This window comes from Peromyscus maniculatus, chromosome 1 (genome assembly GCF_049852395.1).
Source record: "Peromyscus maniculatus bairdii isolate BWxNUB_F1_BW_parent chromosome 1, HU_Pman_BW_mat_3.1, whole genome shotgun sequence".
Lineage (NCBI taxonomy): Eukaryota > Metazoa > Chordata > Mammalia > Rodentia > Cricetidae > Peromyscus > Peromyscus maniculatus.
In genome coordinates, this window is record NC_134852.1 from 30395084 (window position 1) to 30451044 (window position 55961).

A 55961-nucleotide genomic window follows, 5' to 3' on the forward strand; every position below is an offset into this window, starting at 1 on the left:
AAAAAAAAAAAAGAAAATGGGTACAGATATAGTCATAAAAATAGTTTAAAAACAACAAGTAAAGCGTTTAAAGAGAGAATAAAGTAATGTAAAAGGAAAAAGCCATGTAAGGATGGGAAAGGCACAAGGCCTCTGCAACCTCTATGTATCACCACTGTTTTGTTGACTTTGAATTTTTTGAATGTTGGTGAGTGAATGGCAGCTGCTGAGAGACATTGGATTATGAAAGGGACAGCTGAAATAAACCAGTCTACATACTTTAGAGATGTCTTGGCTTCAGAATGGAAATCAGGAAATGTGTTGCATTGGGGGAAAGGTTAAGAATTTGCTTCCACTGGAAACAAAAAGCTATGGATTCCTTCAAAGTTAGTGGAGGTCAGATTTGATCTGAGGATCTTGGCTGCAGACATGGGGAGAAAGACAGAAAAGACTACAAGACAGGTGATGTGTATGCTGATCCTTCTACATGAGAACATCTCTGAGACTGGATGAGACATGATAAATCTTGTCGGCTACAGAGTCCTCTTACAGACTTATTGTTACATGCCATCCTTTCATATGGCATGGGTAGATGGTTGGTTATGTAGTCCAAATGGACTTATAAAGTTGACCGACACCTACCTGTTCAATAATAAAAAAAATATCTTTAGTTGGCTTGTGCACACTGCACATTCCATACTTGTGTTAGTGCAATATATATTACACTTTAAAGTCTTTTTTTTAAAAGGACCAAACACCACTGAAAACAGGTAGCCCAGGTGATTCAGCTTCTCAGAATGCCTCTAGTGCCGTTTCCTCAAAGTTTTACATCCAGAGCTGGGCAGTGGTGGCACACGCCTTTAATCCCAGCTCTCTGGAGGCAAAGGTAGGAAGATCTCTGTGAGTTTGAGGCTAGACTGGTCTATAGAGGGAGTTCCAGGACAGCCAAGGCTATAATAAAGAGAAACCCTGTCTCGAAAAATAAAAAACAGTTAAAAAATATTTTTACATCCAGAGCAACTTGAAAGCTGCTAGCTGAGATGGTCTAGCCTCACTCACTACTCCAGCCAGGACTTCAAACAAGCCCTGCACTTTCCCATTTCACAGAGACTGAACAAGAAATGATGCAGTTAGGTCTCCTAGTATTTGACCCTTATCTCATTTTCTCAGAGTCCCCTAAAGATGCTGTCACCCACTGAGAACAGGAAGCAGTCTAGAGAACAGGATGCTCACATTCCCAAGTGATAGGGTGGGTGGTGTTTGGTCATTCAATGGATTATGGATGTTTATCATCATTTAAGGGCATTGATTGCAAGTTGTTGTTGGTCATCAGGGAGAAAGCTAAGCAAAGGAAGTTAGATTCAGGATTCTTCTTCTGAAAAGAAAAAGGGATATAGAAATGATAGGATAAAAGGGTAGATTACTGAATGGAATCTACTTTGAAACTAAAAAGGTGACTGCTTGTCTCAGATATTTTACATTGGTATGGGTTTTTATATATTGATACAAATTTAAGGTTATTTTTGTTTTAGCATAATGTCTATCTATCTATCTATCTATCTATCTATCTATCTATCTATCTAATGTTTCTACTCTTGTTTAAGGTATTATACCTATGTAGCCCATTTTAAAATGTAAAGTCCTAGTCCTTAAAGGCTATTAGTGCAAACTGTTTAAGATAATTAAGAAATGTAGGATAGTAGTCATCTATAACAATCAAACTTGCAGTTGTATTAGGTATGTTTCCAAGGTCAAACAGAGATGTATTTTAGATAGACAGATGGTCTTCAAACACTTCAGAGACTTATAGAATATGACCTTTAAGATGTTTTAATAACAAGGCTTTTCATGACAATGAGACATGTCTGCTCCTGGCAGTACCAATTTACTACAAAAGAGGATGCAAGGCATTGAATAACCTCCATATGGAGTTTGCTTTCATTGTGGCAAAGTTAGTCACTGAGCAAAGAAACTGCCTTTGCCTTCACTGCTGACAGTATGCTGTCCAAACTGGATGAGCAGGGCACAAAAGGAGGTGACTGCTGAACTTTGCCAAGACAAAGTAGGACAGTCCTTCAAAATTCTTGCTTCACAGAAAAGCCTTTCAGGTATTCTGTAGGCAGAACAAGGATGCCCCAATATTGCAGAGGAACCTTGGGTGACTGTCCAGGCAGCCAGCTGTTTCTGTCATTTCTATAGTTTTGGAAGTTGTTTGCTCTGCACTTCTGTTTACTTGGGTAATATTATATCCATCTTGGGTTTTTGATGAGGTTGAAGACTAAATAGTTACAGTTTTCCTTGTTACCAAATTCAGAAAAAAAACTTATGTAAGAGATATAAAGTTTATAAGGTTGAGAACCATAAAAGCTTAAGCTGTTTATCTAAGATGTTTTTAGGTCTAAAAAGATATTTTTAGGATGGTAATCCAAGTTATGATAGAAAATGACTTAGGTGTAAAACTTTGGACTCACTAATATAGGATAGATTATGCAGTACTTTCTCTGAATTCACCAAATACATACGGACTAAACGTTGTGAATGTAATTCTAACCTGATAATTGTTCTTATTGTATATAGTTCTACTATGTTAGAGTTAAAAACCATTCCTTTTTATTTAGACAAACAGGGGGAAATGTTGTGGGATATTTGTACACAGTATGAAGGTGTATTGTTGTGTGATTGGTGTAATTAAAAGCTGAACTGTCAATAGTTAGGCAGGAAGTATAGGTGGAATTTCCAGGGAGAGAAAGGAAGAGGAGGAGACACAGAGAGGAAATAGAAGGTGCAAGATGGAAGAGAGGTAACACCATGTGATAGAATATAGGTTAATATAAATGGGTTAATTTAAGTTATAAGAGCTAGGTAGGAAAAAGCCTAAGCTGTAGACCGAGCTTTCATAATTAATAGAAGTCTTCATGTCATTATTTGGAAGCTGGCTGGTGGGACAAAAAAAGACTTACTACATATTATATACATTATATTATAATATATTACATTTGAAATATATTATAATATGTACATATGCATTACATTACACACAATATCTTGTATTATTATATAATGTATATAATATAAATGTACATAAGATATAATTATATATTATTTACATTCATTATATACACATATATTTATATACATCTATGTTTCTTTAAAGCCCAAACACCACAGTCAGCTGAGGTTCCCACAGTGACCCACAAATTGCTAAGTTCCTCAGAAACACCCCCAGCATCCCCAGGGAAGATGTCACAATGTTCTAGTAACTCATTTTAGCACCGAAGCCATCACCAGCCCCAGCCCTCTCCCTCAACGGCACTGGGACACGAGGTCACTCAGTGCACAGGTGAGCACTCACAGGCACACTTCTGCCACACCTGGTTAGGACAGATCCAAAGCAAGGGATATGGTACAAAAATAGTTTATTACAAAAGAAATCTGACCCAAACCTAATAATTTACATTGCGATCAGTGCTGCCCCAGACCCTGTGCTCCTCCTGGTTCCTCAGGGTGGAGGAGGTCAGGGGAGGGGCTGTCCTCTGGTTCCCCCACTCCTGGGACAGAACCAAGAATCAATCATCTAGTAGATTCCAGACAGGGTACCTGGTGCCTGAGAAGAATGGGACCGAGCGTCCTGGGCGAGGGGTGAGATCGGGGCTATCTGTGCTCAGTAGTAGGTGCTCGTGCAAAACCTGGTCCTGGAGATTGGGGGGAAGCAGAACAAGGTCCTCACAGGTTCCAGAAGAGTGGTCCCCACAGGGCAGGGAGGCCCCTCCTCATGAGTCCGGGTCTGCCCCCCCATCCGTCTCAGCTGCTTCCTGGAGCTGGGGACGGGGCCACGGGCGGGCTTCGGAGGACCCCTGGGAAGGGCAGGAAGGCAGGTGGAGATGTAGTCGGGAGGAAGAAGTTTTGGGGGGTCACTGGGAAGCCAGGAGGGTCCTTCGGGGGAGACAGTGAGGGTGAGGAGCTTGGCGAGGAGTGGAGACCTGCGGAGGAAGAGAGCGGGGTTAGGGCGGGGAGAAGGCGGCTGAGCTGGCTCCAGGGTCCTGAGTGCCCCAGTGCAGACTCTCACCGTTGGAGCTGAGACGACTGCCGCTCTCAGGGGAAGTGGTGGCACTTTGGTCTGGGGATGGGTCGGGCTGTGACCCTGAGGCAGCCCGGGAGGCCTTCCCCCTTAGGATATCAATGACCTGTGGGAAAATGAGGGTCACCCGAGGCTATTCCAACCTTTATTCATTCTCTCTTTCCCTCTCTCCGAACACCCCTTACCCCTCCCTACCCCCTGCAAGGTGTCCCGGTGAGGGCGTGCAGGCATCTCCTTTGCTTCGTGACTCGGTTTCCCCCCACCGCCTCCTTTTGTTACCTCGCCTGCCTACGCTCACACCCCTCCCAGGCCGACGCACTCACCCTGCGGCTGCGCGCCACCATGAGGGGGGTGTCATTGTGGCAGTTCTTGAGGCCGCTGTCAGCCCCGCTGCGCACCAGCGTGCGCACCAGAGGCAGGAGCCCGCGGCCGGACGCGGAATGCAGAGCCGAGCTGCCCGAGTACATCTGAGCGTTCACGTTGGCGCCGTGCTGTGGGATGGGACATTCCGGTCAGGAGCCACGCGGGCTAGTGGCCTCACCTGGCCCCGGTCAGCTGGGGGAAGGGGACAGGTGATCACAACTGGGGCTCACACGGGTGACCAGAACCTGGAGGAGTCTTGACAGGGCACTGGGGGGCGGGGCGGCGGGGAGTGTCAAAGATGACATAGGCCTGTAATCCTAGCACTTGGAGAGTGGATGCAGGAGGATCAAGAGTTCAAGGTTAACCTGAGCTACAAAGTGAGTTCAAGTCCAGCCCCGGCTACACGAAACTCTAAGGAGGGAGGCTAGGAGAGCTGGACACTGTGGTCCAGTCATTCAAGAGGAGATAAGGAGGGGAAGCTTCTGGATAGTAGATGAAATGAGTGCAGAGGACAGAAGGACAAGGGGAAAGCCAGAAGCAGGGTTAACAAGGTCATCTCAGGCTAAAGCCTAGGCTGGCAGGGCGACATTGGCTGTCCTCTGACCTCCGCAATATGGCCGACCAAATCTAATTTTAAAAAGGGGCCAACACGATGGCACACACACCTTTAATCCTAGCCCTCAAGAGGTAGAGGCAAGAAGATTTCTCTGAGTTCAAGGCCAGCCTGGTCTACAGAGTTAGTTCCAGGACAGTCAGGACTATGTAGTGAGACCCTATCTCAAAAACCAAACCAAACCAAACAAAACAAAAAATTAAAAAATAAACTTGAGGGCTAGAGAGATGGATCAGCGGTTAAGAACACTGGCTGCTCTTCCGGAGGTCCTGAGTTCAATTCCCAGCAACCACGTGGTGACTCACAACCATCTATAATGAGATCTGTGCCTCTTCTGGCCTGCAAGCATGCATGCTGGCAGAACACTGTATACATAATAAATAAATTTTTTTAAAAAGGAAAATAACTTTGCCCTGGAGGAGGTGGGAATGGAGGGTGGGCTGGGGGGAAGGGGAAGGGGTGGGAGGGGGGAGAACAGGGGAACCCATGGCTGATATGTAGAACTGAATGGTATTGTAAAATAAAATTAAAAAAAAAATAAACTTGAGGGATGAAGAAATGGCTCACTGGTTAAGAGCACTATCTGCTCTTCCAGAGGGCAGGGCTTGATTCCCAGCACTCACACGGCACCTCACAACCATCTGTAACTACAGTTCTAGGGGATCTGACGCCCTCTTCTGGCCTCAGAAGACACTGCACACACCTGGTGCACAGACCTGTTTACAGGCAAACCACCCAGGTACAACCAAAAAAGAAAACAGGCTTGGGAATTCAGCTCAGTGGAAGAGCGCTTGCCTAGCAAGTGCGAGGCCCTGGGTTCGATCCTCAGCTCCAAAAAACAAAAACAAACAAACAAAAAAATGAAACAAAAACAAAAACCTTAGTAGCTCTGTGCCTTTCATCCCAGCACTCTGGAGGCAGAAGCAGGCAGGTCTCTGACTTTGAGGCCAGCCTGGTCTACAGAGGGAGTTGTAGGCTAGCCAACTCTACATAGTGAGACCCTTTCTCAAAAAGGAAAGGGAAGGGAAGGGAAGGAAGGAAAGAAAGAAAGGAAGAAAGAGAAAGAAAGGAAGAAAGAAAAAGAGAAAGAAAGAAAGAAAGAAAGAAACTTGAATTTGCAAATGAGATGTTGAAGGGAAGAGTCACCAGAGGCGGAGCAGTAACCAGAGTCTGAACTGGAAAATGGGGTCCTCGCCAGGGGCGGAGGTGACAGCTGAGCTGACGACAGAGGCCGCGGGGGTGGGGCCGGGGGAGGAGAAGCCAAAGATGGGTACGAACCAGCAGCAACAGCTGCACCATGCTCAGGCTGTTGTTCTCCACGGCGTGGATGAGTGGGGAGCGGCCGCTCTTGATGTCCTGCGGGAGGGCAGGTCTCTCAGTCACCCCTTCTCTGCAGGCTCTGAGCATCCCTCCCTTTGGTCCAGCCTCCGGCGCTTTAGACACTTGAACCCACCCTGGCTCCCTTTGCCAGCTCCGCCTCCTAGGCCACACCCCCGCGCCAGGCCACGCCCCTCACCGCCCGCCTCCCTGGCTCACCACTGCGTCGATGTCAGCACCGCGCTCCAAGAGCAACAGAACAGCCTCCTGGCACCCGGTGTTCACGGCCACGTGCAGAGCGGTGAGCCCTGAGGGAGGGGAAACCGCAGTCAGTCCCCGGCCTGTGTTTGGACGGTGTCAATCTCACCCCGTCCCCTCTGGAGACTCACCTTCGTAATTGCGAGCCTCCAGGTCCACCGACCCCGGGGCTGCGTTGTCCAGCAGGGCCTGCAGGCAGCTGGGGCTGCGGTGCTCGCACGCCAGGTGGGCTGCGGTCTGGCCGTGGCGGTCCAGGGCCATGGGGCTGGCACCAGCTGTCACCAGGAGCCGGACCATCTCTGGTAATGTGGTGATTACAGCCAAGTGGAGCGGGGTCTGGGGAACAGAGACGGCGAGGGGTCAGAGTATTCCTGTGCGTGCACCTCGTGTTTTCTGAGTCTATTAATGGAAGCCTTTGACGTCTCTCCCAATTCAAGAGGCTGAGACCCCCGCGTCTACCTCAGAACCCAGAAAGTCTGCCTATATAGAGATGCTGTGACATGGATAAGGTGTCAAGGAGCCCATGTGGACCCACCCCAGACTTGCGCTACAGATGAGGATGACCTCAATTCCTGATGTTCCTGCCTCCACCTCCCACGTGCTGAGACCAATGGAGTGAGCGGCCATGCTGGCTTTTGTTTGGTTGGTTTGGTTTTAAACGTTTTATATGTTTACTTTGTCTGCATGTGTGAGTACGTGTGCGCCACGGTTCTCTGGTGGAGGTCAGTGGACAACTTGAGGTAGTGAGTTTCGAACTCAGGTTGTCAGGCTTGGCTTCAACCTCTTTTTTTTTTTTTTTTTTTTTTTTTAAAGAGAGTGTCTTGCTGGATAGCCCAGGCTGGGCTCCAGCACTCTATTGTTTATGCTCAGTTCACGTTCAGTCTCCCAAACGCTGGATGACAGATTTACGCTACCACGCCCAGATTTGGTAGCCTGTCTTCCCAGGACCTGGATGCTGGCTCCCTGCTGCATGTCTCCTCTGGGACTTCTCCTTCCCGGGAACAAGACCCCCGAAGCCCCAGGGAAGCTGGGGTGTGGAGTACCTTTTGTTCAGCCCCAATTCCGGGTCCCCAGCCCACCTCACCTGCTGCAGGTTGTTGTGGACATCCAGTTCCCGGCCTCCCTGCTGGAAAAGGAGGACTAACCGGAGGGCAACTGCCATGTTATCCTGGACCACAGCGATGTGAAGAGGCCTGAGGGGACACAGGAGCAATCCTGGGATTAGGGGCTGCCCACTGGACTGCTGAAAGTGCTGTGTGGGGTGCTTTGGAAGGACCTTCAGAGTACAGTCTTTTTGTTTGTTTGGTTTTAGCTGTTCGAGACAGGGTTTCTCTGTGTAGCCGTGGCTGTCCTGGAACTCACTCTGTAGACAAGGCTGACCTCCAATTCAAAAGAGATCTGGCTGCCTTTGCCTCCTGAGTGCTGGGATTAAAGGTGTGTGCCACCACTGCCCAGCTGAGTACAGTCATTTACAACCATCCTGGGACAGCTCAAACTGGCTTCCTCTGGCATCATTATAGCTCCCACCCCAGCACTCTGGCTTCCACCTGCCCAGTCAGTCCCTCACATCAGAGGAACATTTTCAGATACGCCTTCCCTTCCAAAATCCTCACTTGATCACAGGCCCCATGTAAGTTATTAAAAACTGGATAGTTTTTGGTTTTAGTGTGCTAGGAACAAAACAAAATGCGTCTACTGGCTAAGCAGGGACTCTACCACTGAGCCACACCCCAGCCCCTCACTGGGGGATTCTAGGCAGGGGCTCTACCACTGAGCCACACCCCCAGCCCCTCACTGGGGGATTCTAGGCAAGCATACTGCTGCTGAGCCACACCCCCAGCCTTCACATGACTTTTTTTCTGGCAGGGTGTTACTGTATAACTCAAGTTGTCTCTTATCTTATTAAATGGCCCAAGATGCCCTCAACTTCATGGTAATTCTCTTATCTCCTGAATGCTAGGGTTACAGGCTTGGAAACATCACAAATAGATAAGCCCAATGTGAGTGGTTGTCAGTCTACCTATGTAGCTCAGAGTGGTCTCAAATGGGCAGTCCTCCTGCCTCAGCCTCCCTAAGTCATCTACCATCTCCTTGCTCTCTCTTTCCTCCGCTCTGGACACATTGGCCTTGGTGCAGACTCGCATGCCCTCACCCCTGCCCTGCCACATTGGCCTCCATGAGCTCTGTGGCTCATTGTGCAGTTTGCAATCATGTCCTGTCTGATTCTCTCCATCAGAATGTCTGCTCCACAGCAGGACGACATTCCCTGCCCAGAGCCTAGGGCGTACCTGACAGAGAGCAGGCACGTGGTGACTAAGCACATCCCAAATGGTCACCCTGGATGCTGCGTGACCACTTCCCCAACTTCCCCAAGCCGTGGCTTTCTCATCTGGGAAGTGGGGCATGTGAACTCATTGTAAGGTCTCTGCCATATATCAGGTTCAGCCTCCAGCTGAAGACATTCCAGGGCTTTCTGTGGAGCACAGACTTTGACTAAAAGGAGAAAAGCCCAGGTGTGGTTGCGCACGCCTTTAATCCCAGCACTCGGGAGGCAGAGGCAGGTGGATCTCTGCGAGTTTGAGGCCAGCATGGTCTAGAGAAGGAGTTCCAGGACAGACAGGGCTATACAGAGAAACCCTGCCTCAAAAAACAAAACAAACAAAAAACCCACCAAACAAAAAAGAATAAAATAAGGAGGAAGGAACCACATGGGATATGGGTCCTGGCTCTGGAGCTGGGTTCAGCAGTAGAGAATGTCCTTATAAGTGAAGGACCCATTCTCCAGCTCATGAAGCCTTCCATTTCTGACAACCTGACAATTATCTCTGCTGGGAAGAGCTAGCTGCTCACTCAAGGTCATGCCCTGTGGGATGGGAGCAGCTGCCATGCAAACAGTTCCTAGAGACGGTCATTGCTCCAGTTACCCACTCTCCCGTCTAGGAAGGCCACATCAGCTTCACCATTTCCTGTGGGATCCCCAAAGCCCTCTTCAGACTCCTCAGTGTGCTCCCAACTGAGGCACTCTACCCAGGAATCCCAGCCTGCCATTCGGAGCTGAGGGCAAACAGGAGCATTGTATGTGTTGGTGCATGGGTTCAGAGGGAGAGCACTGGGCAGACTGCATGCCTGCATGCATTGTGGTGTATGTGTGTGTGTGTTGCTGTGTGTGCATTGTGGTGTATGTGTGTGTGTGTGTTGCTGTGTGTGCATTGTGGTGTATGCGGGTGTGTGTGTGATGCTGTGTGTGTATTGTGGCATTGTGGTGTATGTGGGTGTGTGTGTTCCTGTGTGTGCATCAAGTGTCTCCCTCTGTGCTCTCCACCTTACTTTCAAGTTTTTAATTAATTTATTATTAAATTAATAGTGTGGGGCTGGAGAGATGGCTCAGAGGTTAAGAGCACTGGCTGCTCTTCCAGAGGTCCTGAGTTCAATTCCCAGCAACCACATGATGGCTCACAACCATCTACAATGAGATCTGCAGGCCAAACACTCACTGTATACATAATAAATAAATAAATAAATAAATAAATAAATAAATAAATAAATGTATGTTTAAAAAAATAAATTAATAGTGTGGCACACTATCTCAGTCCCTGACTGACATGGAACTCACTCTGTAGACCAGGCTGGCCCCAAACTCAGAGATCCGCCTGCCTCTACCTCCCCAGTGCTGGCATTAAAGGTGTGCGCCACTGTACCTGGCTTTTATTTGTCTCTTTATTGTTCATGTATGCACGAGTGTGTGCTTCTGTGCCCAGCACCTGCTGGAGGTCAGAGGCCCGCGGAGGTCATTTCTCTTCCCCCACCGTGTGGGTTTTGGGGATCAATCTCAGGTTGTTAGGCTTGCTTACAGCTGCTCTGCTCCCTGAGCCACCCCCCCAACCCCTCTACTGTATTTATTATATTGTTTTCTTTTTTCTGCTTTTCCTGTGAGCGTGGTGTGCATGCACGGTTTTGTCCTTGTGTGAGTACACGTTTGTGCACATGCATGTGTGTTGGTGTCAGAACTATGCCCCATCACTCTTCCACCTTCCTTTTTGAGACTAGCTTTCTCCTTGGGAGGCGGAGGCAGGCAGATCTCTGAGTTTGAGATCAGCCTGGTCTACAGAGCAAGTTCCAGGACAGCCAGGGCTACACAGAGAAACCCTGTCTCAAAAACAAAACAAAGTAAAACAAAAAACAGGGTGGTGGTGGCTCACCCCTTTAATTCCAGCACTTGGGAGGCAGAGGCAGGTGAATCTCTGTGAATTCAAGGATAGCCTGGTCTACAAAGCAAGTTCCAGAACAGCTACTACTGTTACACAGAGAAACCCTGTCTCAAAAATAAATAAATAAATAAATAAATAAATAAATAAATAAATAATGCTTTTTTGATGCAGCACAACAGAGCCCCTGCCTAGAACCCCCCAGTGAGGGGCTGGGGGTGTGGCTCAGTGGTAGAGCCCCTGCCTAGAATCCCCCAGTGAGGGGCTGGGGGTGTGGCTCAGTGGTAGAGCCCCTGCTTAGAATCTAGGCTAGGACCTGCAAGGCTCTGGGTTCCATTCTTACCACTACAAAAAAAAAAAGTCCATTAATGAAGCATCTACTTTCTCACGTGCCAACGGCTTCTAGTTAACCAATCCTTACCAAAGCAGAAAGGTACAGTGAGCACCAAGAACCTACAATTCAAATCACCTCCCCATATTATTCTGAGGGAGCGCTGAAATCTCAGGGTCCAAGGGGCTTTGGTGAGGTGGGGAATGTACACTGGACAGCAGCGCTCCCTAGCGAAGGCCTGGGCAAAGTACCTCCTGCGTAGCCTGGCTTTCCTTCCCACAAGAGCGCCACAGGAAGAACAGATGACAGTGGGCGAATCCCTGAATCTGGACCCAGATGTTGTTAATCAGATTGAAATCGAAAATGCTGGGGGAGGGGCGAGCCCCGAGCCCCCTCCCAGTTTGGATTCGCTGCATCCCCCGGCAGCATCTCCCTATGTGCGCAGTCCGCCAGGGTCCCTCCCGGCGCGGGCGGGGTTAAACGAGGGCAGAGGGAGCGAATGATTTCAGAGAAACCGTCCAGGCTTCAGTTCCCATAAATGCGCGGGCCGCAGGGGGTGGGGCGGGGCTGGAGGAAGTGGGGACGGGAGGGGCGGCCCAGCCCTCGGACTTCCAGTAACAGGTCTGCGGGGCGGGGCTGGGCTTCCTGCTCCCGGGGGAGGGAAGCCTGGCCAGTTGGGGATCTACCCAGCCATACCCTGGCACCCCAACTTCCACTCTCCCAATGGGGGAGGAGAGAGACAGAACCCCGAGTCCTCCAGCCCTGGGACCCCTCTTACAGCTTCACTGGGCCCAGCCTCAACTGGCTTTGGTTTCCCCTCTCCATTCCAAGGTCATCCATACCAAGGTCTTTCTTGGGGACTTCGGAAATACACTTTCATAAGTCTACTGAGCAGGGAGGTTCCCGCTCCCCAAGTAGCCCCTCTCTCTTCCATGTTCCTTGGAGGACGCAGGATCACAACACTCCAGTCTTTTACTTCGTTGGGGACACACTTCCAGGCCCACAGGCAGGCAGGCCCACAGGCAGGCAGGCCTGTGAGACCACGTTATTACAAAGGATCGGGGATCGGTTTATAAAGTTAGATTTCTGGTGCACGTGGTTGGCCGAGGGCCGTGACCCCTGAGACCCTCCCCCGGCGTAAGGAAATCCTTTCACTTTTCTTTAAAATGCATGGAACCACTGTTAGTTTTTGAGACAAGGTCTCGCCACTCTCCGCCTTTCTGGTGCTGCGAATACAGGTATGCACACCACTGTCTGAAATATCCATTTTCTTGAACAAAGGACTGAAAACTCTTGTATGAGACCTGTGTAAGCGCCTGGTCCCCAAACTACCCCACCCCCACCCCGCGCGCCCATCTCTTCCCTTATTCTCCTTGAAGATGGAGGAATTCTATACCCCAGTTCCTGCCTGGAGACTTAAGGCACGTACCCCATGTCTCTTGCAGAAAGAGCTGCAGTTTCTGACCTCTTTGGACTCCAGATGGCCTTAATCTATAGCCCAGCCTAACCTCAAGCTGGAGATGACCCTCCCTGAGCTTGCTGGGAGTATTTAGAAGCTTGAGCTACCATGCGGACTTTGACTTTTCCTGAGATTCCTGTTGCCCTCAAAGAAGCCAGGTCCAGACAGCAGGCCTATGGTTCTCTAGGATTTAGACCTAGGGTCCCCTGGCCAGCCTCCCTGGCCTGCCCTCCCCCAGCCTGTGTGAAGCTGGCGCAGGCAAGCTGGGGTTTGGCCGGCTGCCCATTCCCGTAAGCCCCAGCGGAAGGGGTTAAGGTTGGAGGGAGCGCCAGAGTGAGTGTAGGGAGCTGACGTGGGGGAGGCAGAGCAGCTGGGCTGCGGTCAAGTTCTGCGAGAAGGGATTTCCCCGCCGGCAGCTGAGGCAGAAGTGTTTGCGTTGTGGGGGTGGGGCTGGGGCTGGGGGGGCTGGGAGAGGGGTGAGGGGCTGTGACTGCTGGCTGCACCCTGCTACCAGACCACAGACAGCTCACCCCAGGGGACAGTTAGGAACGAAACCTTCTCCGAGTCTGGCCCCTGGGGTGGGAAGCAGCTAGACTTGATTGAGTCTTTTATGGACCTCTGACACTTTCTCCTGCTTGAACTCACGTGGTAGCCTACAGCCTCCCAGGGCAGCTCTGTTCAAACATTACCTACTCAAGTATTGAGCGCTTACTGTTTGTCCAGCCCTGTTCTGTGTGCTCTTGTGTATACATCATCGTGAAAGGTCTGTGACCAGGCCTGGTTTCCAAACAGAAACTGGGGCTTCATAATACCCAGCTGCATACCCACTCCTTCTCTATACAAATGGGCCTATTGATCTCTGCTTAGGGATTCCAGACCCCAAGCCAATTCCCACATGAGGGTTCCTTATAAAAATAATTTCAGCCACATGATAAGCCCGTATGTGGGAGGCTGAGGCAGAAGGATTGCTGTGAGTTATAAGCTGGCCTAGGGTACATAGTGAGTTCCAGGCCACTCCCTTCCAGAGTGAGACCCTGTTTCAATTTAAATGAAAAAAACTGGACATGGAGGTGCAGGTCTGGAATCCCAGCACTGGGAGATGAGAGCAGGATCAAAGTAGTCTTAGGCTAGATTGTGAGTTCCGGGCCAGCCTGGCCTACGTGTGACCTTTACTCCACAAAACAAAACAGTTTATCTTTTCCAAAGAGGTGCATACTTACAATTCCTGTTTTTACAGGGAGGGAAACTGAGGTACAGGAGAGGGAGAAAACAGCTAGCTGAGATTCATGCCCAGGTTAGTTGAACAACAGCAGTCAATTGCATGGGACCTTCATTCTATGCTCCGCCCAGGCCTAAACCCTCCTCTGACCTAGCAGATACCCAAGAGATAAGTCAGAGGGTTGGGAAATCAGCTCAGTGGGCTATGGCCATGAAAGAATGACGTGGACTAGAATAGGAATGATCTAAGATTGGGAGCAAGCCAGGGTGAGTGCTGCTCCGCTCTGAATGTGAGTGTGCACACACCCTGAAAGCAGGCAGATCGGCTGCCCTACAGTCACAGCAATGCTAAGCAACACTCGGCGGCTTCTGTGGTCCTGGGGGTGGAAGCTGGGTCTTGTGTGTGCTGAGCTGCATCCCCCAACCACTTGTTTTGTTTCCTGTAGTCGAGGCTGGCTTTGAACTCGTGAATTCGCCGACCTCTACCCTTCGCTTCCCCCAGAACAAGGCTTACAGGTGGACATCACCACCCCGAACTCTAATCGGAGTTTACTGAACACAGGACATATGACACACTGGACTCAAATCCCTCATGTACTTTGTAATACCTCCAGAAAAACCAGCAGATAAAATACAGTTCCCAGAGCTGGGCGTGGTGATGCACACCTTTGATCCCAGCACTCAGGAGGCGGATGAAGGCGGACCTATGTAAGTTTGAGTTGAGCCTGGGCTACAGAGGGAGTTCCAGGCCAGTTAGGGCCACATAGTGAGACCTTGACTCAAAAATGGGGTGGGAGCTGGAGCGACGGCTGCTCTTCCAGAGGACCCAAAGGAGCTCACAACCATCTGTAACTCCGTTTCCAGGGGATCTGTGCCTTCGGCTTGCCTCCTCGGGCACCAGGCTCGCACCTGGTGCACAGACATTCACACAGACAAAACACCCCTATATGTAAATATGATTTTAAAAACTGAAAACAAAGAAAGACACATAGTTCTCGTTTTTTGGATTATGATAAAAATTGAGAGGTTGGCGGTGTGACTTCCTGTTAGAGCAAGCAAGGAGCATGCGTAGTGTTCAGTCTCCCACCTCCACAACAGCCCTAGCCAATGAGTGCCCATTTTCCATAGGAAGAAACTGAGGCTCAGAGAGAGGGAGGGTCCTGTTCAGTGTCTGGAGGTAGATCCTAATGTGGATCAGAGCCAAATGTCCCCATGTTATGGAGGGCTTGGCTCCTCCATACTCCGTCACTTACGTATCTCCATCCTCATCTGCACGGGTGGCCAGGGCAATGTCGGCTGAAAGGGGGTGTTCCATGGGGCACATCCTGGAGTAGAGGTGTGTAGGCAGATTCAGCAGCGGAAAGGGGGGTCCCACCGTAGGGGTAGAGTAAATGGGCATCAAAGGTCCTGGATGCAGCAGAGACAAAGGGAAGACCCAGATGAAGCCAAACCCACAGACCCTCAGCTAGGGGTCTCTCCCTTCAGGCCTGGGCATCTCCCCAAATCCCCTGCTCCCATTCTCATGTAGCCCAGGCTGGCCTTGAATTTAATATGCAGCTGAAGATAACCTCAAACCCTTGACCCCCCGTCTCCATCTCCTCAGTGCTGGAATTATAGACCTGCATCACTTCACTTACATTTTAAATTTTCTATGTATGTGTGTGTGCATGAGTGTATTTATGTGCACCACATTTGTGCATGTTCCCATGGAGGTCGGTAGAGGGCGCCACATCCCCTGAAACTGGAGATTACAGGGACCTGTAAGTCCCCACAAGGTGGATGCTGAAGTCAAGTCCACTGCAAGAACACTAAGTACTCTCAATTGCTGAGCCAGCTCTCCTGCCCTATAAAGAACCTTTTCTAGTTATTACTTTTAAGAGCTGTACTAACTTTTTAATGTGTATGAATGTTTTGCCTGCATGTATGTCTGTGCACCACATGCCTGCCTGAAGCACTGAGGCCAGAAGAGGGCCCTGTGTTCCCAGAACCGGAGATACAGATGTTTTTGTGAGCTGTCAGACCTGGATGCGGGGAACAAGCTCAGGTCCTCTACAAGAGCAGCAAGTGCTCTTAGCCACTGAGTCATTTCTTTAGGCCCCACCCCGCCTTTGAAACAAACACAGTGTCACTATGTTTTAGCCCAGACTGGCCTTAAACTCATGGAGATCCTCCTGCTTCAGCTTCCCAAGTGCTGGGATTACAGGCGTGCATCACTTTGATGATCCCAGATTCTGTTAGCACGTCAAACCTGATCCTCAAGGCCCAAGACAACGTTCTCATTCCTTGCCCCCCTCAACTCCTGCGCCCTTCACCCCTCACCGCAACCCCTGTCCTCATCCCCATCCCCTCCTGTGACGAGTTCTTCCCTCATGAATGTCTGACCTCTACATCTGAGAAGAGACCTTTAAAGGCCGAGAGAGCCCTGTCCCCACCCGGCAGGGGTGCCCCAGTTACAAAGTTACACGTGAGTAACTTTGTAGCTGAAGGATGCAGTTGATGGACTAAAGATCTGGGCGCTGGGTGTATAGTAAACACACAGAGGGTCTGGGGAGCCAGGACAGTTAGAAAACTTGGCCCTAGAACCTTTTAGATGAAAGTTTGGGGAAGGACCATTGCAAAGATGGGAAAACAGAGGCTGGGGTTCTCATCAGGCCAAGGAAGACCTCCTGCTTTGCAGCTTGATGCCCTCATGCAGAAGCATGGATAGGCAGCAGCTGCAGAACCCAGAGGGCCCAAGGAAACCGTCGTTGTCGTCAGCAACTCTGGGGTGTCTAGCAGATAGGAAGGTGGTTACTGCAGGGGGATGCCCCTTCCTTGATATAAAGGTTGGGAAGAAGGGTACCTGCCTTCCTGCCGTCTGACCAGCTTTGGGGTTCCCTTCCTGCAGTCTCACCTTCCCAGGACCCCGAATCCCTTTCCTGGGACCTAAGTCCTTCAGTTTCTGAATTCCTTGCTTGTGTTCCCTTCCTAGAACCTCAGTTCCCAAGCCTGCCCCCAGGGCCACCTGACACAGGGACACTTGTGAACACGCACAACTGGCTGTGCAGAGTGCTGCCTCTGTTGCCTGATTCCTCCAAACCCGCGGTATTGGGGTCCTTGGGGCTCTACGTGTCATCATTTAGAGCTGGGATCCAAACACGGGGGTGTTCAGAACCCCAGTGCCTTTCTCTGGATCCCTATGACCCTGAAATATCGGTTCTCAAGATTTTAACCTAAGGTACCAGTCTCTTTAGATCCCTGTTCTGTTTCTATGGCCGCCCCCCATATCCGTACACCAGAGCCCCAGTTTCCAAGGCCTGAGTAACAATTCTTCATAGTCCTTAAGGTCTGGTCCCTCCCAGCCTGAAATTTCGTGTCTCTGGGATCCCATATCTGCGCCACTGGACACTGTCCCCTGATCCCCTTCCCCAGACCATTTGACCCTTGGGTACCCCTCTGACCTCCCGTTTCTTGGCACCCTCATGGCTGAACTCCAGGGCTTTGCAACCTGTTTCCTAGCTTCAATCCTAGAGTCCCTGCTACCAGGAACCCCATCTATTTGTGTCCTGTGCTCTGCTGACCTCAAGTGGCCCCCACCCGGCCCTGGCCCTCGCGGGGGAGGCTACTCACCCGGGTAGTAAAGCGCCTCCGGCCTGGCCACGCCGTGGGGGGGCCCAGGGACAGCTAGGGTGTCGCAGCTGCTGCGCAGGGGGTCCAGGGGTCCGGCAGGGGCGCGCGGGGCTGCGGGCTCCGGGGACGCGGGGCGCAGAGGGCGTTTGCGGAGCGGCAGCGCGGCGCCCGGCGTGCCCTTGGGGGGCCGGGTGCGCAGGTCCACGGGCCCCTCGTCCATGGCCCCCGCGGGGCATCGGGGCATCGGGCCGCCCGGAGACGCCGGGGCGCGCGGCAAGCTCGGCACGGGAAGGCGGTCTCGCCGGGCTGCGGGACTTCCCCTGCTGCCGACTGAACTGAAGGGACTTTTGTCAGCCGGGGCGGCGCCCGCCTCCCGCCTCCCCGCCCCCGGGCCCCCAGGGCCACCCGTCCGCCCCAGGGGTTTCCTGGACCCGCGTCTCGGAGGCGGAGCCCGCGCTCCTGGTCCCCACCCGCCGCTCTGCTCAGCGTGCCTCTGGCCCGGAGCTCAGTCTGGTCCTAGAGATATTCTCTCTCTCTCTCTCTCTCTCTCTCTCTCTCTCTCTCTCTCTCTCTCTCTCTCTCTCTCTCTCTCTCTCTCTCTCTCTCTCTCTCCTCTCTCTCGTTTTCTTAGACTGGAGCTCTACATGAGGTAGCCCAGGCTAGCCTGGACCTGGATCTGTAGCAGAGGGTGGTCTGGACCTTCTGATCTTCCTGTTTCCACCTCCAGTGCTGAGAAGACACCTGTTCCACTTGGCCTTGGTTCTTTCTTTTTCTTAGTCCAGGGGTCATGTAGCCCAGGCTAGCCTTGAATTTGCCATGTAGCAGGGAGTGACCTTGAACTCCGGATCCTCCTGCCTCTACCTCCTATCTTCCCTCCCAAAAGCTGAGGCTGTGGACCCGGACCACCATTAACAGGCACATTTTCCTGTTGGTTGAGCAGGGGCCTCCTGCATGCCAGGGGTCCGAGCTTCACGGCCCAGCTCTGTGGTCCCTAGCTCTGAATCCCACGGCTGTGTCTGGCCGGACAAGTCCACATTTCCTGTGGCCTGTCTTTGACTCTGCTGTCACAGGTCCCATCTTTCCTTTAGTGTTTCTGGGTCTTTCAGTCACCTCCTCTAGCCCCAACCCTGCAATTCCTGGAGACCACAGGGTTGCTAGGACATGGGTTCGAATCCTGATTTCTACTTCCTCTTGGGTGACCTTGACCATGCACTTCCCTCCCCGAGTCGTTTCCTCCCCCCCCCCCCCTTTGGCAATACCGAAGCCTAGGAACTTGTGCACAGCAAGCAATAGCACGGCACTGAGATATCCAGCCTTCTTCTGTTTTCCAAGCTTTCTCAGCTGCCCAAGCAGGCCTGCGTTTGCTTGGTAGCCCGGACTGCTTCGAAATTGGAATCTTCCTGCCTGCCCCCCTTGAGGAGGTGGGATGGCAGGCCTACACCATCAGGGGGAGTGCTCAGACTCACTCTTTGAAAGAATGAAAATCCCAGACCAGGCAGGGACTGGTGCCCAGGAACTAGGCACACTCTGCCTTCCTTGTGCCTCCCGGCTTGCAGGGCACTGCGCGTGTGCGTGTGCGTGTGTGTGTGTGTGTGTGTGTGTGTGTGTGTGTGTGTGTGTGTGTGTTTGCAGGAGAGCTTTGAATGTGTCTCTCTACCGGGTCCCTGCACCCAGCCAGAGGCCTCAGAGGAGAAGTGAGCGCCATGAATCCCAGAAGACAGATCCTGAGAGTGTCGATAGCGAGAGTATAGAGGTTGAGCCAGCAGGCCGCAGTTAGGGCTCAAGGCCAGACACTTGTGGCGCTTGGGGGTGCAGGCTGACTCCCTCAACTTCCCCCACTTCCCTTCCCACCCCGAGGAGGGGCTGGAGGGTGGGGAACAGGCCCGGCTGGTTGGGGCCCTGACTCAAAGGCGGCGCTGGAGCAGGGGAGGCAGGGCAGAGGCTCCGCCTCCTCAGGCCCCGCCCCAGGGCGGGGCCCAGCTCGGGGCTTTCCCGGACATCCCTGGAGGTGGAGCGGCCACTGGGGTTGAGTCCAGGTCACTGAGTCACAGGCAGGCGGAGGGGGAGGCGGCTGGAGACTTGGGGAGGCAGGGGAATGGGCACTGCGCCTCAAACACGCTCAGAGGTTTCTCAGGGTCCTCTGGCTCTCTCTCCGGATGTCGATGTTCTCTACAAACCTTCCCCCCTTGTCTCCTGTTCTGTTCCCTGACTCTTTTTTTTCCAGACAGGGTCTCTGTAGCTCAGGCTGACCACGGACTAGGGGCAATCCTCCTGCCTCAGCCTCCAGAGTGCAGAGATTACAGGTGTGAGCCACCACCATCCCCGTTTTTCTGTCCTCTTTTGTCCCTGTGCCCTCCGCGCCCTGGGACCACGAGGTGGGCGCGGAGCAGGTGAGGGGACTTTGGTCGGCTGGGGCCGCACCCGAGTGGATGGTTAACCTGGTCTGTGGGATTCGAGGTGCCAGCTGACCTTACCTCTCCCCACTGCTTTTGTCTCTCTCTGGCTGCCCCCCTCTCCCAGCCCCCACCCTACCGTAAGCCATTCAGATGAATCAGGGGAGAGAACCAGACCTGGGTTTAAATCTCACCTCCAAGCCACCCCGGGAGTTGTGTCTGCCTGTAATTCCAGGTACTCAGGAGCTGAGGCAAGAGGATAGAAAGGTTTGGGTTAGCCTGGGCTACAAAGTGAGTGGAAGGCCAACCTGGGCAACCCGTGGAGACTTTATCTCAACAAAATGAGCCAATAAAACAAAAGTGCACACTCAGTACCCCAGCGCCACGGAGGTGAAGGCAGGAGGGCCAGGAGTTCAGAGGCCAGCCTTAGCTACCTACAGAGAGAAGGTCTGAGGCCAGCCTGGGCTACGTGGTCCCAAAAGTGAACAAATGGCCAGTGAGATGCCTTATCCGGTAAAGGTGCTGGCCAGCAAGCTGAATGACCTGAGTTCAGTATTCAGAACCTACACTGCTGGAGGAGAGAGTTGACTCCTAAAGCTGTCTTTCGACCTTGTGTGCACACACAAATACACATAAAATAAACAAGCATTTTATACATGTAACACAACAGTAGTGCTGGGTACAATCGGTGGTAGAGCTCTTTCCGGGTATGCGCGGGCCCCTGGGTCCCTGTCCCCAGTGACCTTCTCCCCATGTGAACTGAGAGGAGCCAGTCCCCTGTTCCGGACAGCTAGGCAACGTCACCTCTGCCTGCCAGCGTGGGGGTGGGGGGCACAGAAAGGTGAGAATAAGAATCACTTTGGGAAGGCGGGGGCTGATTTAGCATCTGCTAGCCCACTCCTCAAAGCCCAAGAGGAAGTTGGGGAGCTCTGACCACTATTCGGAAGCTGAGGGCAGGGCTTAGGGGGTGTGATTTGGGACAGGTAGGGTGGTGGCTTGGCCCTCACAGGACTGGAGCAGGTGGCACACAGTGTGGGTGCCAGGCTCAGAGGAGCCACAAGGTACTGGGAGAGGTGGTGTTTGGTGCTGGTGTGTGTGTGTGTGAAGAGGAAGGAGGAGGGACAAAAGGGCCTGGGGAGAAGGACAGGGTCTGATGGAGGAGGTGAGGGAGGAGGTGAGGGTCTGATGGAGGAGGTGAGGGTCTGAGGGAGGAGGTGATGGTCTGAGGGAGGAGGTGATGGTCTGAGGGAGGAGGTGATGGTCTGAGGGAGGAGGTGAGGGTCTGAGGGAGGAGGTGAGGGCCTGAGGGAGGAGGTGATGGTCTGAGGGAGGAGGTGATGGTCTGAGGGAGGAGGTGATGGTCTGAGGGAGGAGGTGAGGGTCTGAGGGAGGAGGTGATGGTCTGAGGGAGGAGGTGAGGGCCTGAGGGAGGAGGTGAGGGTCTGATGGAGGAGGTGAGGGCCTGAGGGAGGAGGTGAGGGCCTGAGGGAGGAGGTGAGGGCCTGAGGGAGGAGGTGAGGGTCTGATGGAGGAGGTGAGGGCCTGAGGGAGGAGATGAGGGCCTGAAGGAGGAGGTGAAGGCTTGAAGGAGGAGGTGAGGGCCTGAGGGAGGAGGTGGAAGGAATCTGACAGTGGAGGTCAGTTCTGCAGGAGGAGATCAGAGGGCCTGAAGGTAGAAGAAGCACAGAGTGAGGAACGAGGCCTTTGTGTGTTTACACAGCTCACGCTCACGCTCATTTACTAACTTACTGAGTGTGCCCAGGGGTGCACATGTGCAGAGGGCAACCTGCAGGAGTCAGTCCTCTCCTTGCACTATTGGGTCCCCGGGGTCGAACTCAGGCTGTCAGCCTTGGCAGCAAGCCTCTTTACCCTCCCAGCCATCTTACCGGCCCAAAGGAGCAGTTTTTGAGGACCTCTCTCCAGGACAGGGGAAGGTACTGCGCCTGGGGACCCGGTGGGGACAGAGGGGAGGGGGAGGGAGGGAGGGAGGCCAGGAATGGGCCCCGCCCCACAGCTGTCTCTGATTTCCCAGAATGTTCAGCTGCTTAGGAAAGTCCCAGCTCCCACAGCGGCCTCCCCTCCAGTGTCGGGAATGGAGGATGCGGAACCAGGATGGCCACCCCCCTCTTTCCCCCCTGGCTTTTCAAACCCCGGGCGGGGAGGACTAGGGTCTCTCCTCCAAGGCTCTGCAGCTTTGGAGGCCCCCACCCACTGGCAGGGGCAGCCCCTGGATGAGTCCCAAAAACTTCCCAGAGAGGACTGGGAAGTCCTGCTTGGTGTCTAACCACTTTCCCTCATACAAACAGCTCACTGTCTCTGTTCCGATCTTTTCTTCTTCTCTCCTGCTTCTGTCCCTAACTTCTCCTGGGAATCGGGAAGGAGGGGTCTCCAGGGAGAACCAAAGGGTACCTGGGCCTTGATTCCCCTCCAGGGTGGGTTACACTCTCTCGTGGATTATTCTCTCCCATCCACCTTTATTTCTGAGCTTTGTTCTGCAGGCCTGGGTGCAAATCCTATCAGCCACACTTTAGCCTGTGGCGTCCAGGGTTGACCTGACTCAGCCTCGATCCTCTCATAGGCTAAATGGACCAGTTCAAGAAAACACATTTTTCTTTTTTTTTTTTAACCTCCCTTTTAAGAAACGTGTGCGCACATTGGGGCATTCATGTGCGTGTGCAGAGGACGGTGTCCCTGGGTGTTGATGTCATCCACCTTTTTTCTGACACAGTCTCTCAGTGGCCCGGGAGCCCGATTGGGCTAGGTTAGCAGAGCAGAAGCCTGTGAGCACCAGGGGTGTGCTGTCAGTGTTTCCTAGTGTGGGAATTACAGACAGTGCCAGACCACGCTGGGTATTTTTAATGTGTGGTTTTTTGTTTCTTTTTTTTTTTTTTTCAACTGAACTCAGGTCTTGTGCTTGGCAGGGCAAACACTTTACTCTGTGTAGCCCTGGCTGTCCTGGAACTCGCTCTGTAGACCAGGCTAGCTTCAAACTCACAGAGATCCACCTGCCTCTGCCTCCTGAACTCTGGGATTAAAGACGTGCGCCTCCATGCAAGCACTTTACTGACAGCGCTTTCTCCCTCGTCTGTTGGCCTCTCCTCCATCTGTCTATTTGTCTGAGGCAGGGTCTTGCTGTTTAGTTCAGGCTGGCCTCTCCTGAGTGCTGGGCTTTTTTTTTTTGTTTTTGTTTTTGTTTTTGTTTTTTGAGACAGGGTTTCTCTGTGTAGTTTTGGTGCCTGGATCTCGTGCTGTAGCCCAGGCTGGCCTGGAACTCACAGAGATCCGCCTGCCTCTGCCTCCTGAGTGCTGGGATTAAAGGTGTGCGCCACCACCGCAGCCACCGCTGCCGCTGCCACCTGGCAATATATATATATATATATATATATATATATATATATATATATATATATATATATATATATATGTATATATGTATATATGTGTGTGTGTGTATTTGTTTTATGTTTATGTGCATGAGTGCTTTGCTAACCTGTGTGTCTGTGCACCATGTCCATACCTGGTGCCTGTGGAGGTCAGAAGAGGGCATCAGATCTTGCGACAGATGGTTGCGAGCCACCACATGGTTCCTGGGAATTGAACCCAGGTCCTCTGCAAATGCAGCCAGTCCTCTTGATTGCTGAGTGGCCCTCCAGCTCCTCTGTGGTTCTTCTGATGAAAGTCACTATGTAGTTGTAGCTGGAACTCACTATGTAGTCCAGGCTGGACTCAAACTATGCCTCAGTTTCCTAAGTGCTGGGTTACATAGTGTGTGTGGTGCCCTGCCCGGCCACATTCCTTTCCTCAACTCTCAGCCGAGCTGCCAGGCCTTCTCGTCACCTTTTCTGCACACAAACGAGACAGAAAGGGCTTGTTCATTCTGGTCCAGTTCCCACCGGGGTCGGCCCACTTAATCTCTGCCACACCTTGTGAGGAAATTCAGCTGCTATTTCTGCCTGACCTGGGGCTGTAGCTATGTTGATACAGTGCCTCCCCAGTACCATATAAACCTGTCAAGGTGACCCAGGCCTGTAATCCCAACATTCCTGAGGTGGAGACAGCAGGGTCAGAAGTTCAAGGTCATCCTCAGCTACATTGTGAGGTCTCAGGCCATCCTGGGCGACATGAGATCCTAGTTCAAGATGAAATGAACATACAGTAGATTCCCAGTTGAAGTTGCTTGCCCAGCTCACACCACAAGGAACTGAAAGGAGCCAGGCTTTCAGCAGGTTCCTGTGGCTCCAGTCCCATCTCCAACCTGCTGATTGATCAGGTAGCCCTCAGCCCTTGAGGGTGCAAACTGGCCTTAATTCTCAGCCCCTCCTCCTTGGGAAGGAATGGTTTGAATGGAGAAACTGAGGCATGGAAGGGAAGCAGCTTGGAGCAGGGAGGGGTTAGTAGGTGGGCAGAGACCGTCCATAGCAACAAGAAGGAATGGAATTAGACTCCAGCCACGTAACAAGCAAGAGCCTAGATGAGGAGATTGCGAGCAGCCGTCTCTCTGGGCTAGACATCCACCCTGGGTCCACTAGGATGCCCTGCCCCCAGGGGTGAATGCAGGCCAGCTTCCTGGAGCAAGGTCTGGACCTCCAGGCTCCTCCCCTTGGGCCTTGGCAACTGCCTGAGTCCCTGGCACCGGGCAGAATCAGCCCATGTGAGGCTTGGCCAAGGCTTTATCTTCCTCCTCTCTCCCCTGGGTCTGCACGCAGGAGCTGAGTCAGGGCATTGCAACATCTGGCTTGTTCTCTCTGCCGCCTGGGAGAGTGACACCCAGGCGCCCTTCCTCCAACCACTTTGATCGGCCAGGACGGACAGGATCAGGATGTGGGGAGGTTGGCACCTGCCTCTCGGTGGGTGGCTGTGTGTTTTGGAAGGTTGGGTATAGACCAGAAGGATACAGGGGCTGAGCGGACAGGCCATGCAGTGAATGTGGGCCGTCAGGTCCTCATCTGTGAGGGAGACACTGTCAAACCAGGTTGTTCCGTCCCAGCACTTGGAGGCTGAGGCAGGAGGGTCATGAGTTTGAGGTCAGCCCAGGCCACACAGTAAGAGCATTTCTGAAAAAAAGGGGGGGGGGGAGGGGGCAAAACAAAAAACAGACCTATCAGCTTTGCGCCTGGGTAAATGACTGGCCTCACTGAACCTCAGCTTCCTCCTGGACTCAGTGGGGTAACATGTATGCCTTATCAGATGGTTATTCGGGTCAAAAGAGTTCGGCCCCTCTCAGAACAGGCCTGGCACAGTATACATTCCAGTAAAAAGTGCCAGGTTGTGGTGGGAAACTCCCATTATCCCATTGCTTGGAAGGCAGAGGCAGGAGCTACAAGAGGAAGACCGACCATCCGGAAAAGGGAAAACAAACAAAACCCAGAAACCCAAAAAGGCTTTGGGGGTGTGGCTAAGCAGTATAACCCCTGCCTAGAATCCCCCAGTGAGGGGCTGGAGGTGTGGCTCAGTGGTAGAGCCCCTGCCTAGAATCCCCCAGTGAGGGGCTGGGGTGTGGCTCAGTGGTAGAGCCCCTGCCTAGAATCCCCCAGTGAGGGGCTGGAGGTGTGGCTCAGTAGCAGATTATGTGCCTTGCATATACAAGGTCCTGAGTTGTTTTCAAAAGCTTTATTTTGAGGCATGGACTGGCTATGGAGACCAGGCTGGCCTGCAATTTACAGAGATCCACCTGCCTTTGCTTCCTGAGTGCTGGGAAGGGTGCACCATCATGCTCAGCAAGACCCTGCTTTTGATTCTTAGTGCCACAAAACAGACAGGGCTGTCTCTCCAAACCCAAACTAAAGCAACAACAAAATACGGACCTGTGGCCGTTCTTGTACATCCATGAGAACCTCTAATGACTGGTCCTTCCAGGTTCACCTAGGCTAGCTCAGGACACAGCCTCCGTAGCCTCCAGCCACGGCTGTGCCTGATGGAGAGAGAAGCGTGGGACTCTTCCCGCTCCTGTGGGGGTTCTTTAGAGAAATGGCTTCATCACCATCCGATGACTCTCATCCCCACATCTTTTCTTTTTCTTTTAAGTTTTTGTTTTTGTGTTTTCTTTTTCCTTCTTTCTTTTTTCTTTCCTTTCTTCTTTTAATGGTTTTTTGAGACAAGGTTTCTCTGTGTAGTCCTGGCTGTCCTGGATCTCACTCTGTAGACCAAGCTGACCTCAAACTCATGGAGTTCCACCTGCCTCTGCCTCCTGAGTGCTGGGATTAAAGGTGTGCGCCACCATTGCCTGCCTAATTACATGTATTCATTCTGTGTGTGTGTAGGGGGTACGCACAAGTCATGGTATACATGTGGAAGTGAGAAGATGGCTTTGGGAGTCAGTTCTGCTTATCATGTGGGTCCTGGGGATTGAACTCAGGTCTTCAGTCTTGGCAGGAACACCTTCTCCTGCTGAGTCAGCCCACTGGCACTGTACCTCATCAGTCTTTTGTGTATCCAACTCCATGAAAGTACCAGACTCCAAGAGAATGCAAGCTACCATGTGGTCTTTGGAAACAGGGCTCTGCCTTCCAGGCATCTGATCACCCTGGGCCTCAGTTTCCCCCTGAGTCATTACATACTAGCATGATGACAGTGAGAATTATCTGTGACGTCTGGGAGATTTAGTGATTCAGCAGTTAAGCCTCTGGCGTAGCAGCCTAGCAGAACGGCGCCTCCAGAGAGCACCTTCATCCTTCTGTGGGAAGATCCACGGCTCTGGTGTCACGTGGAGCAGGGTCTGCCCCTTTGCTCTGTCGCTGTCTGGCAGTGTGGCCTCCGCAGCACCCTGCCCTGCCCCGCCCAGTCCGTCTGGAAGGTGGGGTGACTCTTCCTTCCTGGATAAGAGATGAGATTGGCAGTGGAAACCCCCCAGGAGCCTGGCACGCTCCACTTTCAGGGACAGTCAGTCGCCAGCTGGTGTCATGGCCCCTGTGGGTGATAGGTAAACAGGGCTGTGCCCCCGGGGAGATGGGGGTTGGGTGAACAAGAGGAGTCCCAGGCTAGGAGTCATGAGATGCTCCCATAGAAGGTCCCTGCTTTTAGGATTCACCACAAAGGTGGGCGAGGAAGCCCCCACTCTGGTTCTTTCTGTCAGAGAGGAGGGAGAAAGGACCAGAAAGGAGGTTCTGGGGGCTGGGGCTGGGTTGGTGGAGCGCTGGCCTAGCATGCATGAATCCCTGGGTTCAGTCCTCAGAACCACATAAACCAGGCATGGTGGGGCATGACTTAATCCCAGCACTTAGCTTTCGGAGGCAGGAGGATCTAGATCGTCTTTGGCCACAGAGGCAGTTCAAGGCCAGCAAGATGTCTCAGTGGATAAAGGCGCTTGCTACAAAGCCTAGACCTGAGTTTGTTTGATCTCGAAAGTCCACATGGTGGAGAGAAAAGACCCCCCAAATTGTCCTCTGACTTCCATACTCATGGGGCACGAATCTGTCTCTGTCTCTCTCTCTCTCATACACACACATAATTCTAATTAATTAATTAACTAATTAACAAGAAAGAGAAGCTGGAGGGATAGCTCATTGGTTAGAGCACTGCTCTTCCAGATGACCTGGGTTCCATTCCCAGCTCACATATTAGCTGGCTCATAACTGCCTATAACTCCAGCTCCAGGGGATCTGATGCCCTCTTTTGGTCCTTAAAGGAACTTGCACACATATCACACACACACATATACACACACACATACACACACACACACACACACACACACACACACACACACACACACACCTAAATAAAAATAAATCTTTATGAAAAAGCGAAGTTGGTTGTGGCCTTCTTGGGGTACATGCCATTCAGGCTCTCAGGAGGCTAAGGAGGATTGTTAGAAGTCTGAGGCTAGCCCAGCCACATGGCAAGATTGCATCTCATTTCCCTACACTCCCTCCACCCAAAGAACTACAGCCAGGCGTGGTGGCAGCCGCCTGTAATCCCAGTGGCTTGGGAGGTGAGGTGGGAATAGATGTGGAGAGTCTGAGGCCAGCCTGGGCTACAGTGAGAACCTATGGAAGGGAAGAAATGAGTGGAGATTGGGAGGGAGAGAGAGAGAGAGAGGAGAGAGAGAGAGAGAGAGAGAGAGAGAGAGAGAGAGAGAGAGAGAGAGAATGAGAGAGAATAGCTTTCCATGTCTGCCCAGGGAGCAAGTGGCTAAGTGGAAGATCAGATCCGGAAGAGACTGAGCACGCCTCCCTGGAGGTCAGTCTGGTCTTGCCTCCTTCCGCAGACTAGAACTCATTGGACTGTATACTCGCTCCTCCATCAGAGCCTGTGGGAGTGTGTCAAAGTTTCATCCCCAGAATTGGGCATGGATCTGAGGATCCTCGAATTTCTAATCCTCCTCTCTAGTGCTGGGATAACAGGCTTGGGTGACCGCAGCCAGTTCACGCAGGTGCTGGGGAGGGAACCCTTGACCGTGATGCTGAACTAACTCCACTTCTGCAGCCTAGTGTGTCTACTTAGTAAACCTTTACTTGAGGAAATGTGTCTGCCATCAGTCTAGCCATTTTTTTGGAATGGGGCAAGCCTCCACCGTTGGATTAGGAGGCCCTTTTCCTTCCTTCTAGATTTATTTTTATTTTATGAGTGTTTTGCCTGCATCTACAGATGTCCACCACATGTGTGCAGAGCCCTTGGGGGCCAGGAGAGGGCACCAGATCTCCTGGAACTGGAGTTGTGGATGGTTGTGGGCTGCCATGTGGGTGCTGGGACTTGAACCTAGGTCCTCTTCAGGAGCAACAAGTGCTCTTAACTGCCGGGCCATTCTTCCAGTCCCAAGGAGCCCCCCTTCTTACTTTTGTGTTTTGAATAACATTTATTATTTATTTAGGGTCTGTATGTGTCTGGGTATGCCTTGGAGCAAATGTGGACCTGTGGGGGTCCATTCTCTTCTTCTGCCGTGTGGGGACCACGGTTGGAATGTAGGTTCTTAGGCTCGAAGACCAGCACCTTGGTCTGTTGAGCGATCTCCTGACCCCTCGCAACCCCCTTGGGAAGAAGAGGGAGCTATTTCCTAGCCGTCCACCTTTCTCCTAGAAGTCCGATGCCACTGTCTCCACCTTCCCCTAGGGCCCCAAAGTACAGAAGCCAACGTTCCCCAGGCTTGGGAAAGCCAAGGTCACACAGAATTCTTCCTCACCGGCACCTGGTGGGGGGGTGGGGGGTGGGGGAGGGATGGGGGGATGGCAAACACTCTGAGAGTGTTGGCCTCTCTTTCTGAGGCAGTGCCGTGGGGTCTGCCCTGCCCTCCAACATATTCCTGTGACGTTGGGACCAGGTTGGTGTGGCTGAATTACCTCGCTTCTGTGGACTCAGGGCTCTAGTGGACTTTCTTTGGCAGCCTCTCAGCCCAGCCACCACAGGCCAGCTCCTCACCGGAGACACCGGATAGGGCATTGTGGACGGTAGGCATAGTGCCAGGATGGTGCTTGGCTTTGTGCTGGCTGAGAAGGAATGGCGAAGGGGATCCTTGTGAGCTTGAGTACTGCCCCACACTGCAGGAGGTGGCAGCTGAGGGCGCGAGGCTGTGCTTTTCCTCATCACTCAGTCTTGAAATGATCACTTCCACCCTCTGGGTTTACATGGAATGTCACTGCCTTAAGTAACATCAGGGAAAATTCAATCTTTTTATGTGTCTCTGATCCCAAATTATGATTTTTGTGGACTCCAGATGCACATTTGTTTGCAAAGATCTTGTCTCCTGACTATTCCAGAAGGCTGGGAATGGAGATTTGGAACGGTGGAAGATTCAAAGAAAAAATCCTGTTAAAAAATGTGGTTTGGCCGGGCGGTGGTGGCGCACGCCTTTAATCCCAGCACTCGGGAGGCAGAGGCAGGCGGATCTCTGTGAGTTCGAGGCCAGCCTGGGCTACCAAGTGAGTTCCAGGAAAGGCACAAAGCTATACAGAGAAACCCTGTCTCGAAAAACCAAAAAAAAAAAAAAAAAAAAAAAAATGTGGTTTGGCTATAGTGCACCTGCCTAGAGTGCCCCAGTGAGGGGCTGGGGGTGTGGCTCAGTGGTAGAGCCCCTGCCTAGAGTCCCCCAGTGAGGGGCTGGGGTGTGGCTTAGTGGTAGAGTCCCTGCCTAGAATCCCCCAGTGAGGGGCTGGGGTGTGGCTCAGTGGTAGAGCCCCTGCCTAGAATCCCCCAGTGAGGGGCTGGGGTGTGGCTTAGTGGTAGAGCCCCTGCCTAGAATCCCCCAGTGAGGGGCTGGGGTGTGACTCTGTTGCTGGAGGGCTTCTTTCCAGCTTCCACCAAGCCCCACAGTCCCATAATCCAAATATAAAATAATCACTCAGACGCTTATAATACTTATAAACTGTATGGCCATGGTAGGCTTCTTGCTAACTGTTCTTTTATCTTAAATTAACCCATTTTTATCAATCTGTACCTTGCCACGTGGCTGGTGGCTTACCGGCATCTTTACATGCTGCTTATCCTGGCGGTGGCTGCAGTGTCTCTCCCTCCTTCTTCCTGTTTCCCCAATTCTCCTCTCTCTTTGTCCCGCCTATACTTCCTGCCTGGTCACTGGCCATCAGTGTTTTATTTACATAGAACAATATCCACAGCACTTCCCCTTTTCTTCTTTTTTTAAAAAAGGAAGGTTTTAATTTTAACATAGTAAAATTACATATAACAAAACAATTATCGAGCAAGAATTACAGTTACAATATTAAAGAAGATGTCCTATCTATCTTATATTTGTGAGTTTAAGGTTTTATATCTAACTCATCTTTTATCATAACTGAGGAAATTACAACTATCTAGTTTTCAACCACATCAAAGACCTGAGAAGGAACATAATGGTACCTGAGAAATGGTAGATGGATGCAAGCAACTTTCGGGAATCTTGCAAGAGTAGACCAAGACAGCTGGCAGCCTGGACAGTCACCTAATATTTTTCAGCATTGTTGGTGCATTCAAATTGGCTACAGGCCTAGAGTATCTGACAGACCATTTTCAGAAGCAGGAATTTTGAAAGACCATCTTACCCTGTCTTGGCAGAGTACAGTGGTCGCTTTCCTTGTGTCCCGCTTGTCCAGAAAGGACAGCATTGTATTTGTACTGTCAGCCATCAAGGCAAGGGCAGTTCTTTGCCCAGTAGGCCATTTTGTGCCAAGAAGACAAACTTCCAAATGGAAATGTCTTAGAAGCCCAACATTCGCTCGGGATCAATTGGTGCAGCCAGGAGCAATTGTGTCTCACGTCAACAGAATTTTAAGTTATTTAAATGCCATATTCTCTAGGTCTATGAAGTGTTTGAAGATTACCTATCTATCTGAAATATATCTATGTATACCTAGAAGACATAACTGACATGGCTACAAATATGATTATCATAGATGACTAATTATTAATCTATTTTTAATTATCTATTACAATTTTAAATGAGTTACATAAACATAATACCTCAAACAAGAATATATATATAATATATATATATGTATATATATATATATATATATACAGTATAACAAAATTAACTTTAAGTTTGTATCAATAAACTAAAATTTATACCAATGTAAAACATTTTAAACATAAACTAAAATCTATACCAATGTAAAACATTTTAAACAAGTTGTTCTTTAAAAGTAGGTTCATTAATCTACCCTTTTATCTTACCATCTCTATATCCTCCTATATATCTATATCGTATCCCCTTTTCTTTTTTAGAAAGAGATCACATTTATAATCAACCTGTTTTAAATAAAAATATTGTTTTTTCTGTGTCCCACATCAGAGGACTCTTCTGATTTGGGACACAAGAATCTGTTAACCAATTTTTTTTTTTTTAAGCAATATGTCTGGGTTTAGAAGGCGAGTGAGCCAATTCCACCTCTAAAGCCAGCTTGGTATATTTGGGAATTTGGGCGTAGCATCTCTTATTACTTCCTGCTGGACGGGGGGCGCTGTATCTTATGGGGATGCAAAAAAAATTTTAGGCCTATGGGGTAGTCTGTGAGGCTGTATTGTGTGAACCAGTTGCCTTGAAACCGCTCTGGATGTTGGATCATCTGGGCCATGGTGTCATCGGAGACCTTTCAGGGGGTCTTGGCTGGTGAAACCTGATGTATCTTAATCTGGAACAAATCCACAGCCTCTGGCTTTCTGTGGAAACAAAAGCAGAACCTCTTTTCCAAAGCAACATATCCTTATATCCAAATTTTGAAGTCAAGGTACCTTTAAAATATACATTTTGGCATAACTCAACAGCTTTTGTAATCAAATGTTTTTCTTCAGTTACGAATATCAAAGAGAACATAATCCAGATTCTCTGTGTGGTAGCTTATTTTTTATATTACCTTGAGCCTATTGATTTAAACTGCACCATTTAAGACTGAAATGGCGCTGTGGCTCCGCCCATTTAAGCTTACCAACATGGAGTTTTCCGCCAGTTCTGTGAGTCATCAAGTCTCAGAAATAGTGGGTCTAAGCTTTTATCAAAGCAGCGTGTAGCCCAGAAACCTTTTTTTTTTTTTTTTTTTAATACTAGTAAAGACTAAATCTACCGGTCGGTAGAGCATGAGACTCTTAATCTCAGGGTCTTGGGTTCTTGCCCTCGTTGGGCACCATTTGTTGCTGGAGGGCTTCTCTCCAGCTTCCACCAAGCCCCACAGCCCCACAATCCACATATAAAATAATCACTCAGACGCTTATAATACTTATAAACTGTATGGCTGTGGCAGGCTTCTTGCTAACTGTTTTTTTTTTTTTTTATCTTAAATTAACCCATTTTTATAAACCTATACCTTGCCACGTGGCTGGTGGCTTACCGGCATTTTTACATGCTGCTTGTCCTGGCGGTGGCTGCAGTGTCTCTCCCTCCTTCTTCCTGTTTCCCCAATTCTCCTTTCTCTTTGTCCTGCCTATACTTCCTGCCTGGTCACTGGCCATCAGTGTTTTATTTATATAGAGTGATATCCACAGCATGGCTCAATGGTAGAGCCCCTGCCTAGAATCCCCCAGTGAGGGGCTGGGGTGTGGCTCAGTGGTAGAGCCCCTGCCTAAAATCCCCCAGTGAGGGGCTGGGGTGTGGCTTAGTGGTAGAGTGCTTGCTTAGAATCCACCAGTGCGGTGATTGTTCACAGCCCTGTGTAACAACCTAAGTACTGAAAGAAAAAAGGTAAAATACAACTCAGAGGTTTCATCTGATTAAAATGAGATATCCCAACCCACATTTACCACACTTGGCTGGGATCAGAGCGCTGCTCAGCCCTCACCAAAGAAGCTTCTACTTGCAGTAGATGTGAGCTACCACAGAGACTCATAACTGGTCTATGTGTGGAGCCTGAGAGACCTTAGAGCACTGTCTCCTAGTGGGGTGTCTACGTGTGGAGCCTGAGAGACCTTAGAGCACTGTCTCCTAGTGGGGTGTCTTCATCCACCCCTCCCCTCAAGGCTCAGGGAAGCTATGTAGAAGAGGAGGCAGACAGATTCTAAGAGCCAGAGGTGGTGGATGACTCCAGGGACAGAGCGTTTCCAGACACAACAGCGCTGTGCATGCTCACACAAGACCTGCACAGGTTTAAACCAGACAAAAGCCCAGCATTGAGAAGACGACATGGACACCAAATCCCACCTCTGTTTGATCCCTGCTGGGAGAGGGAAGATCAGTTTTCTCCAGTGGACTGTCACTGGGTATGTCAACCGTACTTCAGGCGAGCTCCATGCCCAGGAGTAGTTGGCTAACACAAATGGACTTCGTGTTTTTTTTTGTGTTTTTTTTTTTTTTGTGTGTGTGTGTGTGTTTTATTTTTCACTTTCTTGTCTCATTGGGTTTTTGTTGTTGTTGTCTTGAGAGAAAGAGAAGATGAAGCTGGGTGGGCAGGGAGGAGGGGGGATCTGAGGGGCTGGGAACGAGGAAACGATATGACCTAAACATAGTATATGAAAACAAATTTTTAATTAAAAAATATTTTAGTAGCCAGGCAGTGGTGGCGCACGCCTTTAATCCCAGCACTCTGGGGGCAGAGGAAGGCAGATCTCTGAGTTTGAGGCCAGCCTGGTCTACAGAGTGAGTTCTAGGACAGCCAGGGCTACACAGAGAAACCCTGTCTCGAAACAACAAAGCCTCCAAATTATTAAAGTAGACAAATATTTTTTTTTTTTTTTTTTTTTTGGTTTTTCGAGACAGGGTTTCTCTGTGTAGCTTTGCGCCTTTCCTGGAACTCGCTTTGGAGACCAGGCTGGCCTCGAACTCACAGAGATCCGCCTGGCTCTGCCTCCCGAGTGCTGGGATTAAAGGCGTGCGCCACCACCGCCCGGCGACAAATATTTTTAATGCAGCATAACCACTTCACAAAATATGATAAGGACAATCAGTTTAGAATCGGGGTTGCCTACTTTGGTGAGGCCCCACAGTCCCCCTCCAAGCCCCAAGCTCCCTCCTCACCAGGCAACCTGTCTTTTGCTCCTAACCACTGGGCCACCTCTCCAGTCCCCAGGTTCCTCATTTTCTGTCATTGGTTAATGAATCCTTTTTCACTGCAGGGGAGCATCCTTACACAGACATACTGATATCCATTAGTCCTTTTTTTTTATTATTATTTTTGCTGGTGGCCTTATGGTTCGATTCTAGTCCCTGGCTTTTGACCAGGGCTGTGTTTGTTTCCTGGAGTCCACACAGTTTTTAAAGGATATTCTTTTTTGTGTACACCGGTGTGTCTGTGGGCAAGTGTGGTCTATGGCCCTCATATGGCGGTCAGAGGACAATGGGTGGGAGTTGGTCTCTTCCCCCACCTTGTGGGTCCTGGAGACTACACTCAGGTCGTCACTTGTACCCGTGAACCCTCTGAGTGCCACGCTGTCAAGCGACTGACTGATCTGCCAGTGTTCTCATGGGGTGGAGTCAGGCTCTGCTTTGATCTCCAGTGTCTGCTGGGACTTCTCATTGCTTCACATCCTTGCTAGCTCTGGCTCCTTCAGATAGGTCTGTGAGTCATCTTAGTATTGGTGTATGAGTGTGTGTGTCAGAATTTTCCCACAGGTATAAGCAGCGTTTCCTAGATCACTGAGGGCATTGACACCTTTTCCAGTATGTCCAGTTAAACCAAAGCCAACAGGAAGCTGGGCAATAGGAAGTGAATTTAGAGCCTTGGAAATAGTAGGCAGGGGCTCTACCACTGAGCCACACCCCCAGTCCCTCACTGGGGGATTCTAGGCAGGGGCTCTACCACTGAGCCACACCCCAGCCCCTCACTGGGGGATTCTAGGCAGGGGCTCTACCACTGAGCCACACCCCAGCCCCTCACTGGGGGACTCTAGGCAGGGGCTCTACCACTGAGCCACACCCCCAGCCCCTCACTTGGGGATTCTAGGCAGGGGCTCTACCACTGAGTCACACCCCAGCCCCTCACTGGGGGATTCGAGGCAGGGGCTCTACCACTGAGCCATGCTTCCCATCTGCACCATGACGCCCCATGCAATCACAGCGTTCTATGGACCCTGCATTCTGGAATCCCCTCATTCGTCCTTATCCTGTTTTGTTCTGAGTAGTAAGTGCAGTGGAGAGCAAAACGCTGGCACAGAGGGAACCATGGAGCAGAGGGAACCATGGAGCAGAGGGTTCCCCACACCAGCACTCCTGCCCACTCTGAGTCCCTATCTAAGTATCTGAGGCTAGCCCTTAACACCTGAAAGAAAGCGGAGACACGGGATGCTGGAATCCATGTAACCAGAAGTCTGGGAGTCTGGAATTCTTTGTCTTAAGAATGTCTTCCTCAGGGCTGGAGAAACGGCTCGTTGGTTAAGAGTGAAGATGGGGCTGGGCGGTGGTGGTGCACACCTTTATTCCCAGTACTCGGGAGGCAGAGCCAGGTGGATCTTTGTGAGTTCGAGGCCAGCCTGGACTACCAAGTGAGTCCCAGGAAAGGCGCAGAGAAATCCTGTCTCGAAAAACCAACCAACCAACCAAACAAACAAACAAAAAAAAGAGTGAGGATAGAACCAGAGTTGGAGTTCCAGCACCGCCTTCAGGCAGTTCACATCTGTAACTCCAGCTCCAGGGGATGCAATGCCCTCTTCTGGCCTTTGTTGACACTCTGCTTACACGCGCCAATCCACACACAGAGATACTAGTACATATACTAAATCTTATTTTTTTAAAAAAAATTGGGCTTGGCCAGGTGCAGTGGTACAGGTCTGCTATCCCAGTGACCCCAAAGGCTCAGTGTCAAAATGGTCAAGGTCTGCCTGGGCTACAGAGTAAGATCCTATTCTAAATTAGAATTAATGAAGAGACCCCCTGCCTAGAATCCCCAGTGAGGGGCTGGGATGTGGCTCAGTGGTATAGCCCCTGCCTAGAATCCCCAAGTGAGGGGCTGGGGGTGTGGCTCAGTGGTAGAGCCCCTGCCTAGAATCCCCAAGTGAGGGGCTGGGGGTGTGGCTCAGTGGTAGAGCCCCTGCCTAGAATCCCCCAGTGAGGAGCTGGGGGTGTGGCTCAGTGGTAGAGCCCCTGCCTAGAATCCCCCAGTGAGGGGCTGGGGGTGTGGCTCAGTGGTAGAGCCCCTGCCTAGATTCTCCCAGAGGCTGGGGTGTGGCTTCATGCTTAGCGTAATGGAGGCCCTGAGTTTCTTCCCTAACACTGAAAAATCAGAAAGAAAAAAAAAAAATCCCAAATAGGAAGGAATGTTCCAGTTTCCTTGTGTGTGAGCATCAGACTCACCATGATCTTGAACTTGAGAAGCAAGGAAACTGCATGGGTCTGGTCTCCTAGGTGGACATGGGGCCTGGGAAATGAGGGGGCAGGCTGGACTTCTGGTCTACCTTCCTCCTGTGCTGTAACTACTATTGCTTCCACTCTCCTTCCAGAGTCCTTCCCATTCCTGGCCTCACCCTCCTGGCCCCTGCCTGCCTCGGCTTCCCTGCCCACATGGATGGATTCCATGGCAGCTGCTCTGGCCTGGCCAGGCAGCAGGAGAAGGCGGGGGGGGGGGGGGGGGGGGGGGGGAGGGGGAGGGAGGGGGGGGCTTCCATCAGCAGTGAAGCATCAGGCACCTCCTCCCTCTGCGGGGTCCCCATTGCCCACCCACTCACACCCATTCACCTCAGCTTCAAAACCACAGGCGAGTGTGGGGCTCAGTCCATAGCGTGGGCCTAGCATGTACAAAGCCCTGGATCCCGCCCCCAGCACCCCATGAACCAGGTGTGGCAGCGCTAGCCTATAATCCCAGCTCTTGAGGTAGCTGGAGGATCAGGAGTTCAAGGTCATCCTTGGCTACATAGGTAGTTTGAAACCAGCCTTGGCTATAGTAGACCCTATCTCAAACAAAGCCAGACAATGCTGGGGGGTGTTGGCGGCGGCGGCGGCGGCGGCGGCGGCGGTGGCGCACGCCTTTGATCCCAGCACTAGGGAGGCAGAGGCAGGAATTAGAGGCCAGCCTGGTCTATAGAGTGAGTTCCAGAACAGTCAGGATTACCCTATCTTGAATCACGCCCCTCCCCACCACAAAACAAAATAAAACAAAACAAACAAACAAAAAAAACCCAAACAGACAAACAAAACAACAGAGACGTAGACTGTGGCTGTCAGAAGATTAAAGAAACCTTTCTAAGCGCCTGCCGTTAACTAGGCCTGGGAGATGGCCGGTGCGTAAAGATGCTGGCCACCACGGCTAAGGGTCTGAGTTTGAGAACACATTCCCTCCAGCTGTCTTCTGACCTCTTCCACCCATTACATAAAGGTTTTTAAAAACTTCCCCAAGCAACAGCACACAATAATTCTTCTTGTGTTTGTTTTTTAGAGACAGGGTTTCTCTGTGTAGCCCTGGCCATCCTGGAACTCACTCTGTAGACCATGCTGGCCTCGAACTCACAGAGATCCGCCTGCCTCTGTCTCCTGAGTCCTGGGATTTTTTTTTTTTTTTTTTGAGACAGGGTCTTATCATGTAGCTCTGACTGGGCTGCCCTGGAACTCACTGTAGACCAGGCTGACCTTGAATTCCCAGAGATCCACCTGTCTCTGAACAGTTGCTAGGATTAAAGCCATGTGCCATCGTGCTTGGTTTACAAAGGAACACTCTTAAGTGTGGCCTATAGACACCCTGTGTGACCCAGGGATGGCTCTACTCAATTTCCCAGGTCACCAAAGGAGTATTGGGTTGAAAGGAAGCAGTTGGGGCCTGGTAGTGCCGGGTGCGGGCCCCACCCCCCGCAACAGGCGTCGTTGGCACAAGCTGGGCTTTGTGGCCAGTTCCACCCTAAGAGCTCACAAGGCTCCTCTGTTTGGTTTGGACATATGTCCTGGGCAGATCTGCAGGGACACTCCAGGTGTCAGCATTACCCTCCCTGCTTGGCCAAGGTTCAGAGAGCTAAAGATGTACTGAAAGGTCACACAGTCCCGATGGGAGGAGATTTGACATATCAACTCCGGGGCTGGGGCTGGGTGTAGCGTGGTTGTGTGTCGCTCCGGACTCCAGACCCTGTGAATGAAAATATAATAAAAGTTGATAAGGAGATGTAAATATAAGTAAACTTGAGCTGGACACAGTGAGGCACGGCGGTGATTCCAGAAGTTGAGAGACTAGCCTTGGCCACACAGTGAGTTTGAGTTCAGAAAGCCCCAAACAGGGCTGGGATGTGGTGCATAGGTAGAGTGCTCACCTCGACATGTAACTTGGGGAGTTTAATCCCCAGCACCCCAAGAAACAACGTGGTGGTGCACACTTCCAGTGCCAACACTTGAGAAGCAGGAGGGTCATGGGTTCAAGGTTACCCTTGACAATGTAGCAAGTTTGAGGCCAGCGTGGACTACATGAGACTCTGTGTCTAAAAAAAATAAATTTAATAATAATAATAATAATAATAATAAACTGAAACAATAGCAACAAACTGGAATTCAGTGGCACACGCCTTTAATCCCAGCACTTGGGAGGCAGAGGCAAATGGATCACTATGAGTTTGAGGCCAGCCTGGTCTACAGAGTGAGTTCCAGGACAGCCAGGACTACATAGAGAAACCCTGTCTTGAAACACCACCAAAAAAAAAAAAAAAAAAAAAAAAAAAGAGGAAGATTAAAGATTAAAAAGAAAAGAGAAGGCTAAAGAGCCATGGGAAGAGAAAGAAAGAAGCCCCTCATGTCCCCTCAGGTCTTTGAACTTGGTTCTTATTTCTTCCTAGCTTCAGCTGTCCCGGAACTTGCTGTGTAGACCAGGCTGGCCTGGAACTCACAGAGATTCACTAGCCTGCTCCTCCTGAGTGCTGGGATCAAAGGCTTCGGCCAGCACTCCTGGCTTCCACCTTGTGTTCTGAGACTCTTGCTAAACCTGGAGTGGTTTTGGGCAGACTGGCTGGCCAGTTAGCACTCTGTGTCTACCCCAGCGCTATAATATAGTGTTGTTACACGGGTACACTGCCATGCCCTGCTTTCTGTAGGCGCTGAGGATCCGATCTCGAGTCTGACTGTTTGTATAGAACGTACTTTACCCACTGACTCATCTCCACAGTGCTCACTGTTTATTTTGTGACTGGCTCCCCAGTTTATCCTGGCTGGCCTTGATCTGCCCTCTTCCTGCCTCAGTCAGATCTCGGATATTGGACTAGGGGGTGGACGGGAGGTGTAGCTCGGTGGTATAGGGCTTTTCTAGAATCCACCAACGAGGGGTTGGACACTAGAGTCCTTGCGGAAATAAGCCGGAGGTCCTGGAATCAAGCCCTAGTACTGCAACAGAACCTATTCTGGAGGCAGAGGCAGGGGGATCTCTGTGAGTTCCAGGCCAGCCAGGGCTACACAGTGAGACACTCTCACAGAACAAAACAAATAAACACAACAAGGGGCAATGGACTAGCTGGTTCTGTATCCCACACAGACTCACACATCCCTAAGGGTCTCACTCTCCTGCACCCTGGAGTTCATTGTGGGAGGGAACTGAGGAGGCCAGGGGACGGGTGGAGTGCCAGGTTTAGGCCACAGAACCAGTAACGGGAAAAGAATTCTCAGGAGGAGCCGGTGCTGTCTCTCGGGGATGGGTGTGAGCCCTCTGGTAGCAGGGGAGTCCCCGCAGGACATGGGGGCTCGTCTCCCTCCATATCCGCCAGGAGCCCCGGGCTGGGCTCTGGACTTTAACCCCGGGCTGGGGCTGGCGCCGGGAAGGGCAGGCGAGTGGCCCAGAGGCCGGCGGGGCAGAAATTCCCCTGGTCCTCGTGCCAGGGGAGTTACCCAGGGCGTGGGGGTTGGGGGGCAGGTGCAGACAGGGGGCCAAGTGGCCACAGAGGCGCCTGCGGCATCATCTGCAGCTCCGTGGAATGGTAGGACTTCTCTGTCCCGTGCCTCAGTTTCCCTCTCTGTAATAAAACAGGCATGTTTCCTACCCTGGATGCGAGAAGAGACGGCCCCCACCCCACCCCCATCCTACCGCACACCGACAACCCCAGCCCTGGACAGTTTCCTAAGAGTGTGGGGGAGGTCTGGTGGTGACACCGTGGGCCTGGTGGGGGAGAAAGGTGCCCCAGGCAGAAGGGAACGATCAGGAATCAACTCCGGGGTCCTCCACTGGGGTCAGGGAGCATGGGTTGGCGACACCTCAGTGTCCTGCTCAGGCCCCACCCACCTTTGCTACCGGAGAGGCTCGGCGGGCGGCTCACTGGCGCCACCTGGAGGCTGCTACGAGCCAACTCTCCTCCACAGCCAGGGAACCGAGAAAGGCCCAGAGAAAGGTCTCTGCGCTCACTCCCTGGGACCCGGGGGGAAATTCTAACCACCCCTGCTGCCGCGGTTCTGCGGCTTTGCCGTGTTCATCCCCCGGGGGCATCGAGGAGGCTTACTTCCGAAGCACAAACCCACTCTTTTCTCCTGGGTTCGCTCTTCGGTGGCTCGCAGTACCTTAGGAGAGAGTTCCCAATGGGCCACCGGGAGGGCCTCTCTGAGCATCCCCAAGCTTCAGAGGAACCAGAGCAGATGGCAAGACGTGTCATTCTGAGGAACGACCTCCTTTGCATAGGCTGTTCCCTCTGCTTGGAACATCCTTCCTGCCTCTTCCCTTCTGTTCCTTCAGCTCGGCTCCTTGACTCCTAGGTCAAGGTCGCAATCCAGTGCGACCATGGCAGTCGCCGCTGTGTCTCCACGCATGTCCACTCTCCGGGGAGTGTTTATTGAATGAATGAGTGCATGTATGTTGTGCTGAACTGTTTACTGAGGCATGCATACTGTTTAGCCCGGAGAGAGCAATGGACCTATTGACAAGGCCTCGGGCTTCCGGTGAGCTCTGCACCTTTGATACTGTTCCCTCTCTAGGGTTTATTTGGGCCCATCCTCCCTATACATTCTCTGCTCCTCAGGGAACTGTCCCATTCCTGCAGGAAGCCCTCCCAGACCCTTCTCAGTTCCTACAGCCTCCTGGACTCTCCTATCTGCTGGGGATGCTGGTCTATCCCCGCCACAAAAGTGAGAGGTTCTGGCCGGCTTCTGCCCATCGCCTCTAAGCTTACAGCAAAGGCATCCTTCGAAGACTTGGGTTTGAATCCAGACCCCCTCTCTTGCAGAACCCCCCTCTCCAGACGTGTTCCTCACATGAAATACAGTCTCTTGGGGGTGTGGGGCGGGGGACAGTAGGGAGATAAAGTCCCGATGTCCCAAGCTGACCACACGCTGGGTGACTGCGGGTGACCTCCTTCCTCTTTTGGAGACTCATCTGGCTGGATGAATGGGCAACAGAAGGTACCAGCAGTTTCATCCTTCTGGGACATTCTGGGAGGCCGCACGGGGCTTCCCGAGGTGGGAGGGTCGGGCTAGGCAGAGGGAAGAGGTGTCTGCTGGGTTAGGGGAAATCCAGTCTTTCCCATCATAAACGAATGATGCAGGAACAAACAAGACAGCTTTGTGGGGTGGGAGGGGAAGTCGGAGAGAGGACGAGGCTCCTTCGCAGATGGGTGAAAAACCACAGCCCGCACTTGTCACCCACTTCCCCCCGGAGCCCCTGTGTCCCAGGGTCCCGGCAGGGCCGGCCCAAAGGACGGATGTCTCACTGTATTCTCTGCACCCCCCTCACCTGTCTTCCTGCTTTGGCTGGCAGCTGCTGGACCCCAAAGCTTGGCGTGCCCCTGCCTCTTTTCCTCCCTTACAGTGAGGCTGTTTTCACGGGCAGCTGGGTGGGCGCTGGTGGCATCCAAGCCAGAGCCTGAGCGTCCTCTGCCCAGAACTCTCCACAGTTCCCGGCAGGCGATTGGCCAAATGTCCTGACCCCCCACTCCGATCTCACCTCCTTGATATTCCTCTTGCTTTCTCCACCTGCGCGCCTCCTGGCCTTTGCACATGCCAGGGCCTCTGTCGGGAATGCGCTTCCTTGCTCTCTTTCCTCTCTCTGATCTTAGAGGCCCCAGGTCTGAGGATCCCCAGTAGCCTCCCGGAATGGGGTGAGAGGGAGGATCAATCCTCTGGAGCCTCCCGAGGGCACCCCTACTAACATGGTAACACCTTCATTGTAGCTTTAGGAGACTTATTTTATTTAAGCCACCAAGTTTGTGGTTATATGTTATGGCAGAAACTCATGCACACCTCATTTTATTTGTGTGTGTGTGTGTGTGTGTGTGTGTGTGTGTGTGTGTGTGTGTGTGTTGCTTTGTATGCCAAAACACCCATGTGGAGGTTAGAGGAAAACTTTCAGGATTCAGTTCTCTTTCAGTTCTTGCCTTCTACCAGGTAGGTTCCAGGGATTGAACTCAGGTCCTTAGGCTTTTGCTTACCTTTATCAGCCATTTTGCTAGCTCTTTTTAAAAATTTATTCATTGTATTGAGGTGCTGGAGATTGAACCCAGGGCCTCATGAATACTAGGCAGGGGTTCTGCCACTGAGCCACACCCCAGCCCCTCACTGGGGGATTCTAGGCAGGGTCTCCACCACTGAGCCACACCCCAGCCCCTCACTGGGGGACTCTAGGCAGGGGCTCCACCACTGAGCCACACCCCCACCAAAATGCATATTTTGATTGTCCCCCTCTAGGATGCTGCTTCTCATCTTCTTTTATTAAGATTTATTTATTTATTATGTATACAGCATGTATGACTGCAGGCCAGAAGAGGGCACCAGATCTCATTGCAGATGGCTGTGAGCCACCATGTGGTTGCTGGGAATTGAACTCAGGACCTCTGGAAGAGCAGTCGGTGCTCTTAACCTCTGAGCCAGCCCCTTCTCATCTTCTATCTAAATTCCATACCCTTGTGTTTGTTTGTTTCTGGATTCCAGGACACCACTTTAATGACTCGTCTATAGACTTTTCCTATTCTCTGCTTCCTGTCTGGGCTGCTGAAGTGGAGACCCTGCTGCTTTCTTCAGTACACACCCCTAAACTTTACCTGGCTCCTATGCAGACTGCGTGGCCAACAGAGCAGAGTCCAAGGTCCTCGCTCACTCACTCACTGGCCCATTTATCAAGTGTCTGTTAAGCACCAGTTGTTTGCCCAGCTCGTCCTTGAAGCTGCGAGACACTGTGGGAAAAACATCCACTTCTCACCCCCACGTGCCAAAATGTGCCAAAGCTCTAACTCCTTAAAGAAACTTAGAGACAGAGCCGGAAAGGGCATCATTGAGGTCAAGTGGGGTCATAAAAGTGGGGTTCTGTCTGCATTGTAGTGCACACCTTTAATACCAGCACTCGGGAGGCAGAGGTAGGTGAATCTCTGAGTTCAAAGTCAACCTGATCTACAGAGTGAGTTCCAGGACATCCAGGGCTACAGAGAGAAACCCTGTCTTGAAGATCCCAAAATAAAATAAATAAATAAATAAATAAATAAATAAATAAATAAATAAATATTAGACAAATAATCAAACTGAATAAAAATGGGGCCCTGACGCAGTGGGATTGATATCTTTTTCAGAGAGCTTGGGCTCTTGTCCATTTTCTTCAGCCTCTCTGTGAGGTTCAGAAAAGAGACCCCTGGGAGGCCAAAGCATGATGGCTGCCCACAAGCCCAGACAGGAGTCCTCACCATGTGACCTCCCTCATCGGTCTTGGACTTCTGGCATCCTGGACCCAGTCATGCAGTTCAGTGCCTTGAAGCGCCCCACGTCAGCCATCTTTGGCTGTGGGCATTCAAATGGTCAAAGACCTGCCTCCAGCCCTCTCGGCCACTCTCGTGATTCTTGCTTTTTGGAGATAGGGTCTTTGGTAGCCCAGGCTGGCCTCAAACTTGCTTTGTAGCCGAGGATGGACTTTGAATTTATGAGTCTCCTGCTTCATCCCTGGAGTGCTGGGATTACAGGTGTGCACCATGACGCCCTCCCTGCCCGGGACAACAGCTGTGCACCACCCTGTCTGTTTTATGTGGTGCTGGCTTTGTGCGTACGAGGCAGGCATTCTCCGAGCTGAGCTGTACCCCCAGCTCAGTTCTTGAACTTTAGTTATGTGTGTGTGTGTGTGTGTGTGTGTGTGTGTGTGTGCACGTGGATGTCACGGCATGTATGTGGAAGACAGAGGACAACAGTGAGCCAGTTCTCTCCTCCCACCATGTGGACCCCAGGGATGGAAGTCAGGACATCAGCCTTGACAGCATGTGCATTTACCCATGAGCCATCTGGCTGCCCCCGCCCCCAACCCAATTCTCGTATATGTGTATTTATTTTACTCCTCTGGGGTTCTGGAACCTAGAGGAGGGCGTGGGATGAAAGGAAACGGAGTATGAACAGTGGGGAAGCATTTACGCCTTGGGAAGAATTCTGCAGCTGGGTGCGGCTGGGTGAGGCTGGGTGCCCCTGTCCTGCCAGCATTCAGGAGACTGAAAAAGGAGGACCTTGGCTTCCAGGTCAGCCAGGGCTGTGCAGCAAAACCCTGCCCCCAAAGCCCAAACAAACCAACCAAAACCCAAAGAAAGCCTCAGGCTGTCAATTGAAGAGAGAAGAAACCTTACCTCTAGGGGCTTTGATCTCCCTCTGTGAGGAAAGGGCAGCCGGCCCCTGCTCCTGCCTCTAAAACATGCTGTGTGTGTGTGGAGGGGCGGGGCCACTGAGAACTTGCCAGTGACTGGCAACTGCTGCTGTGCAACCTCCTAAGGCTTGGATTCCCTCTCTGGGCAAGTGTGTCAGAATGAGATGATTTCTTTGGTTCTGAAAGGTGGAAAGCAGCAGCCTGATGCCAGGCACCGTCTGCCTCCCACCCCAGGCCTCCTCCTCCTCCTATTCTCTCCCCACATTGGCATTCCAACCAATAGAGAAATAATGGGGTCAGGCAGGCTTCCTTCCTTTTCTTGGCCAGGCTCCACAGGCCGCTGGGCCATTGTGTGTGTGGCCTCGAGGTCATTCCCTGTCCGGCCCAAGCCCATCTCTGGCAGCTGCTTCAGAAGAGGCATCTGGGGATGGGGCTGAAGGAGGTAGAGGTGTCTTGGAGGTGATTTCCATCTCTCCTTCTGGGCTGGTGGAATCTGAGGCCTCCAAGGGCGGCCTGGGCTTGGTGGTTTCAGTGGTGGGGGGATCCACTGACCTCTTGGTTTGTTTTGCCTTAGTTTAGGCAGAATCTCATTGTGTAGCCCAGGCTGGCCTGGAACCCATCTAAGTAGACCAGGCTAACATTGAACTCACAGAGATCCTCAAGCCTCTGTCTTCCAGGTTCTGAGATTAAAGGCAAGCGCCACTGTACCCGGCCAAACACAGAGTCTTCTGTCCCTCAGGCTGACTTGGATCTTGATATACAGCTGACAATGACCTTGAACTTCTGACCCTCCTGCCTTCACCTCCAGAATGTGTGTCCCTTCACTGGGTTTATAAGGTGCTAGGGATCAAACCCAGGGCTTCACGCTTGGTAGGCACGCATTCCACCACCACAGGACATCTACTTTTTCTGTTTTTCTGATATGGTTCTTGCTGTGTATCAAATCTAGCTGGCCTCACTTAGAGCAATCCGGCTGCCTCAGCATCTTGAGGGTTGGGCTTACCCCATCACGTCTAGCTATGATGCGTGTATTTTTTTTTTTTTTTTTGGTTTTTCCGAGACAGGGTTTCTCTTGTGTAGCTTTGCGCCTTTCCTGGATCTCACTTGGTAGCCCAGGCTGGCCTCGAACTCACAGAGATCCGCCTGCCTCTGCCTCCCGAGTGCTGGGATTAAAGGCGTGCGCCACCACCGCCCGGCAGGTATGCGTGTATTTTAAAAATGTTTTTATTTATTTATTTTTATTCTATGTGCATTGGTGTTTTGCCTGCATGCATGTCTGTGTGAGGGTGTCAGGTCTTAGAGTTACAGACAGTTGTGAGCCGCCATGTGGGTGCTGGGAATCGAACCCGGGTCCTCTGAATGAGCAGCCAGTGCTCTTAACCACTGAATTGTCTCTCCAGGCCCTATGTGTATATTTTTTAGTAAACATTTAGGAGCCTTGGAAAGTGGAGCCCCTTTCAAATGGAAGCTTGTAGGGTGGAGTCACAATCTTCATCCAGATCACAGGTCCTAGAAGCTGTTGGGGCTAATATTGTGGTTCCAAGAGCTCACAGTAATTCCGGGTTGTTGTTGTCTTGGAAGGCAGGAAGAGTGGTTTTCACGGCAAGTCTATTAAGTACTGCACAAAATGAGGCAGACTTATATACGTGGGAAGATGCGCAGCAGAAACACATTATTATTATTATTGTTTTCTCCCCCTCAACTGGGAATGGAACCCAGGGACTCATACTGGGCAAGGGGCTCTACCACTGAGCCACACCCCAGCCCCTCACTGGGGGATTCTAGGCAGGGGCTCTACCACTGAGCCACACCCCAGCCCCTCACTGGGGGATTCTAGGCAGGGGCTCTACCACTGAGCCACACCCCCAGCCCCTCACTGGGGGATTCTAGACAGGGGCTCTACCACTGAGCCACACCCCCAGACACTCACTGGGGGATTCTAGGCAGGGGCTCTACCACTGAGCCACACCCCCAGCCCCTCACTGGGGGATTCTAGGCAGGGGCTCTACCACTGAGCCACGCCCCAGCCCCTCACTGGGGGAGTCTAGGCAGGGGCTCCACCACTGAGCCACACCCCAGCCCCTCACTGGGGGATTCTAGGCAGGGGCTCTACCACTGAGCCACACCCCAGCCCCTCACTGGGGGATTCTAGGCAGGGGCTCTACCACTGAGCCACACCCCCAGCCCCTCACTGGGGGATTCTAGACAGGGGCTCTACCACTGAGCCACACCCCCAGACACTCACTGGGGGATTCTAGGCAGGGGCTCTACCACTGAGCCACACCCCCAGCCCCTCACTGGGGGATTCTAGGCAGGGGCTCTACCACTGAGCCACACCCCCAGCCCCTCACTGGGGGATTCTAGGCAGGGGCTCTACCACTGAGTCACACCCCAGCCCCTCACTGGGGGATTCTAGGCAGGGGCTCCTCCTCTAGGAGCTATACCCTCAGCCTTAGACAAACGTGTTTGCCTGTGGCTAAAGGTAAATACCTTATTCCGGGTCGTGAACGTTGACAGTACTCGGGGAGGGTTTCTTTTTGCACATTTATGGCTTCTTCGGTCTTAGGAGGTAAGTGCTATGATGGTGCCTATTTCCCCAACAGACCTGAGTTTCAGTGTCTGTCTGTCTATTCCATTGCCCTGCACTGCCTCAGGAGGGACTGGAAACACGGACCTGCGCCCCTGCCGGCAGTTGTGGGAACTACAAAAGCTGGCGCAAGGTTTACCATCCTTCCAGCCCTGGGTTTCCTCATTGTGAGACAGAATTGATAACAACCATGCATAAGGGATGTTACAGGAGCCGGTGAGGTAAAAGGACACCCTGGCCAGGTGGCACAAAAAAGCCAGAATCCCAGAACTTGGGAGATTAAGGTGGCAGTGTCAAAAGTCCTATACCATCTTGGTCTATATGGTGAGAACCTGCCTCAAGAAAAACAAATGAAATGGTGGGCTGTGTTGGAGGTGTGGCTCAGTGGTAGAGCCCCTGCCTAGAATCCCCCAGTGAGGGGCTGGGGTGTGGCTCAGTGGTAGAGCCCCTGCCTAGAACCCCCCAGTGAGGGGCTGGGGTGTGGCTCAGTGGTAGAGCCCCTGCCTAGAATCCCCCAGTGAGGGGCTGGGGTGTGGCTCAGTGGTAGAGCCCCTGCCTAGAATCCCCCAGTGAGGGGCTGGGGGTGTGGCTCAGTGGTAGAGCCTCTGCCCAGAGTCCCCCAGTGAGGGGCTGGGGTGTGGCTCAGTGGTAGAGCCCCTGCCTAGAATCCCCCAGTGAGGGGCTGGGGTGTGGCTCAGTGGTAGAGCCCCTGCCTAGAATCCCCCAGTGAGGGGCTGGAGGCGTGGCTCAGTGGTAGAGCCCCTGCCTAGAATCCCCCAGTGAGGGGCTGGGGTGTGGCTCAGTGGTAGAGAGCTTGTCTAGTCTTCACAAGGTCATAAGTTCATTCCTCAATAATGAAAAACAAAACTAACCACATTATTCTCATTATTATTCTTTTGCGGGTTTGGAATCCAGAGCTAAGTGCCCTTCACCACACAACTTATCTCATGGTGACTGTCGTTTATTTCGTGGACGGTAAATGAAGGACACTGTGCTGGTTTGAGATGGCGCCTAGAGATGCCCAGCGGGATGCGTGGCTTGGCCATGGGGACACCTGAGCCTCCTTGTACCAGGGATACAGAATCTAGCTTGACCTAGAAACTTTAGAGGTCTCCCTCTCCCTCTCTCCTTCCCTCCCTCTACCCCTCCTGCTGGCCTAATTAGGCATCCACCCCTCACACAATGCCCAGTCCATCCCGCCTCAGCTGGCATCCCTGCTCCCCCAGGCTTTCGGGGTCCTGGTAATTGGCTGTGCTTCTTACCCTCTTGGCTGTAGGTGAAAGAGGCCATTTTTGTCCGGCTGGGGAGGCAGAATTTTCAACCCAGCATAGCAGAGGCTGTCAGCTTCCCACCTGACCAGGGATGACATCATTTGGAGGCATCAACACACCCAAGGGGAAGACTACACTTCCCAGAGTCCCTTGCAACCAAGAAGCCTACAGCCATTTGGGCCCTTGAGATGACTGAGAAACTGGAAGTCCTAAGCTAAGGAAGATGAAGCAGGAAGGTACAAAGTTCTGTCGCTGATGACTGTGTGTGGATTCCACTCAACAGTGTACTTCTGAGAATTTTTTTAAAATACGTGAGACAAGTAATTCTGTATCCATGTAATCTACTCCTAAAATATCAGCCCTGTTTTTTAGTCTCTCTATCCTTTTTTTTTAAATTTTGAGATCTGGTCTCGTGTAAGCCAGGCATGGATGTGGTCTCGTTGCATAGACTGGCCTGTTCCTTGATCTCCTGAGCCTCCTGCCTCCAGCTCTGCTGGCTTTACGGGCATGCACCGCCACGATCATTGCGTTCTTGATGTAATGGCTGAGGTCTAGAAGGTGCAGGACAGCCACTTGGGAAAAACTGTTCTCTGAGGGGGAGCAGGCCTGCCTGCCTTAGGGCAACGGTGAGGGCAGGAGTTACCCAGCGAAGAGGGTCTTCCCCTACTCCACACTTTTTGACTTTTTGTACCCAGAGAGGTCTGGTCCTTGTCCCCCCCAGGGAGCAGGACACCCCTCCATATGAACTGCAGACTGTGCAAAAGCCCCAGGCGCGGCCCTGGAACAGAGAGGGCATGGGCCTGCGTGCACATGCTCCCATCCTGGGCATGCTCTGGAGTGGGAACCAAAGCAAGCGGCGGGAGCTGCCCTTGACCCGGCTAGCGGCGGTGGAAGGAGAGGCCGACAACCATGTGCGATCAACCAGACGTTTATGGACTGGGCAGCTCTCCCACAGCTCGGCGCTAAAGCTAGATGGAGGCAGGATGGCGGGACCGCGGCCTGCATCCGTGCTGCAGGTGAGCGGTCCTGGGCTCAGGGGTGGATGCGGGAAGATGCTGCCGGAGCGCGTTCCTCCCTAGGTCTCAGCGGCCTTCGCTGTGGCGGCTGCTGCGGTGGCTACTCCAGGGCTGTGCAGGACCGGGGCGGGGACAAGGAGGTTGTCAGTCAGCGGGAGGACCCTCCCGCGGCCCCTCCCACCGCGCCTCCCGCAGACCCCACCCGTCCCGCTCAGCCTGTGCCATGGTCTGGGGTCTGGTGGTGCAGGAAGGTAGACTGGTCCTCCAGCTGGACTGTGACAAAGGAGGCTGCAAAGGAATTCCTGGGCTCGGGGGTGCGCCTGCGCGAACCCGGACAGCCACTGGCTGCGTCCCCGACTGGTCCTGGCTCAGGAGCTTGATGTCTGAGTGTCTAGTCTGATGAGACCGGCAAGACTACAGACTGTTATTCTCCATCTGGGAGTACCTGTCCAGAGCACCTGCCCTAGAAACACGGCCTTGGAGGTCTCTTGTAAGATGGAGGAGACATGGCCTTTGATTGTGAGAGTTGACTGGCAGCTCCTAGTCTGATGGAAGAGACAATGTCCCTGTCTCTGATGGTGGAGACATGGCCCTGATTCTGAGAATTCCCAGTCTGTTGGAGGAGAAAAGGTCCCTGACTCTGATAGAGGAGACATGGTCGTTGACGCTGGGAGGTCCCAGTCTGATGGAGGAGACACCGTCCCTGACTCTGATGGAGGAAATACGGCCTTTGATTCTGGGAGCTCCCAGTCTGATAGAGGAGACATGGTCCCTGACTCTGGGAACTCCCAGTCTGATGGAGGACACATAGTTCCTGACTCTGGGAACTCCCAGTCTGATGGAGGACACATGGTCCCTGACTCTGGGAGTTCCCAGTCTGATGGAGGAGACACAGTCCCTAACTCTGATGGAGAAAATATGGCCTTTGACTCTGGGAACTCCCAGTCTGATGGAGGAGACACTGTCCCTGACTCTGGGAGTCCCAGGTCTGATGGAGGAGATGCTGTCCCTGACTCTGAGAGCTCCCAGTCTGATGGAGGAGGCATGGTCTCTGACTCTGGGAGTTCCCAGTCTGATGGAGGAGACACTGTCCCTGACTCTGGGAGTCCCAGGTCTGATGGAAGAGATGCTGTCCCTGACTCTGGGAGCTCCCAGTCCGGTGGAGAAGATGCTGTCCTCTGGGAACTCCCAGTCTGATGGAGGAGACATGGTCCCTGACTCTGGGAGCTCCCAGTCTGATGGAGGACTCATGGTCCCTGACTCTGGGAGTTCCTGATGTGATGCAGGAGATGCTGTTCCTGACTCTGGGAGCTCCCAGTCTGATGGAGGAGGCATGGTCTCTGACTCTGGGAGTTCCCGATCTGATGGAGGAGACATTTTTAAGTCTGATGAAAGAGGCGTGGTTCTCTACTGTGGGAGCCCCCAGCCTGATGTGGGAGGGGTCGTTCCCAACAGAGAACCCTGTCTGATGGAGGAGACACACCTAGCAGTCTGCATCCTAGTGCGTGTCATGCATTTCAGGTTGGGGGAGGTGTGGTGTCTGAAGATGGAAACGTCTTGCCCTCACGCCATGTCTCATGGGGGAGGAAAATGCCTGCATTCACCCCAACTCCCCAGTGTGGTGGGAGAAGCTAGATCCCAGTGGTTTAGTTTTCACTCACCTGAAAAGATGCCCACCCTCACACGACACCCCTATTTATAGCCTTCCATCTGGTGTATACCTTATTTGAACAAGGAGGCCTCGGTCTGCTGGAGGCCCCTCTACCCTTGGTGGACGTCATCGTTTGAGAGGTAAAGCAAGTGCCACATGGGGACAGTCTGGTCAGATGGGAGAGGCACATGCCATGTCCCGCAGGTTTGTGAGGGAGGAGGAGGCCACCTCTGGGTCTGTGTCTCCCCCCTCCCCCCATGCCGCTCACTCACGGGCCACCTGTAGCTCCACCTCCAATGTGTCGGTCTTGCCCTGCAGTGTGACGGTCTTGAGAGTGTAGCGTCCGGCATCCGTGAGGTTCAGCTTTTGCACCAGCAGCGAGCAATTGGCGAAGCCCACCTCCCGGCCCGTGTGCGCTGGGCCAGCGATCCAGTTCCCCGACGGCAGCTGGCTGAGCAGTCGGTTGGGCTCTGAGGCCGGTCCACGGTACCAGGCATAGACTAGCAGGTCCTTGGGGTAGCCCTGGACGGTCAGGGTCACGTCCTGGCCCTCCGTTGGTTTAGTCGGTACAGGCACAATCATCATGGCCACAACTGCGGCTGGAGAGAGAACCACCACCACTATCAGCCAGGTCTGCCCTGGGCGTAGAGTGGAGTCCTCCCCCTCCCTTGGCCAGCTCCTCCAGGGACAGTGCTCCCCATGAGGTGCTGTGGAGACAGAGGATGGAGGTGACTTCTTGGGTGATCATGTAGACTTTCTTTGTCAGTGGTGCTTGGCACATCTCCCCTATCTAGAGTTCAGCCTTGGGCGATGGTGCATGTTGTCCCTCCTATGAAATTGGGAGACCCTAGAGAATCTGGCCATGTCTCCTCCATCAGAATGGAAGCATCTAAACTCTGGGGGCCATGCCTCCCCTATCAGGTCGGAAATCCCAGAAAATGTGGCTGTGTCTCCCCCATCAGATGTCTGGGACTATTCCCACAGCATGTTATTTTCTGTGAGAGCAGCAGACCCAAGAGTATGGGGGTGCAACTCCTCCATCAGATCGGAAGACTCTAGAGGGAAGAAGCTGAGAAACCTGTATTACATTAAAAATTCTCACAAGGTGTGACTTGTGTCTCCTCCATCAGATTGGGAAATTCTAGATATTTTTTTTTTTCAGGCAAGTTCAGGACTCTAGTCTGGGAAGATGATTCCATTGGTTTAAGAATCCCTCCAAGGTGGGAGCCTCCATCTCCTCCATCAGACTAAGACATTGTGGGTTATTAGAGTGGAACATTCTGATCAAGTTAGAGACCCCTAGAGTTGGGAATAACCATCTCAGAATTGTATTGTATCAGAAAATTTCCATAGAAAGTGGGAGGCTCATACTCCCCCACCAGATTTGGAGTATTCCCAAAGTGGGACCTGTGTCTCCCCCATCAGACTAGGAATTTTAAAGTAAAGTAGTGTCATGTCTCCTAATGACCTGGAAATTCTTCCAGGCTATGCCTCCTCCCTTTGACTAGGGGGTTTTATGTCTCCTCCACCAGTGCCTGGGAGCCCTAAGAAGGTGAGGCATTCATTGCCTCTTCTCTTTGACTGGTAGCTCTCTCTGAGATCAGAGAAAGACCATGCCTCCTCCATCAGATCAGCTTGTTTCCCCGCGTGGGGTAATACCCATCTCTCTGTCCTCTATCTCTCTCCCAGCACCTGCCACAGGATTTCTGGCAGCTTGGCAGGAAGCAATCTTGGGAGTGTTGCATCAGGTACACCCTGCACATACCTGCAGGCCTTGGACACCCCCCATGTTGGCCCCGAGGTCATCTGGTCCACCCTGTCTCCAGCCAAGGCCCCTCACAGGTAAGGCAGGAGGCACACTTACCTTGGGGGCCGCCATCTCTGTTCTGCTTGAAAGAGGGGTCCATCCCCACCCTTTGCATGAGACCCAGCCTGTTAGTGGAGGAAGAAGGGAGGGAGGAGGGGGAGGACGATTCCCAGTGTCCCCAAGGGGCAACGGACACTTGAGAAGAAACCCAGGTAGAATTATTAATGCTTTTTTTTTTTTTTTTTGGAGACAAGGTCTCATGTAGCCCAGCCTAACTTCGAATGATGGCCTCAAACTCCTGATCCTCCTGCCTCTCAAACGCTGTGGGTATAGATGAATACTTGCAGATCTGCTGTGAAACGAGGACTTGATGTTCAAAGTCACCATCCTTGGGGCATGAGCAGTGTTCCCTGGGGTCCCTCAATGCCCCCCCCCCATACACATAGAACAGAGGCGTGAAGACAGTGCCTCTGGCTGGGTTCCTCCATTAGCCAACAACTGCCCATGGGTTCCCAGCTGTGGTGTGTGCGTGAGTGTGTGGTTCAGGTCTGTGTGTCGTGGGTTGGGCAGGACTCTCAGCCTCCAGTGCCTTTTCTACCAACTGGGGTAATTACATGGAAGGACATGGACCCTGGGGTCCCACTCAGCCACCCCACAAGAAGGGGACATGGGACTCACTTATCATCCAGTCTAACCTCAAGGCAGAGGATATGAGTCACCATTTATTTTCTACCTGACAGGCTTTGCCTGCCTCTTTTTTGCACCTAGACAAGAGAGGGGCAATTCGATATGTCTGCCACCTTGTCATAACCAGCCAATGAATGTGCTGGGAATTCAGTTATCTTCTGGGAAAATGGTGGCCCAGGCAGCAGAGGCCTGCCGGGCCTCTATGGAGAGCAGCTGGTCATCAGGCTGGGGCTGACTCACCAGACAGCTTGACCACCACGGAGGCGGACCCGGACAGCAGGGTCTTGGAGTTCTTAGCAATGCACGTGTATGTGCCCTCATGGGCCACAGTCATGCTGCTGATGTTTAGGTGATCCTGACCATTCTTCAAGGCCTTCCCGTTGAAGGCCCACACATACTCTGGCTCAGGGCAGGATCGGGACACGCACCACAGGGTAAGGGACGTGTTGAAGTCCACTTTAATGGTGCAGCCCGTCCGGGTGGTGGAATCTTGGAGGATAGCCACACGTTCAGGGCCGACTGTAGGGCAGGAGGGAGAGACACAGGACGGACAGGGGTGGTTTGGGAGGGGACAGAGGCATGCAACCTGGGCCTTCTTGATTCTGGGTCTACCAGATTGGGTCCCTGGGGCTGGCAGGGCTGAGTACCGGGGAGAAAGAGCTGGAGACTTTCCTGATCACATCTTGATCTCTAACGCACTCTGTGATCTTGAGACTCATTTCCCCTCCCACAAGAACCCAAAACTCAGGTTTTTTTTTTTTTTTTTTTTTTTTCATCCGTGAAAAAGAATGTGTGGAGCCTCGTAATGGCTTTTAATCCCAGCACTCAGGAGGCAGAGACAGGTGGATCTCTGAGTTCAAGGCCAGCCTAGTCTACAGAGTGAGTGCCAGGACAGCTGGGGCTGCACGGAGAAACCCTGTCTCAAAACAAAACAATCTATGTTCTATGTTTTAGGATTCTCAGGCCCTAGAAGTCTGTGTGTCTAAGATTCTAGAGCAGATGATCTCAACCTTCCTAATGCTATGACCCTTTAATACAGTTCCTCATGTTGTGGTGACCCCCAGCCATAAAATTATTTTCTTTGCTACTTCATAACTGTAATTTTGCTACTGTTGTGAATCGTAATGAATATCTGTGTTTTCTGATGGTCTTAGGCAGTCCCTGTGAAAGGGTTGTTGGACACTAATGGGGTAGTGACCCACAAATTGAGAACCACTGATCTAGACTCTCCGGCGCTATAAATTGGTTCTAGGATACCGTTTCAGCTGGTGGTATTTCTAGGCTTTTCTGTCTAGACCCTGGAGCCTCGCCTCTGCTTCTAGAGTTTCTGGTATCTGGAATCCTCTGGTTGTAGGATTTTATACAGTTCAGTTTTTACACACTGATTTTTTTTTTAATTAAAAACTTTTTTTTTTTTTTGAGACAGAGTCTCATTATGTAGCCCTGGCTGGTCTCGAACTCACAGTGATTCTCCCGCCTGTGCCTCCTGGATTAAAAGGGTGGTCCACCACAGCCAGGCATCTCAGTAATTTGTTTTCTCAGGATTCCACGTCACATGACTGCTGCTCCAGGAACTATTACTATGGGCTTCTGCAATGAGCTTTTGTGATGTCCCCTCTGAGCCCTGAGTCCTGGCGACGTTATCCCCCACCCTTTCAAATCCAAACATCCCTGTGTCTGTTTGGTCATTTTATTTAGGGATCTTTTTCTTTTTTCTTTTCTGACAGGGCCTCATGTAGCCCAGGCTGGCCTTGAACTCAGTATGCACCTTATAAGGACCAGAACTGTCTCCACTTCCCTAATGCTGGGATTATAGATTTACATTAACATGATCAGTTTGTAGTTCTTCAGACAGAACCCAGGGCTTGGTGCCAGACAAGTGTCCTAACAGGTCAGCTATATCCTAGCCTTCCTGGCCACATACCCCCCCCCCTTTTTTTTTTAGACAAATCTTGTTACCTAACCCAGCTGCCTTGATGGCGATATTCTCTCTACCTGTGGATACCTTGATATGTCAGGTGCATGGTCCTCGCTCATCTACATCCACCTGACATTATCAGCCACAATCTGTACTTCATGAAGTGACCGGTCAAGTGTGTTTTAAGAGGGACCCCTGTCTCTTCCCCAGCCTGCTGGCTGTGGGACTGTAGATTCCTTCTCTTGGCCTCAGTTTCCCCATTTCTGAGATGCAGATACTGGGTGCCTCGGAAGACTCACAGTAGACAGTCAGGTTCAGGGGCTCGCTGCGGCTGACGCTGACCGGGTTCCACACCTCGCATTGGTAGG

At 51.9% G+C, this 55961-nt stretch overlaps 2 protein-coding genes across 2 annotated transcripts in view; both read right to left on the reverse strand.

The window, feature by feature from the left end:
- Nucleotides 1-3378: 3378 nt before the first annotated feature.
- On the reverse strand, nucleotides 3379-17787 carry Bcl3 (BCL3 transcription coactivator). The gene is made up of 9 exons (XM_006994880.4): nucleotides 17431-17787; nucleotides 15075-15228; nucleotides 7693-7801; nucleotides 6740-6944; nucleotides 6570-6658; nucleotides 6312-6389; nucleotides 4381-4548; nucleotides 4046-4163; nucleotides 3379-3959 (listed from the first exon to the last, which is right to left on the reverse strand). The coding sequence occupies exons 1-9, from the start codon at nucleotides 17672-17674 to the stop codon at nucleotides 3781-3783; spliced, it is 1344 nt and encodes a 447-aa protein (XP_006994942.1). The 5' UTR covers nucleotides 17675-17787; the 3' UTR covers nucleotides 3379-3780.
- A 31647-nt stretch (nucleotides 17788-49434) lies between these two features.
- Ceacam16 (CEA cell adhesion molecule 16, tectorial membrane component) overlaps nucleotides 49435-55961 on the reverse strand; it is a 10095-nt gene continuing 3568 nt past the window's right edge. The window contains exons 3-6 of the mRNA XM_006994881.3: nucleotides 55893-55961; nucleotides 53916-54194; nucleotides 51454-51780; nucleotides 49435-49641 (exon numbers count right to left, since the gene is read on the reverse strand). The exon at nucleotides 55893-55961 is cut by the window's right edge and continues 207 nt beyond it. Coding sequence (XP_006994943.3) covers nucleotides 49631-49641; nucleotides 51454-51780; nucleotides 53916-54194; nucleotides 55893-55961 — 686 coding nt within the window. The 3' untranslated portion in view covers nucleotides 49435-49630. The remainder of the gene's footprint in view (nucleotides 49642-51453; nucleotides 51781-53915; nucleotides 54195-55892) is intronic.

Excerpts from the sequence above, each read along its gene's own strand:
- Bcl3 (XM_006994880.4), bottom strand. The coding sequence starts at position 17,674 with ATGCCCCGATGCCCCGCGGGGGCCATGGACGAGGGGCCCGTGGACCTG. Across the intron at positions 7,802-15,074 it reads GCAGATGAGGATGGAGATAC|GCCTCTTCACATCGCTGTGG; the intron begins GTAAGTGACGGA and ends GTGTCCCCTCAG. Across the intron at positions 6,390-6,569 it reads GTGCTGACATCGACGCAGTG|GACATCAAGAGCGGCCGCTC; the intron begins GTGAGCCAGGGA and ends GCCCTCCCGCAG.